Source organism: Scleropages formosus, chromosome 6, assembly GCF_900964775.1.
Source record: "Scleropages formosus chromosome 6, fSclFor1.1, whole genome shotgun sequence".
NCBI lineage: Eukaryota > Metazoa > Chordata > Actinopteri > Osteoglossiformes > Osteoglossidae > Scleropages > Scleropages formosus.
This window is the reverse complement of record NC_041811.1, coordinates 17,379,334-17,431,491: the sequence shown is the minus strand read 5'-3', so window position 1 is coordinate 17,431,491 and position 52,158 is coordinate 17,379,334. Positions and strand designations below refer to the sequence as shown.

Sequence of the window (52,158 nt, the reverse complement as noted above, 5' to 3'; positions counted from 1 at the left end):
CCGCTCGCTTAATGTCACTGATAACCCCTTGCCACCGCCAGCGCTTTACCTCTCACGACATCTGCTTCTCCTTCAAATGCTCACCGCTCCTTTGCCGGAAGCCACCGCTTGTATTGCTCCTGTGGAGAATAGACTCAGAAAATGAGGGCAACGTGCCATGAATATTAATAGAGGTCCAGGAACTGCATCCAGATGCATGTTACATTTACAGTATAATAGGTTCTGCTTTATTTATGGCTCATTCGTCTATAGTGTTCTTATCCCTAGTGACTAACATGGCCAATTAGCAATTGTTTCCTTTAAAAAAAGTATTTTTGGTAGCTTTAGGTGACGATCACGTCGTGTCATATTTTATTTCAGTGCACATCCTCCTTTCTAATCCATGACTGTGTCATTTGCTTTACAAGCAGGGCTGAAGCAAAGTTATATTGTATTCAAGTCAATATCTCCGGTGACTGAATAGTGATGTAAAATGACCAGTGTTTATGTTGTTATTGTTAAATCTAACCGTGAGAATAATTTCAGTCAGTCATTTCATTCAGAGCATTAATTGCACAACATCTGGCACAGGATAAGTGATATAAAGCGATCCAGTCTTGTATTTCTACTATAGTAATTTGTCGTCTGATTGGTGCTCACAATCTTAATCATTGCAGCACATACTTCTGCATGCATTCCTCTGCTGAATTGCACCTGCTGTTCATTGGCAGGCCCGCTCCTGCGTCTCGAACCGGGGACGCAAAAGGAAGGAAGATCGGATCTCGGAACCAGCGCAGACCTGCAAAGCTGGAGGACGCGGTTGTTGACCGGCACTTCTGGGTCCAGGAGTTACGCCGTTTGCTGATCAGTTATATTGGAAGCCTTTCTGGTGGTTGAAGAGTTAACAAGGTTTGCAGTCCACGCTCCATGTGCTGAAGCACAGAGCTGTGTTTCTGAGCGGGAAGAGCAGCTCTCGTGTCTCCCTCATCTGAACTGCTCTTACACATTAGCCTCTGACCAGGTCCCTCTCGAGCATAAACCTGGTGCACGTTGCATACTGAGGCTTTTGAGGATTAATATCCAATTCTAAACAATTTCTCCACTGATGCTCGTGTCTTTTTTTTAAAAATGCTTGAAACTTTACACTATTTTTTGTTGCGATAAGTGCGATTACCATCTTTGTCTTTATAGCCTGAATGAGTTTTTTCTGGACTGCAACAATGTAAAGTCCCAGTTCGCTCTTCTCTGCTGCAGAAGTGTCATGTATTTTTATTAGAAACGGCAGATCGGACCTCTCTGGCATCCCGGACGGAGGCTGATTTAAATGTAATTCCCTCTTGTTGAACAGTAGGACAAAGGGATCCTTCCGCGGTGACAGTTGAGGGATCTCCTTGTTCCTTTCTTCTGAGATGTCCTTTTGGACTGGGAGTCAGCAGACCCTCTCCACATTATGACATAGCTGTTTGCCCCACCTCTAAATGGAAGCCTAAAATCTGGAAAATGTGGGAGGATGGGGGACCTGAATGGACTACTGCAGGAGTGTGTGCCTGGTGACCATCTCACATGTCTGCGCCCGACTCAGTCTTTATGATCGCTGCTTGGATCATCTGTTTTCTGGGAAGCCTCTACAGACTGACATCCAGTTGTACTTTTGCTGACTTCTTATAGTGAAATGATACTTAAAAAAATCTAAGTGTAACTATACTGAAAATTAAGGACTTCAGTGGATACTAATAAAACCAAAATATCACATTGGACAAAGTCCAAAAGTATATCCAGAAACAAATACCACATGTTCTGTTATTTATTAAGGGTCTTTTTTTAAAATCCAACGTGAGCAAGCGTGTTCAAGGTCGCTTAGGAGACTTTCTTGGTTACTCTCACCTTCGGAAACAAAAAAAATAGGTTATGATTTATGTTAATATCTAAATGGACATAAAAATGTTGAGCACATTTTTTTTATAGGTATTAAGCTTGAGTGAGCACTGGTCCTCTTGGTTCTTGGAACCGGATTGACTGAACAACCTCACGGGGGTTAGACAAGGACATTTATTTTTGGGCTTTCCAGTTTGATTGTGCGCCACACTCCTACTAGTGTCTGGTAGTTCACGCAAGAGGCAGTCTCCATCCCCTAACAATAAATTAATTCAAAAACAGGCCGAGGCAGACAGAAGATAGTTTATCACTAAATTCTCCCACTGCGAACAGGTGTAGCTCTCGTGACCAGCGGTCAACGTCACAGACTGTCAGGCAAGTCGTCTCCATCCACAAAGGAGAATGTGCCCGGCTCTAAATTACGGCTGCGATAAATCTGAGAGCAGCGCTATCCTGGGAGTGCCGTCACCAGACAGATGGGGGAAGTCTTACCCTCATGTTGCCATAGAGACAGCAGCTCACCCCATCGGTCGGCTTTTTCCTTTTGGCCAATCAGAGGTTAGAATTTTAAAACACTGAATCTTTGACGAGATCTGAGGTGTGCACACACACCAACAGCAAGTGTACAAAAATGGACATAATGAAAACCACTTGTCCATGGCTCTTGATAGACCTACACCTCGATGCTGCTTTCATGCCACACCCTGAAATGGATGAGGTATACGGAATGGAAGATGTAATATAAAGACTTTTTAAATTTGCATGCATTGCATTGCATGAGACAGCGGATGGGATAAAGTTATGGTCAACACGGATTATATGTATGTTCCTGTGTTTTTTTACATTTCATGCCATGTAAACATAATATTTCATTAACTTATAATGCAAATACAGTTATATGAACAAGGCCCACATACACATAGATGCTCAGCTGACCGCTTTATGGGGGATCTTAGTGCCTATAGTGGTGAGTTTGTGAAATGTAAGATAAACAATTCTTTTTGCTATAATTCACTATAGTTACCACTTGCTTCTGCGGCAGTCCTCCAAGTAAAGTAGCTGCTGAAATCAATTCACTTTACCTAATTGTGCAAAAAATCAGACCTGATGCAGGAGTCACCTGCTATTTCACATTGCCTGTTTTTTAAACAGTGTAATATTACCCAAATGTTATGACACTAATGTTAAAATGTCATTTTGCCCGATTCATGGTCTGTTTCCTGGGATGAGGAAGGATCAGTGGAAACACTGATTTGATAATTAGTTACTGAAAACTGATGGATGGATGAATAGCTTGAATGATGAACATTTTAAGACACAGTGAAACAATAATAATCTCTTAGAAGGCTAAAGACATATTTTAAAGTAATTGCACTGAATATACTTAAATTGCCCCTCATGAGATACACACTTTGAACGTCTTCAAACTGGTGTTTGTAAATTCATATATATGATAATGAGATAATTTTCATTGTTTGCAATGTGGCACCCTCAGAACAATATCAGCAGAAAGAAAGAACATTTGAAATGAGTAAATAAATAATGAATAGCTAAAAAAAATAAGAATTAGACTGAAACTTTGAAGTCCTTTCATGTAGCTTTTCTAACGCTAACGTAGCCTCGGCTTGTGGGGGAATGTATAATATAGCCCACTGCACCAACTGTTGTTCACATAGACGCACAGTCCCCGTCCTCTGCTCTTCCTGGAGTCCCTCGTCCGATCCGCTTTCGATCTCGTCCATTTTGTTGGTAATGGACCCGGAGGTGGCTCGGAAGAGGCTCGGAAGCACTGGTCTGTTCGGGTTAGCCTTTAACCGAGCACATGGCCTGGGCTCACATCCCCGCTTCTGTTTCCTCTCCCTCCGCTGCCCGCGCTGCCTCGCTGGTGGGATGGAAGTTCCCCATGGAATCTGGGGGCCATACGGTCTCCGAGGGAATGAAAGTGGTGTCTCTGGTAAAAAGTAACTGAGATCAGTAATATGGGGTGTCGGTAGTATCGGTATATCGGTAATATGCGCTGAAAGCTACTGCTGTTCCGAGGGCGAGCCAAGCCGCTGCGTCTGCACGCGCTGCTGTCTTTCCCTCCAAATATATGTTCAAGTAAGGTATGTTTTTTCTAGATTTACCCACATTTCTTACCTATCTACCTAGATTTACCTAGCTCTCTACAGTTTGTTTGATACTCCAGGTTTGCAGGAATACAGATGGATGCCATTAAATCAAAACTGGCTGCTGCCAGGGGATGCACCATATTGTTTTTTGCACACCAGCAAGCTGAGAAATTTATCAGGTCATTTACTGCATCAGATCGGAGGGTTGAAAGGAGATGGTACACCCAAATTTTCGAAAAATGAACCTTATCAATTGCAAGCTTATAGAAGCTACAGTATTTATGGCTTTGTCCTTTCTTTTGGCAAAAGCAAGTGTAGTACATATTGTGCTATTGCCAAAAAATAGTTATATTCAAGAATATATTGAGTACATATAGAAGTATATTCTAGAAATATCTTGCTGGAAGCTGAGTGAAAGCATCTTCTTGGCCTTTTAAATTAGAATTGAAGAGAATCTTGCGGACAATACCTGCCCACAAACCTAACCACACACACACACACACACACACACACACACACACACATTGACTGAAACCACTTGTCCTGAGTGGGGTTGCAGCAAACCGTACCCTAACACAGCCACAGAGCGGGAGCCAGCCATGCCCGCTGTGCCACGGCACCCTCCTAACCAGAAAGAGCTCATTTTTCTCATAGCAAAAAAATCCATAGAATAATTTGTCAATATGCTATTTGTTCACTGCTTCCCATTCCATGTGTCCATTGTTTCCTCCCTGTTGTGTCCTAATCATGGGGAGATCAACTACTTCATCCAAATAGCCAGGTGAAATCTATCCATTTCCCTGCAAGACAAAAATTAATCTATCAAGAGCCAAATCCTTGGAATATATTAGTATTTCCCATAAAGTTACATCAGATTAACCTTTTGCTAATATCCACAGCCAGAACTGCAGAAAATGAAAATAGTTATTAGCTGTTATTTTAGTTCTTTTTCTTACCTGGAAAGGTCATTTACGTTAGCAAGGCAAGATGTTTGTAGGAATAATGGTAGTAATGATAATAAATAAATTTGAAAGTCCAAAATAATTATTGGATAATTTTTAATAAACTTGATAGCTTTTTAAACTTGCGTCACTTTTGCAATGGCATTCAGATTGTCTGGCCTACAACTTACATTCACAATTGTAAATCAGATCACTATGGAGAGTTAACAATACTCTTGAGACTATGACTAGTTTATACATATCCTGTATAATTTTGCTATATTACGCGGCAAAATATATTTATAGAAAACATAAGGCTTTCGCAAAATTTATCGTTACTTCTCATTTTGTTGTGTCAGATGCAACGTAAAGGCACTTAATCGAAACAAAGCATTCCTGATCTCTATTTAAGGGTACCTCTAAAGTAGCCTGAATGAAGGGCTCCTAATCGAGGAACAAAGGGATGTGGACTCCCTTCACCAAATGTTCAGCAGTGTTTCAGGCCCCTAGGGCTGCAACATGGAATCAGGAAGCAAGGATGCCTTTGACAGAGCAGTGGCTAAAGGGAGCACAGTTGCCGTTCAGCATGCATTTGGCCTCAGCTACCCCGAGAGCAGGCCCCTGCGGTAGGGTTCACCCGAGCTTAACTCTGGGTTCAGCAGTTCAGCTTTGTCCTCATACTGCACTAATGTAATTTAAAGGGAATCTATAATGCTGGGGATCCACAGACCATTCAGGCATGGCTGCAATTTCATCTCTGAGAGAGGATGTCTGAAGGAATTCAGATCTTACCCTTTTTTTTCCATGTGGTACTGTCATCCAGGAATATTATCTCTTGATGGCTGATGAGTTAATTGGCATGCCGTTGCAGTGAGACATCAGCTATATAATCAATATTTTGTGTCAGCGTAGTATCAGTGAACAAAGGATGGACCTTATTGTGCAAAACTACAAAATTATTGACATAATTTGTCTTTTGTATTCAGTCCTTGGTTTTAATTGAAATGCAGTTTTTTTTTTTGCTTTTGTGTACAAATATGTGTACAGTATGTATAATTCAATGGAATGTATTATTTATTTAACTGTGCCACAGGCCTGTGAACACTATACTTTTCAATAGTCATATTTAGTAATTCGGGGGATATGGTGGCACAACGAGTAGTGCTGCTGTCTTACAGTGCCTGGGTGGTGTGAGAGGGTGTGGGTTTGATTCCTGCTCATTTTATGTGGAGTTTGCATCTACTCCCCATGTCTGTGTGGGTTTCCTCCAGGTGCTCTGGTTTCCTCCCACAGTCCACAAACATGCTGTTCAGGTTCCCCCATAGTGTGTGAGTGACAGAGAGAGAGTGTGTGTTTCACTGATGTATGGATGAGTGACCCATTGTAAGTAGTGTATCCAGCAGTGTAAATCACCTTGATGAATAAGATGTATGGGTTGATAACAATACAGGAAGTTCATTGGAAGTTGCTTTGGAGAAAAGTGTCTTCTAAATAGATATAAATGTAATGGCAGAACTTCTGAAATTCTGTGACACAGTGGCCTTCAGGACCTGAATTGATTATGTGCGCTCTGTACAGACTTCCTGAAACACTGCCAAGTTATTTGTCAAATGAGTTTTCTGGAAATTGCCGGAGGTCTCCCTTCATAACTGTTTAATGTCCTTGTGATCATGAAACATTTTCTCTTCTGTTTTGCGTGCAGAGTATTCAGAGCTTTGTTTTCAACAGAATAAATGTAGCAGAAGAAGATCATTTTCTTCCTAAAAATACATTTTAATAACTGCATAAATAATAATAATATATCACAGTGAGCATTTTAATATGAGTATATACACCTACAAAATAGATACATTTTGTTTACGTGTCATTGGATAGTTTTTTAATGAAAAATCTTAAATTATACTGTATAATTAAATAGATTACTGTTTTGTTTTGGATATTGTTAATAAAATTACTGCTAGATTTTGGTTGATGAGAAAAATTACTGCTGATTTTATAATATTTTCATAAACACAGTACAGATTATGCTTAGGATAATCTGAACGGAGTAAATTTTTCCTTGCTCTGAACATATGCGAAAATTCTTTATTCTTAGCTGTCATTTCAAATGTACCTTGACACATAGTGTCTGCTGTTTGGCTTCTCTCTGATTTTAAAAGCAAAAAACGTCAGAAATCCCACAGGTATCCTCTTGTCAAGGCAGCATACATTTTAGCAAAGTCAGTCTCCTTCCACGACATCAGTGGAGCATGCTGCAACCCCCCCCACGTCATCATCTTAGCCTAAGAGGTTTGTCTTTCAGAAGTCCCATAAATAATTTAGTTCCCCAGTACATTTTTATAAAAATGTATCCATAGGCTGCTGATCAGTAATATTAACATTCATAGTGTACTTGCATTTGTACATTGATGATGTGCAAGGCCATTCCCTACGTTCAGTTTATACTGCAGTGTCCACATAGCACAGGTTGCAGTTACATTTCTTTCAGTCACAGGCCAAAGGTCTAGAGAAGGTTTGGACAAAGACTCCAAAGCTACAAGGACAAATGAGGCAGCCAGGAACCATGAATATCTGGAAAGGATAGATTTTCTACAGATATCATTAGCGTCAGTGTGGGAAGTGGGCACTGTCAAGGAATAATGGATATCTACCTATAAATCATTCTGTCTGTTTAATGGCATTGTCTGGTGCTCAGTAATTAAAGCCCTCCCTGTAAACCGCTGAATAAATTACGCAAATGTTGTATTGCAGCAGAATTACTAAGTAGCACCTGAGCAAATCAGAGCTTGAGGAATAAATTTTAACCTTGCTGTTACTTCTTTACTTATCAGGCTGTTCAACTGCTATGGAGGTGGGCTTTGGTGAAGCTAAACGTAAGCTGACAGCGTTTAGTGTGAACGGGACAGTGTTCCATCACCAGCCCTGCTTAGGTATTAGTAGGTATTCGCTTTGCATCAGTGATAAATTTTATGGTCAGTTTTGCACAGTTTTAAGCAGTGTTTTCCCACAAAACTCTCCTTACATTTTCTAATATTGCAGGTGCTTAATCTTACTTATACGGGGGCGTGGTGGTGCAATGGGTTGGACCGGGTCCTGCTCTCCGGTGGGTCTGGGGTTCGAGTCCCACTTGGGGTCCCTTGCGATGGACTGGTGTCCCATCCTGGGTTTGTCCCCTCCCCCTCCAGCCTTATGCCCTGTGTTGCCGGGTTAGGCTCCGGCTCCCCGCGACCCTGTATGGGACAAGCGGTGCAGATGATGTGTGTGCAATCTTATTTATTATCCATCATTACATAGATTACATTATCACAGGCTTAATACTAATTTTAACAACAATTTAGAAAAAGAGAATTATGTTGAAACACTGTTCTGGTTATTCTGTTAACACAGGTCTACTGTGCTTTAAAATTTGTTGAGTTTTATGTGGGCTTTATAACCCCCATGGCTGTAATTTCTTTAAATGTTATTGGTCGTGTAAAATTATGTGATGAAACACTGATAACAAACGGGTCCTTCTGTACTCAGATTATTAGGGTTGCTAAAATGAAGTGCGCTGATTGCATATTAGTAAACAAAATGTTTAACTGTTCTGTAGAAATCTTCGAAATTAGTAAGTAAAAATTAAAATGCATACACATATGTACAGTATTTATGTATGTATTTTATCTTATTTACTAGGGAGGGCAATGTGTAGACAAGATTTACTCTTGTTGATACTGAAGGCGCTTAAGTGAGGAATAATGTGAAAAACACTGAAGTAGTTGATATAAAGAGGGGGCGCCGTGGCACAGTGGGTTGGACTGGGTCCTGCTCTCTGGTGGGTCTGGGGCTCGAGTCCTGCTTGGGGTGCCTTGCGACAGACTGGCATCCTGTCCTGGATATGTCCCCTCCCCCGCCAGCATTACGCCCTGTGTTGCCAGGTTAGGCTCCGGCTCCCCGCAACCCCAAATGGGACGAGCGGTTTAGAAAATGTGTGTGTGTGTGTGTGTATTTGATATAAAGCATATTTAACTTTCATGATTTTTGGTTACCTGTTTTCTCTGGACTCACAGTCACAGACAATCCCATATTGATTTTTAATTCTGTGCTTATGGCGGGACATCCTAATTACAGGTTGTTAACGATCCCTTTTATACTTCTGTTGCACTCAGTAACTGCACTGCATGAGTAATCTTTCCAGAAATAGACGTTCATTAAACCCTGATCACAGCTTTCTGTGTCGTTTGAAAACTTGCATTTATCAGGCAGTGCAGCTTGTCACTTTTTCGATGTCTCCTTTTTTAAATTAAAATGACCGAGAAGCAGTTTCACAATGTAATTTTGCCCATATCAGTTTCAAGGGGTGTAACTGGCTACCCCAATTTTGTTTCATATATTCCCATTAACATGCTGACACATCTGTGGGTATCAGAATGTGTTATCACCCTGTCAGGAGGTGCATTCCTTTTCTTCAGCAGACAGGAAAGCGACAGCGTACGCGAAAATTACTAGTAATTATTTGTAATGATGGGAATTGCTGCTGAGAAAAGACTGGGAAATGTTACAGGCTTGTTCACAATGTGTTTAGTTTGCTTTTGCCTGTAAATAAAATTGGATATCTTCCTATTAGCTATTGCATTTAAATATTTCAAAAGCAACTAAGGCCACGGGAATCTGCTCATTACTTTTTGTTAAGCGCTCTTTCCATTAGGCATTACTAGTTCATTTCAGTGTTTGAAAGAAAATGCTTTTGAATTCAACAATGTGGAAAAACAGAGATGTGGCTGTGAACCTGTCTATAATTTAAATTATATAACTTACAGGCTGTTGGTGTCTTTGGACCCAAAGATTACAGGTTTGAATCCTACCCCCAGCTATAATACCCTTGAGCAAGGTGCTTACTCTGAATTGCTCCAGTAAAATTACCCACCTGTATGAATGGGTAGCTTCACTTTGGAGAGAAGCATCAGCTAAATGAATACAGGTAAATGGTAAAATAAGAGAAGGTGCTCTGTTTGTTTATTGGAATTAATGGCAATAAACATTAGACATTTTGCCAGGACCAGTTCCTTTAGGGCCCAAAGCAAAACCGCATGTCATTGTGTTAATCTTCATAGTATCCTGAGTTTGTTAAAATCAGAGACACACTGAGATCAACAAGTTCAAAATACTGTATATTCAAAGAAGAAAATGGAGGCGGAGGCATGGGCACACTCTTCAAAGCATACCGATATATTAGTTTCCTCTGACTTTACGGCTAAAAATATTCAGCCAATTTTTGAAAATGAACAAAATTCTGCAGTTAATTTTGCCCTTCGGTCTATGCTGCTAAAGGGTGACATATTCAGTGTTCATACACAAGCTTAATTATGCAAGTCATAAGAGAAAAGTGCAAAAAAGACCAGCCAAGGCACATCAGTTTCCACAAAATCTGATTTATTGTGGATTTTTGAATGACCTTTTTAATAGTAGTTGCCTTTACACCAAATGCCTCATCGGGAGAAGGAGATATTGCACACATATATCAGAAAAGCACTAAGTTAATACTTTCACTTGAAACTAACCTCTACATTAGATATGACTTGGAAAAGGATAGGAAGGATGCAATATTACAAGACAAATACCATACACAGCTGCCGACAGACATTAACAATCACCCAGGAGGAGGAGAGGACAGAGTGAGGTGAGTCTCTGAGGGCAGATATAGAGTGGTGTTGCCAGATTCTTCATGGTGACGCAACCCAGAAGTTCATGCGTGTGTTTAAAGGGACTGCTGAAAGCAACACTTGCTCATTGGGTCCTGCGCATGGGTCAAAAGAGAGGAAATGTGTGATACTTGTAGTTCTGCCTTTTCGTTTAGGCCGTGGCTGCGGTGTATAGTTTTAACTTTCTTTTAATGCAACTGGTGGTTACATACCAGTAGGCAGTGTTACCACAGGTGATCAACAATGAATACAGCTTGAAGTACAGTGCTCTTTAATCTAAACATGGATAATGCCTAAATATGAAACACTTACACTCATTAGTTACAATTCCACTTCCACATACAGTACTGTCATCCTGGGTACCCATGTCATCACCTCATACTCATTCTAACATCACGCAAGGCTGTAAAATAGCGAACTGTTCTGCTGATAAAGACTGCAGCATTATGACTTCAGGGCAACTGAGTGTTACGAAGCTTTATTAGCTCCATACGCCTATTGGAGCACAGTTCTCCCGGCTTTGCCCAACATTTTGTCCAAAGAAATGTTTTTGCACATATAAAACGCATTGCTTGTATAGAATTCCACTCAGCATGTGCATTAAAAAATGACAAGTGTCATCCAGGAATTACACAGGGCACGATTCTACTTACTTATTTCTTTACTTTCTGTTTTTTTTTGTTGGCAGTTCAGAACAACTTTTCCCCTCTTAAAAAAAAAAAAAAAAAAAAATCAAAGTATATTACACATGCACATTTTTCTAAACCATTCATCCTGCCACAAATTTATTTATAATTATAGTACAGTTTAAAAAAGTATTATGTTTCATGGACCAAAGTACCACATTCTAGCAGGCCTTGACTTAGTACTGTTCAGAGGCTATTTCTCAAAGCTGAAATATTCAATAGATTAAAACACGCTCTGGCTTCGGAGAACCACAGATTTCCAAAAACTGCTATGTCATCCCTTTTGAACTATAGTGTAAAAAGGTGGATAATAAGCGAATTGGTTGCTGGATTACATACAGAGCTCCAGGAAAAGTTTTATTCAACAATGTGTAATATCAAATGAAAATTAGTGTTTGTAAAAGTGCAGGGACATACTGAAGTTTCTACTCGGGTATTCAAATGCCCAAAATACCCTAAATAAATCTAAATAATGCAAAACACACAAGAAAATCGACCAGCATGGTCCCCCAAAAGGCTTAAAGTAATTTAAGTGCAAACATGTGCAAACATGTTAATACTAAACAGTCATAAATGCAGGAAAAACACTGATGCAAAACCAGCAGAGCTTGCTTTTACTGTAGGAAGACTGCCACCTAAATACCGAATCGCTAATGCTAAGAAACTGCTATTCACAATAACTCCACCTACAGTGAAACTTTCTGCACTCTGATTATGATTAGGAACAATGAGGATGTGCTGACCTAATAAATGATTTGCTTCTGTCAAAGCAGCATAGGAAGTGCATTAAATGACCACGGTGAAAATATTGGTTACTCTTTATCTTCCAAACGGGATGCCAATTCATGGAAATAAACGTGTATCCCTTAGTGTTTTGGCCAGTCATATACTATTCTTAAATAGTATAAAATTTTTCATAGCAATTATGAACTCGAAATAATTTAAATAAACAAAATGAAAAAGTAACATTTAGAACATAGTTTCAAACCCTCCCTCCTCAAAGTTTTATTAACACTTTTTAAAAAATCCCATGAGAAAGCAGTTATAATCAAATATCGCAAAACGATTCTCACCACAAAAAATAATTTTGTTCAGCTGGACATTCAGGATCTTTTATTTTCAATGACTCCATGATTTTTTTTTTCCCAGAATGGACCATAACGGTACACACAGCATGAGTGCAGATTTCCCCGACTCTGCCTTTGATGGCTGCCTGCCTCTTTTGTTGTGTACATACATCTGAATCACCTGTGAAATCTAAGTGCATTGTGACTCTTTTACATTCAAATCACTTTCTAAGGCATAAGAAATATGTAGTGTCTTATCCTTTGGTCTATGCATTAGGGTAAAATTCAATAATATTAGTATTTCTATCATGGATATAGAATTGTTAGATTAGGTGTTCTGACTGATATGCATTAAACTGATTTATCCATATAATTTCAAAGAGACACTTGCAGGCGACTCAGATTTTGATTCTGTTGCATCCAATATGACCACCTATGATTTGTATTTGCCCTTTGATTTTAAGACATAGAACCATTCTAGTAATCCTGTGTCTGTGTTTTGGTTAAACACAATCAACGATAGTGAGCATGCAGATTTCCTAAGAATTAATAAGAACCAATTGTGTTAAAACTGTACTAACAGGGAACATGCCTTAAGTTTTTTCTGGATGGCAAATTAATAAATTTTTCTCTCTGATAAACAGGCATTAACTCCTGTAAATCCAATAACATCTTTAGATTTCACATCCACTGGGGTGCTGTGACAGCGACAGTATTCTAGTGGCATTTTTCATATTAACAAACACATACCCATTAGCATTTTAAATATGTAATTGCAAATAATTCCTAGCAGTCTGAAATTTTCTAATACAGTATACCTTTGTGTTTACAGATGAGTAACTTTATAGGTTTTACAGCTATTTTGGTAAATTAGTTTATTGGCAATGTTGGCTATACTTGAACTGTAATTGCTTTTAGACTACAATCAATTTTTTACAATGAGAATTTGTTAAAACAGCAAAGGATTCTGGGCAGTGTTACGGGGACCGCAGAATTACAGCTCGATCTTGCAAGCAGGGAAGGACTCATCTTGCATGACCACAGTGCTGCTGCTGGCTAGCACCATGATGTTCAAATCCTGTTGCTTTTCATGCGTCTCCTGGTACCACTCCCTCATGACCTCTGAGTCGTGGGTTGGAATCAGTGTGACCTACCATCAAGAAAACAAAATATTTGCAAAATGAATAATGCAGTTTCAGACAGAAGGCAGCATTAAGGTCACATGTTACACATAGATTTCAGATATGTCTCAAGGATACACTTATAATTATTTGACCATTTATACAGCTGGGTAATTTTGCTGGAGCAATTTAGAAAAAGTACGTTGCTTAACGGTACAACAGCTGGACGTGGGATTCAAACCTGCAACCTGTGCGGCCTTTAGGTTCAAAGACAGCTGCGCTAACCTCTATGATACCAGGTGTCCCGTTAACCTTCTGCATACTTCTTTATTGCAGATTTTACCTAGTTTTTACCAGCTTTATCCATAATTTCAGATGTACAAAATTTGTATCTCACAAGCAAAATTATTTAAAGTTGCTGGTGGCATACCTGCATATTATTGCCCCACTGAGATTTTCCTTCCAGCAAGGCATCTAAAACTGCCTTACTGGGTTCTTCTGCCCCTGGGTCATTGCCGCTCACGACATAGTAAGATGATCTCACTCGCTTGAAAAACTCTGCATCAACATTCTTGGCACTGCAGTGGTTCGGGATGTATACCAAGTCCAGGTACACTGGGGGGCAGTTGGGTGTAGAGAGTCCTCCAGAAGACTTTACACTGCTAGGGGCTTAAATACACAAATTTGGTAACTGAGTAAGTGGAAAACCCTTACAGATACATAAAAATTAGAAATGCAAGTATGTGACTTAGAATAGTAAGAGCTTTACAGATACTAAGTGAGAAGATATATAATAGAAAGAAAAACAAAAATATCTACCTAGCAACAGACCATAAATACCAGGAGAACATAAATAGCATTTTTATAGTGAAGGCCTTAAATTTTGTTTCAGTAACATTTCTTGGAAGAATTACCTGATGTAGCAGTTTTTGAACCTTTTGAGGCAGAAGTATTGGTTGCATTTTTGGCATCCTTATCTTCTCCACTCTTCACTTCAGTACCAACATGTAATTTAGACCCTGAGGGGTCCTTTTTCGGTGATGAAGTCTTTGCGACTTTGTCTGATTCCTTAGTAGCACTTACTTTTGCATTACCACTCTTCCTGGCTGGTGAAGATGATTTTGTTTTACTTCCAAGTTTTTTCTTCTTTGCTTTTTCGCTACCTTCTTTCTTTGGGGTTTTTGGGAGACTTTGGTCCACTGGCATCACTTCTGGATCCACCATGCAGACATCAGGGTGAGGCTGAGATGGAGCAACATCCCGCATTGTGACAGGAGGAGGATCTGCATGCCTGTAAGTGAGTGTTCTGTCCGTTGGGAGAGTTTCAGAATCATCTTCAGAGTCAATGTTAGCATCTGCAGTGATGGAAGGACATTCTTCAGTCCCTGGGGGCACATCAGAATCAGTCTGTGAAGGAGCAGATTCACTTACGGAAGTCGGTGGAGTTTCATCACATTGTTTGGCATGATGCTTCCCACCAGGAGGTGGATGTCCCCCCCCAGGCTTAGTCAAAGGTTTTTCATCTTCTTGACAATTCTCTTCATTAATGAAGTATTCAAGAGGGCTGGGGTTGATAAAGGATGGTGATAGTTCAGTTTTTGGATGACGGTATTCACAAGAAGTAACTAAACATAAATCAACATCTGTTCTAGACTGTGGGGAGCGATTCTTTTTCGAGCTGTCTAGGTCGCCAGGACCACCTGAACAACTTTGGCTTTCTTGTTTGTTAGTCTGTAATTCCCCAGTGCGAGCAGAGCTAATTCCAAATCCTTGAGGGTAAGATGCAGATGCTGCTTTAGGAGAGGTACTAAACTTGTTTTGACTGTCAGATAAATTAGGGGAAAGTGACACAGGTGAAGGTGATGATGCTTTAGGACTGACAGGGGATTTAGACTGATGGAAGGGTTCTTCGCATTTGAACGGATTAGTCTCTGGTGCGAAAGTCATTGTTGCCGTTTTCTGAGTAAAACAGGAAAAAGTAGATTCTACTGTAGTGGGAGAGGGTGATGTGTCAAGCTTGTGTTTAACTTCACCAGCTGTGAAGCTGAGCCCTTCTTGGCTGTCTGTGCATAATGGTTGACAGACAGAGGGACTTACTTTTGGACTTGGGGTCTTCTGCGTAGATTCCACAATGTTAAGAGGTACATTGTCCATAGTAATAGGGCATCCTGACACAACTGAAGAATCAGAAGACAGAGGTGAATGGGTAAGTGAGGACATTTTTGGAGTGACAGGGGACTTGTCTTGTTGCAAAGTCTCTTCAGTTTTGATCACCAAACTCTCCGGAGATGCTGGGCTACTGGCATCACACGGAGCAGCTTCACTGTGACCTGAGGCACTCACCAGGAACTCCTCCTTCAGAGGGGAAGAAGTCTGTGAAGGGGTGTTAACTGATGGAGTAGATTGAGAACCTTCCGAAGGAGAGGCTGAAGCAGCATGAGGTGAATCAGTTTCTTTGAAAATAATTGCCTGCTCCACTGTTGGTTTGCATTGCCTTGCAAATCTTTGGTCAGCCACATCAGAAGGACTATAATCTACTTCGGTAGGTCCATTTTCAGTGACTTCTTGATGTTGCTGGTTTTCTCTAGATACAGGGTATTCAGGAGACTGTTTGCTAAAATCTAAGGCTAAGGAGTGATCAGGAGATTCTTGACCAAATTCCACTGACATTGTGGACTGCTCTGGTGATTTTGCATCCTGCACTGGTGTTCTTGATTTTGCTGTTTTCGGAGAGAAATCTGGAGAAATTGACATTGGTCTAGGGCTGTCCTCTTTTGAAGGGGAGATTTCTGTTTCCTGGAATGCAGTTGGGGTCTGAACCACAGATACAGATAGAGAGTCATCTACCTCTGTTGAATGAGGAGAACCAACTTCAGCATGCAGTGATGGGGAAACATCATCTGCTGTTGGCTCAGGGAATGAACTAGTAGCTAAGGAAGCTGTTGAGGCAGATGCAATATGGGAAAATGTGTCTTCTGCCACAACTTCATCAACTGGAGTGGCTGACTTATCAGATGTGGTTCCTTCTGATATTGACATTTTACTCTCATCTTTGGTAGCTATAAAGATGCCTGTGTCTGCTGATGTCGGCGAGAGATCTTTAGTAGTTTTCATTAGTCCTTCTTCCTTTTCTTGTGAAGTGCTCTCAGCACTGGAGCTCTCTTTATTTATAAATGTCAAACTGGAGGTTTCTTTTTCACCTGGTGTTCCAACAGATAAGACCGACATACCATCACCTAAAGGACTCTGAGCCTGTGGTGACACCTCTTCCTCATGTTTTAACTCTGTTGATGACTGGTCCTGATTCAAATCTGTTTTTCCATCTTGAGGCAACCCTTCTGGTGATCTAGTTCCAAGGGTTGGTGGGCTACAAAGAGGAGAGAGCACTTTTTCAACAGGCGATGCCGGGACAGGTTCATCCAAAGGACTGCTTTTGTTCGACTCCTCTTTGTCACTTGTTACTTCAACAATAAGTGGAGTGTGGCTTTTTATATCAGTGTCAGATGCTAAAGCACAAACCTTTTCATCTACAGGTGACTGATAATAAGGTGTGTGACCAGGACTCCCAGGGGCAGACTGTGAAGAAGAAGCACCTTCGAGTGTCTTGTCATCTGGACTATTTGAAGGTTCTACCACATCACTTGGGAATCCTGTAAGAGTTGTACCTAATTCAACTGGTGCTGCAACAGCAGTGGGAGCTAAGTCAAAATTCACATTTCGATCAGTGCTAGGACTCTTTATGACTGGGGAACATGGAGCTGGAATAAGTTTTGTTGTGTCAAGAGTAAGTGCATCTGAACTGTCCAGGTCTGATCTGTATCTTCCTTCTTTTTCCTTTTCTTCAAAGAGTTCTGATTCAAATGGTTTGCACGACTTATCTTCCTCCAGTGATGACGGTGGTGATATAGTGGAAGCTGACGGATGGTAATCCTTGCCTTCTGTGGCATCACTCTTTGAATGATCTGATTCTGGACTGTCATGAAGTGGAGAAAGCTTTGCTCTCTCATAGTCAGCTGATGGCATAGTTACTCCATACTTGGAAAACTCCTGAGAGGGAGACTCTGTTTCATCATTAGTAGTCTCATCACTCATAATATCTCTCGGTGTTGACATATCATCAATTGGTGTTGGCACACTGGAAATCTCAATGGTGGACTGGGTATAGCCAGAAGTGGCAGTATATTCTTCTTGAGGCTCATCTCTAGTCTCTTCATCAGATGCTGCTTCACTTTCAGGGCCTGCTGGAAGAGTTTCATCATGGATGGAGATACGCTCAGCTGAAGGAGACTGGGGGCCTGAGAATTTTAGTGACTTGGTAATAAATGAGCTCTTTTCCTCCTCCTCAAATCCATTATCCTGACTCTTATTCTTATCGTCCAGTCCATATTTCACAACTGGTATGCTTTCTTCTTCTATTTCTTCTTCTGTTTCTTGATCTTTTTCAGATGTGTCAACATCTTCTTTTTCTTCTTCCTTGGACTTAATACCATTTGGACTACCTGATGTAGGAGAAGCTTTGCTTTTCTTGTCTTCTAAGACTACGTCGTCACTGTATTTTGCTGCATCCTGTTTGTCTTTCTTTTCCTGATGGACTTGCTGCTCATCAACTTCCTCGGTCTCTCCCTTTTCTTCATAGTCTCCAGCTTCTGAAGACTCTTCTAAGCCTGTGCCCTCATCCTCAAATTTCTCATTAGCATCAATATGCATTTTTCCTTTAGGCTCTAGTTCATCTGGGGTCTCTCCACATTCTCCCTCTGCCTCAGTTGTTGTTATTCCCTCATCAAGAGATTCTGCACGTTCGTCTGTTTCCGGAGATTTTTTGCAGAATACATTGTCTTCGGGCTGTATTATCTCAGCTGGCTCCGGCTCCTCTTGTTTACTTTGAGGCACTGTCTCATTGTCAACAAGCTGTTCTGCTTTGAGCTCCTCAAAGTCTTTTGTGAGGTCCTCTGGCGAGGACATTAAAGATCTTTCTGTTTCAAGAGCCTTGGCAACATTGACAGCTGTGGCTGTCCCAACTGAAGCGTCACCAGTAGTGTCAAGTTTGGATTCATCGGGCTTAGAATCTTTTTTACTGGCTTTGATTTTATCTTTGTCTTTGGATTTTCCAGGAGTTGCAGTGTCCTTCTTTGACACTTCATCTTTTTTTTGAACTTTTGGTTTTGTCACTGGCTTTTTGGCATCTCCAGTAAGAGATGAGACTTTCTTCACATCCTTAGCAGGTTTTTTTGCCTCTTTCTTTGGTTCTTTATCTTCTTTCTTTATCTCCTTCTTTTCTTCTTTTTTAACCTCTTTCACTGGAGAATCCCTTTTCAAATCCTTTTTTATTTCCTTTTTTACCTCTTTTTTGGGTTCTTCCTTTTTTACTTTCTCTTCCTTTTTGGGCTTTTCCTCCTTCTTAGATACAGACTTCTCCTCTTTCTTAACCACTTCCTTTTTAGATTCAGATTTCTTAGTTTCTTTTTTTACTACCTTTTCCTTTGCTGCTTTTGGTTTTGCTTCTGATTTTTTCTCTGCAGGTTCAACTTTGGGTGCTGGCTCTGGCTTTATTTTAATTTCTTTCTCTGTTGTCTGAGCTGTTGCCTTATCTTTTTTCAAAGGCTTTTCTTTCTTCTCAGATTTTTGTGTCTTTTCTTTTGCACCTTCTGTGTCAGTTTTTGCTTTTTCTGGAGCCTCTTCTTTAGATTCTTTCCTGAAACCTCGGCTTGATGATGGCCTAGAGGTTGACTTCAAACTTTCCTTACTATCACTTTTGTGTTTCATTTTTGCTTGCTTCAGTGCTGGTGCCAAGTCTGAGGACAGTTCCTTTCGAGTGACAACAGGTTGTTTCAGAAAATCTAAATGTTTGAGTTTCTCCAGTCCTTCAAGAATATTATGTTGTGTAGCGTTGCCAGGAAACAAGACACGGACTATCTTTTCTATGGGATTGGCTGGGTGCCACACTATCAATGATGATATTGAGGTTAGATAGGAAACTGGCATCTCAGACTCTTTTCCATTTGGAAGCAACACAGATGCTTTATCTTTCTCACTACCTGTCCACTGTTTCATGAAGTACTGCAGCTCTTTACTGTTTTTAGCTGGGTTAAGCACATACATCTCTAACTTTCCAACACCCATTTTCTGAAACAGTATTATAGGCTCTATTGTATTTCCAACTGACCTATAAAGAGGCTCTGGTTTTAGGGAAAGCTTGTTCAAGAACTGCAGAGTGAAAAACGCCTCTTCAATATTCCTCCTCACTCTGTAGTTTGGTTCTGGCTTGTCAAGATTTTCTGGAATGTTAAGGAACACAACTCCCAGATCTGGGGAAATCAAATTTTTCATCCAGTCACTGTTAGCAGTGGAGCCCTGAGACTGTTCCTCTTCCAGTTCTGCTATTTTCCGCTGCAGCATACTGTTAATCCCTGGCAGATTGTCATCTCCAATGTGTGTCAACAGAATGGAGTCCACACGGTCCAAGTGTCGGACCAGTTTCCAGAAGCAGGACTTACGATCTGACCCCCCATTAATAAGCATGTTGAACCCATTTACAGCAAACAAAGCTGAGTCTCCACGGCCTCCAGGGAAAATGTAGCAACATGGTTTAGAGAGCTTCAAGAATCCCCCAGATGTTGGTGGTTCCAGCATGTCAAATGGTGATGAAATCTCTACAGACTCTGACAAGTACTCTGTAAACTCCGAGAGGCCTTCCATTTCAGGGAGTATCAGGGCAGAGTTCAATTTTAAATTAATGAAGTCTTGTAAATTGTGTCTATCCAGGTTAGAATTTTTCCAGTCGCCTTCTTCAGGGACAAATAAAGTGAGGCTTGCTTTGTTTGCTGGGTGTGTGGTGCTGAGAAGTTCACCAATCTGTTAAAGAAAAAGGATTATGTCTAAGGAATCATGTTTTGGGACAGATTCTTCCTGTAACAACATACATATAATTGCACACCTGGATTAATTGTATGTCACTAAACCACGTAAACACAAATGCATTGACAGCTTATACATTCAAAGATTAAAGACAAGCGTTTATAAAGAAATGTTTAAAATTTGGCATACACACACATATATAGTATGTATCCAGAACATGTTACTCCGCGTAGAATATTTCAGACCTTCCATGTAATTATAAGTGGCAAAATCTACCATATAAAATGATGGAGATACAGCATAATTAGAAACAAATGTTTCTCATATACCAATATTTAGATCAGCAGAGCTATCAACCACTCACCTCCTGGTCAGTGAAAATGTCTATGAAGTTCAGGAAAGAAAAGGAGCCAGACTGAAGAATAAGCTCTCCGGTGTTTTCAAAACATTGTCCTGACAGCACCAAAAGTTTGTGTCTAGCAGTATCTGAGACAAGCAGCCGTACCTAAACGGAAAAAAATATAGAAAAGAAAAATTAAAAAATACAAAAAATGTCCTAACTAAACCTATGATACACATATGAACATTTAAAATAATTACATATGGCAGTTACATTTAAAAGGTTTATACATCTAGGAACCGACATAGACATGAAAAAGCATTGGCACAGCAGTATGTCTTTGTCAGAATTCATGAATTCAATCCATAGCTGTTATTTGCTTGAACCTAGTCACATTATACTTCTGTCTGTAAGCAATAATGTATGAAATAATGATCAATATCAAGATCTAACTCAATAAAAATGTGCCTCAGTGGGAGGGGCTTATGAAATAAGAACACAAGACAGCCCAAACCTTGGATATTGTCTATTGATGGCTCATCTTGAAAAGTTTCATTCTGTGACTTACCTTCTAGATGCAACTGTGACCTAATGTTCATAGTCTAAAGTACAGCATTCACACATTCCCACATTAAAAATAACAGACATACATTTAACTGTTTAGCTAGGTTTTGATAAAAATTGTTCCCGCTCCATTTCTGTACCAATGGAGTGCTTCTGTTTAAGTTTGCACATTTGTATTTTGCAGAGCAATGCTACCTTCATTGGATCTACCTGACTACACACACAGATTATATTCAACTGCTGCTGTATCAGGTCCATTAGGGAATTAGTCTCTCTTTCTTTGCAAGCATTGTTGGCTCTGGGCTGTGTGCCAGTGCCAAAGCTGCATTGCTGTGCGATATTATTGATGGACAGTGTTGCCAAAGACAGACAAAGAGGGGGAGAGGGGAAGCTGGGCTTTACCCTTCAACAGCTCTTCCCTCCATCCGGAAAATCAACTATCACTTATCACTGATGCTGCACTATGGTCCTGTTTACAAACTCAGGCATTTGGACCATGGAGTGAGGAGAAACATGCATGACAGTGGCAGAAAGGATTGGGTTTCTATTTGGGTAAAAGTGAACGCAATGCAAAATGCTGATTTTTGCTGCCAGCATTAATTAAAATTAATGATCAGACTTAATATGCTGGGCTACCAGTTGTGGCTTCCTATGACAAATCTTTCACGCAGCAAACAGCGCCTGGATCCGCATATCTGTAGTAGAAAACTGACCAATTTAAGGGTGATAAATAACTGCCACTGTAAATGAAAATAGGCAAACCAAATATTTACAACCAAAGTTTCCCTTCAGTATAAAGATGAAGACTTTATATCATACATAAGCATTTAAATTAAAACTGTGCAATGAATGTCCTAAACACAGCAATAAGTTATTATGACAAAAGCTGTTTTGATAAAATGTTACTGGTCTGCAGGTACACATATAATATGGAAAGCGTACCACAGCACAAAAACGATTAACTCTACTGATGACTGGTTCAAATTTGTTTTCCAATTTTAGTTGAAAAAATAAAACATTCACAGTGCCTTTTAATACACTAACGCCGATGGATAAATTGTCACTGTGCATAATGAGTTGCCTTCTTTTGTTTTTTTGTGAAACCCACTGCTCTTATACCTGAAGTCACTGTTTAAGAAGAATGAGAACATTGCTCCCTGAAAGGCTGTTTAGGAAAGATACTAGATGCACCACATTCTTACTTACAGCTGTGTAGTATTAAGAAGAGAGCAATTGCACGAAGCAGATAAAATGATATTGTTCACCCAGTAGAGATAGGGACCAGGAGAAACCTTACTTCAGTGCTGACAGCTTCATCTGAAGGATTGATTAACACCACCGTTTCCAGAACATTGCTTTTGTGGTGGAGTATTTTCTGACCTGAAACAGAGACATAGATTAAAAAGAATAAAATAAACTGTTTGGAACGTCACTAGATAGCATGTAATTGTAAAACATTTATAATAATGTCAAATTAAGTAAAAACCCGACCATACCCTAACAACACAGAGAAATACATTAAATGTGTTACATCGACTATTTTTAATTCATCCCCAGAATGACTATGCAGCCATTTGCTGTGGAACACATTTCCTTTAATTGTACATTCAGTAAATGCATACAACACATCAAAATGTATGCATTTACTGAATATACAATTAAAGAAAATGTGCATGTAGCCACTGCACTTTTTAACAAGTATATTTAAATAACTGAACACTAAAGATGGCAGTTCTTAAAAAATGTTTCATGTATGCGCACAGCTACTACATGCTTTAATATTACTATCTACATATATATATATTTACATGTATCAGGAATATACTGCATAATGATCCACCATAACAGTCATTACTCTAGTCTGTGATTTAATCTATGCTAAATAAGGATACCGGGTGTTTATGAAACCCAAATGTAGCCCTAATTCTGAAAAATCCTACAGGGGAAATCCTGGCAGACGTAGGCATTATGCCATTGACTGACTAGAGCAGAGCTCCGTCATGCACAGGGCAATCGGGCTGCCTGCCTGCAGTCGAGAAATCCCATTTAATCCCCAGTGTTTGCACCATGGATGGGACATCCAACCCCTAGCCAATCACCGTCCCCTTCGCCGCCGTACATTCCGCAGCAGTGGCAATGAGGTTCACCGCAAATAATGTGCTGGAAAAACAGTTAACCATTTATTGCCTTTAGTCACAGTGCGCAACTTAGTACTGTTTTGCTTTTATTTTGTAACTGGTGAATGACAAAAGGCATTCATTGCAGAAGAAATAAGTCACATGTTTAAATGTGTACCATTTTTACAAAGTCATGTGAAAAATTTTATGAACAAATCTAGAAAGTGTAGCAGCCACCAGTGTTGGGAGATTTAAGGCACTTTAACACTGAGTTCGATATCAGTCCTACTGGATGATTCTGTGGCTGTCTGGAGAGCATTCTGTCAACAAATTAACACATTTTAGACTACATGTTTATCAGTCACTAACGCTATAAGCAAGGGTACAGATCTCTCAGCAATGTTTTGAACTAGACTGATGTATATTTTCATAACTATGCAACATCATTATAAAGCTCCCTTGAGTTTACCTCAATGGCTGGCAGCTGAAAATGATTAATGAACTGCGCTTATGTTAACACTTAAATTGCTCACACAACACACTGTCTTCATACATGCTGTGCCACTTCAGGGAAATAACATAGTACACAATACATAATTACATCATCTTTAGACAGCCATTTTCAATTCTTAATGTATAGTCTACTCTAAGCATAAACACAGCACTGCAAATACAATATTATGTAAAATGCATAAGGGGATAAATATTCACAAGTATGCTTTAGTAAGTGTTTACTATAAAATAATAATATTGTATGAAATTTTAATATTTTTAGCCTGGAAGACCACAGAGATATTGATAGATGCTTCGAGGGACGCTTCTCTGCTAAATAGCACTATCCATCAAACAAAAAAATCCAAACCAGCTGAGTTTAGATTTCACAGCTGCTGAAAGGGACTGGAATTTAAACAACCTCTGTTGCCAGCCAGAAATGCCAGCCAGATGGACTAACAGCAGTGTGCACTAGTCACTCTCCCTTGATTAGAATCCATAGTGCACTTAATCTGGAAGAAATGTCATTCATTCAAAGATATACAGTGTTATAAAATGTTCATATCACAAATATCAGCAGGCTGACTTTATAAAAAAAACTACTGAAGTTAGTTACTGTGGATTGTACAGATTTTCGTTAAAAACATGAATGCTTTTGAATTATCAAAGCTTCTGTTATGTCACAGAATTGTTCTATTGTAGGCACTGCATAACAACTCTCTCCCAGATTTTAACAGGTATAATACGACACTAACACCATCTTTGTGAAAGCTGAAATCCTTTATCCTGATAACACATATTAAGCAATTTGTATCTATAGAATTTTAATTATCTTTACTTCAACACTTCAACAAATACCAATTCCTGGGATCACGGAAGGACATTGTGGCAGGTCTGGGGTTCGAGCCCTGCTTGGGGTGCCTTGCAATAGACTGGCATCCCATGCTGGGTGTGTCCCGTCCCCCTTTGGCTTTGCGCCCAGTGTTGCCGGGTAAGCGCCGGCTTGCTGTGACCCCGCTCGGGATGAGCGGTTGTTGGCAATGGATGGATGGATGGTCACAAGGACATTCAAATAACTTAAGGTCATAGAGCCATATTATAGAACTCATAGTAAGATACTGCGTGCATGAGGCCTTAAAACAACTGAGCAGCAACAGAAGAGAAATAGGTCAAGTCCAGAGAGGGCAAGGTTTCTGCAAGAACTATAATCGTTGAAATTTAATTCAACTCTAGACAAACACAATGACATACATGTGCCATCCACTGCAAACACTTTTCATATTCTTTACTCCTTTCAGAGATGCTTGGCTGCTTTGCCATCTGTGAACATGTTTTTTTACTATATAAACAGCCTTAATATTTGCAGAGAACTGGTGTACAATATATAAATACCACTTCAATTTAAATTGTTTCCGTAGTGTTTTAAGAATTGCTTTTATCTGAATTATATACAGTATATATACACATTAATGTGTATAATGTGTGTTTACAGTTTTAACAGACTACTCTTACCTTAAATGTGCAATAATGAAAAAACAGGATGTGATACTAGTACAAAGTACACATACAGGGATAATACAGGTAGGACAGGGCTCATTTTTTTTGTCCCTTTCAGTCTTATCACACTGCAGCAAAGGATTTACAGCCCACACAGATTATGTATTTATCTGCTGAGACACTAAGTAAGTGTGTTGAGGGGAGTCTGGACTTTCCTGAAGTCAGCAGGGAGCCCTGCTGTATGATGATGGATGCGCAGCCATTGTCAGTTGGAATCTACAATCATGTCTGCTTGCCTGTCCCATCAAAGTGGCCTTCCAGTTTGGGCAAAAAAGCCTTTTAACCCTACAAAAACAACGGGGTTTTCCAATACCATCGTGTGCCATACGGCACAAAGTGGTACGGGTTTAAACTTGTGCATGTTATATAAATAAGCTCTAAATGTGCAAATGAACTTCATTTCACAGCTCTCTAATACCCTTCAGTGTCATACAATTACAGGATTGCAGTTTTACACTCCATGAGGGTACATTACTGCAAGTTAGACGCTAATTAGCATAATCTGATTTTGTTTAAAGGCTAAAATTTATAAACAATGTATATATTAGTAGCCTTAATTAGTACCGAATACAGCATATGTAGCACTTGTCAGGGAGCCAATGAAGCTTTTGTGTCTCGTGTTTTCTCATGTACTAGCATTCAAAAAGCCCTGGTGGCAATGTTCTGAATAAATGACCTGTTAGGAACGTCATTAAGAGAACAACGACAGTAGTTGAAGAGGAAAAGGGAACAAAGCTTTCATAATGAAACATGGCCAGTTTTTTTCTCAGATGGATTTAGTAATTTAGCGCTCATCCACTTTTTAACACCATAAAGTTAAGGAATGATTATGTCTGTGTGCCATCAGGATTTACTGATGAATTACTTCTCTAACAGAAAACATCAATGAGAAATTAGAGACAGCCAGGTATGGATTCCTTAGGAACCCCCAGCTAATTGACAAAAGCAAGGTCTGGCCAGTGTTTTCCAAAAGAGATTTATTGTTGATTCTACACAGCTTCACATGCCAGAAGAAAAATATGACTGACGAATGAAACATTGCACGTTTCGAGTGGAATGTACTTGACTGGAATGACTTATTTACAAAACGTGTGGTAGTTTATATCTATAAACTGAAAATAAGACCAAAAAAGCAGGTCTAATGTATAATATAATTTTAGCAATTGTATGACACCCATGAAATGTCTTCTCACTAACATAACGTAACTAACATACAGATAATAAAAAAACCACGTTAATATTTTAATCACAACTACGTCACAGAAATTGATTTCACTTTAGAACCCATTATGAATGTTACAGTGTTCCTTGCTTTCCATTAACTTGCACAGAAAACACTTACCTCCTCAGGCTGCCCTTGTGAACATGACTCATCATTTATCAGAAAAGTGTTTGACCTTAAATATTTCAAAACCACTTCAGAGCAAATAAATTACTTTGAAACTGCATGCATCTCCATTTGTCACCAGACAAAAAAGTAGCATGAGGAAGTACAAATGCTGCATAACGTGACAAGCTTTAAAATTTAGTACAACCACACTGATGTGTCAAAACAGCAATCGTGACATTTGTGACATACATATTCTTTGAAGAAATTCAGACTGAAAATCTCAGCCAGTAGTAAAACAGCTGCAACCATTCATTAAGTATGCATTCTTTTGTTTAAAGGTCCATCTACTACTCATCCATATACATAGTGTTTACGTACAGTGCAATTTGAAAAATCTCCTATTAACCACCCATACGCATCATAATCAGGGTGAAAGTCTCCAGTGTCTAATGACTGTGTTTTCCCTTTAGAGTGTAATGTTACAAGGGATGAATTTGTGTCTCTTGTGTCAGAAGTGAAAGACAACACCGATCATTATAACGAATTCCCAAGACCAACCTCTTCCTGCTGACCTTTGCACTGTGGTACACATTAGGTCTTTTCCCCATCATTATCCTGGTTCTTGCTGTGCTAAACACTTTGCTTCAAATGCTAAAGCTATTATTAGTACTTCTATTGTCTGATCTTCTTTGACTTTTAAAGTACATAAGTATATTACTCTACTTTTACATCTTATATTACCACAGCTGTACAAGAGGAACCAATCCAGCGCTTGAATTTTGCTGGCAGGATCTTAGAACTAACATTGCCCTTAGATAACTTTATATTTGCAAAATATTAAAAAGAAAATAGAAAAGCTTTTAAAATTACCCAGAACATTGGCAGAAACTGTTTTGATGAGTCTCCTGCAGCACATCAAGTGTAAACTCACTGTGCCTGAACCACGTTGGCTATAAATTAAGAGAAATACCAACGACGAAGAAAGGTGGCTTTACAACTTTTGGCATTTAATGCTTGCATTTAGAAACCGCAGTGATCGACTACACTGATCTCAGTACAGCCAGTGAGTCTCACGAAGGTCATGCTCTCCAGTCCCAGTAGGTACTGAGAGAAGCTGATCATTAGACTATTGGACCCCTAATCCCTTTAATTACTGGGGTAACAGACTGAGTGCCACACTGGTAAATTAATCATCAAAAAGACTATGTTCATAATGCAAGCCTAATAATAGGCATTATTGTCACAGAACAATAATAACAATAGTAGAAACACTAGCAGTTTAACCTCCTAACTGTAAGTTTATAGTTACAGAACCCCAAGGAAATAAAGGATATCATATTAAGAGTTTTACAAGACATGTTCCCTTAAATGCTTTTGCTATTGCACACACACACACACACAGAAACTGCTTGTCCCAGGAGGGGGTCACAAGCCAAAGCCTAACCCAGCAACACAGAGTGTAAGGCTGGAGGGGGAGGGGACACACCCAGGATGGGACATCAGTCCATCACAAGGCACCCCAGGGAGGAGTTGAACCCCAGACCTACCAGAGAGGAGAACCCAGCTCAACCCACTGCACCACCATGCCTCCTCATTTTTGTTTTTGCATTTTAAGGAAATTTTCATATGAAGGTGGTTTTGCATCTACCAGGATCACAGCAAATTTAGAGAGTTACTGTAAGGACTAGAAAGTGACTGCAAAAGTTCTTTAAGATGCTTCAAGTTTAAAGAAAGACCCTGATGATCCCTGCCGCTCACAAAATGAGATGACGCACAACTGACACGTCATTTCAAATGGGCCCAGCACAAATTTACATTACAGGAACTTAGTGTGCTTTTCCTTTGATTCAGAGAAATACTGCAAAAAATAAATAAAAAAGTAGCATGACAAGGCCGAAAAGAAGTCGCAGGAACAATGTACGAGTCGCTGACGGAGGACAGTCCAGAGTATAACAACGTTGTCGGCTGGTTTTCTTGCGGCTCAAGCCATCAGAGACAAAGGCAAACAGGGACTTAGCTGCTAATTGCTGCAACCTCACCGGAGTGCTGTGTTGCAAGGCAACCATTTCAGCTGGGAAGGATTCAGGGACAAAGACAGCAAAGCCACCATCTCGGGTCAGTCTGAAGCCCTCATCGCAGATACCAACAGGGAGGGGGAAGAAAAAAAAACCAGACAGGACTTCAGAGGCCTGCTGCTGGGCAGCTCAAATTTATTTCGGTGGACACTCCCCTCAACTCTCATTTTCAGCCACAAAAATAATCTCTCACTCTGAATTTGGTTTGCATTTACATTTGTCTCCACCAGACAGTCTCCAGCTGGGTTGAGAGCTTTCATTCAGAAGCACGCTGTGAGATCGGAGGAACCAGTGACCAAACAGGTGCTGCACTGAATGCAAGCAGAATTAGTCCCTCCGTGAGGAAGGAGACCCTTCGACAGAAATGTACTGTAGCGCGGCTCGCTGTCTCCTCCAGCCGTCTGCATTGACAATCCATGAAATCGAGTCGATAGGCAGCACTTTTTTTTTTCAGAAAGACTTAAGACCACATTGCTGCTTCATCGCGTTAAGTGTCGATGAAGAAAAATAAGGCCAGCTCATTCAAAGACTTTAATTCACTTGACAATTTCTTGCACAGTACTGCTTGCAGAAGAAGGAATGTACTGTTAAATAAAACTGCTGAAAAGTCAACTTGACTATAACGGATTTTGCTTTAATCTTTTCACGCGCATCTAAAAGTGCATCGTTTTATAGTCTCGCTTACACTGATTGAAAGTGCTGCTGCAGTAATGTGACATAAAAATGGTAAGTCATGTTTAAATCAAGCTTGGGGTAAAAGCTGCAGAAAAATTATTACTTCTATCATCTAAAAACAATCTTTAAAAAAATCTTAAAGCATACTGGTAACCCCTCTTCATTACATCATGCCACAGAAACAGTGTTTTTTTTTTTTTTTTTTTTACTGAATATCCATGATTCAGCAGTTCAGTATTAATGCGAGGATTTCAGGAGATGGTTTTCAGTCAAGCAGGACCTTAAAATAAATTCTCACTGCCCACAAAGCACTGGCTAGACACATATATTGACAGTGAACATACACCACGTCTAGGAGCAGAGCCAGTTCATTGAACACCAGCGTCAGCAGTAGCCGGAGTGGACAGCAGTCAATGACAAAGCCACATTTCAAGGTTCAAGGTCATGCTGCTCTGTCTCCCAGTTCTGCTGCACTCTAGCTCCTAACTGGTTCTTGCCTCAATAGTAGCTGCTTCTGACTTGCTTAGAACCAAACTACTGACAATGCCAATTTAGAAAGAAGTATGGAATGCGGAAGATCACGGATGCCACCAAAATTATAAACAGTGCATTAATAATGATAAAAAACCATTTTGGAATATAATGGTCTGATACTGCCTTGAACGGATAAATATTCTCCAGCCCTTTTAGTCCACATCTGCAATGCAGCCTGGAGTTGAATTTGAATGGCAGTACTCCAAAATCTAGTCACTGCAAGACCCATTTTATGATTTAAAGACTCAAAATCAGCTGCAGAAAGGAAAACTCCTATATATCTTTTCCTGAATAAAAACTAGCCTGCATGAAGTTTTAGCAAGGTTTACATAATGACCGATTCAAAAATGGTTATGTGTAGTGTGGTTATGTAGGGTTATGTAGGGTTATGTAGGGTTATGTAGGGACAGCTGGTAGTGTAGTGGTTAGAGCTACTGCCCTTGGATTCAAGGTCACCAGTTGGATCCCCACCTCTGGCTGTAGCACTCTTGAAGAAGGTACTTACCCTGAATTACTCCAGTCAAATTGCCCTGCTGTATAAATAAGTCAATAATTGTAAGCTTATAGTACTGTAACCTTAAGACAGTAAGTTGCTTTAAGAAAAATATCAGCTAAAGGAGTAAATATGTACTGCTGCAATACAACTGAATAAGTACAGAGTTTACTTGTAGCTTGTGTGGGTGTACCTCAGAAGATGTCATAGTAGCCAAAGTGACAGCTTCACGATGGAAGGAAAGTCTTACATTTGACTTTGATTTACCTCGTACATCAGGTGAAAATCGTGCTGAATGACGTGAAACAAAAAGCTTGAGCTCCTGGTCCAAGTTGCAGTCAATGAGGTTTGTGTCCCATGAGCGGATTCCTATGAAGCAGAGTGAACAACAGTCAATGATAATTCACATAAATTCTACAGTGTAGGCAAAAGCTCAAAACTTCACTAGCCAATGTCACATTGATGTTATCAATACTTGATAAGGAGAAAGAACCAAACACTGAAGAACAGTTGTGCAATTTTTTTAACAGTGCAACAATAATGTTTGGCTAAATTGTCATAAATTTGATTTAGTTTCTATTTTATTCAAAATAAAACTATTTCACGTAGTGTTATAACTGCATAAGGAAATGTGAGACATTTACAAAATATTCTATGCAATTATATAGTCTCTTCATTAAATTACCATTAGCAAACTGCCTGTCTAAAAAGCATACGAAGAGTTTCACCCTTTTGTCAGCAAAACCCAGAATTCTAAGATAAGGGGATATCAGTGAAAGACCTCTGAACATTCAATGAATTATTCTTCAGAGAATTAATTTGCCATAATAGTATGTAGTATCTTTTCATCATGCATTGTACAAACAGCACTCATCCTTTAATTTATACTTCATGATTTTACAGTGTACAATTGTATTAAATATTTTGACATACTGACATGTTTTCTCAAGCCTGTAATTACAATAATATAGAAATTAGGAAGAAATATTTTTGAGACAGTAACTGCGTGATGGCTACTGCCACTCTTTAATGGAAACCATATTAAGACGTTGAAAAGTGCGTCCTATCTCAAGAAATACATAAATTTTGTACATTCCTACCAACTTAAATTGTTTTGCCATGCGCCTCACCTGTTTTCAGGCCATACGACTAACTTCCTTTCTCTTATTAAAAACACGTAATTTTTTTTTGGTGAGATGTTGAATGTGTACCCTATATGTCTGTGTCCATTGACAGATTTACATGTCCATATTTGTTTATGTCCCCAAGTGAAAACAAATTAGTAAAGCAAGGCACCAATTCATGCAGCCATTCACCTGAAAAGGAAGAAATGTCACAATGTAGCATAGCAGTACTTGTAAAACCATTACTAAAATGCACTTTATTTCACAAAGAAATTTTCAGAATTTTCATCTTGCCAAAATAAAGTAGAGGGCTTAGTAAGATTTAACAGCCTTTTCATTGTTATTCAAAATATGTTTAGAAACTATTGTGCTATGAAAGTGGCTGAGATTACATGGCATTGCATGCTGGTGTTTTTGTCTTTCATTTTCATTTCCTACATAACATACAACGTGTGTGATTCAAAGGTAACGGAAGTCATTTAGAAACATCGAAGCTGTGAAAGTAGACCTTGTTTCTTTGCCATTTCTTTGCTGTTTTTATTCTCCTGTTGCCAACACAAAAGGACTTTGAGAAATAGAGGCAGAATTATGTTGTTTTAAGTGGTATACAGTATATACCACTTGTCAATATACAAAATGTCAAAAAATATAGGATACAGATATACAGGCCTGTTCATTTCATCAATATATTGTGATTTACAGGCATTTAAGCTTGCCTCATATCCATTCTGAACTGTGCACATTGACATTTTATTTAACCATTCTGACATTCAGCTCCTTGTGCCTTCCTTCCGAGCGCAGCCCTGACTCAGCAATACTGCAGATGCATCTTTACGGAAATCACAGCATCCCACACAACGTAAGGGCCCCGGAGCAGCTCGTCTGTCGCTTCTGACCCTGGATCCACCCACAATTATCTTCAGAGAATAATGAAACGCCATGCGCCGCGCACACGAAGATTGTCCGCTGCGAGCTTCCATAGGGACCGCAGTGCGGACTGGGCCACGCCCACATGCCGGTATCGGATGAGGAGAGCAGGGGTGCAGCGATGCTGCTTTGTTTTGAACACACAATGACATGGAGAAAAACAGCCTAACAGACTGCGCGAAATGTATATTTTAAAACCCGATACGAACTTTAATGTGCTGAAAAATGCTTGAGGATGTCAGCGGTTACAGTATCTTAGTGCTTCCTAGAATTATAGTTCTAAGATATCTCGTTTATAATATAAATCACGTTTAGTTTGTCACTGGAAGTGAGGAAACCAGGATATAATTAATTGGTGGTTTAAAACCTGTATATTCAGAAAAAAATCCCGTCAAAGGAACAAGGAAAATTGCAACAAACAAATGAGCAGGTATTACACAGTGCGTATTCCTCTAGTTATTCTACTCTACGCAATCAATGTGAAGTCAATGTTATCCCACTGTGAACTCAATGGTACCTCAATGTTAATCCAATGTTAAAACGCTGGCACGAACTACTTGGTACAGTCTTCTGACGCATCCAAAAAAAGATGCTGAATCATGAACTACACAATAAGTGCAACTTTCGCCGCAAAGATAAAAATGGCATTCCTCCTGCAACACAATTCGATTATAGAGTTTTTACCTTCTTCACCCGTAAAATTTTTATTAAACGGCGCAGTGTGTGTAAAAATCATCATCTCAAGCCATTCGTGCGATTTGCCAGAGTTAATAACAGTCGCTGTTGAGCACAGGGAGGGGCGCTGCCGCAGGTTTTCATCATTAGATAAGTGATGAACAATGACATCTATGCGAAATACGAGTCAGAAAGTTTTCTCCAGCCACACAGCCAGCCAATACACGCAAACTACGCGGCAACGACAGCACATTTTTATGCAGCAAAAACATAAGTGCGCAGAAGAGGCTGCACAATTATATGAATTACCTCCAAAACCGCACGGATGCAAAACTGCCACTCGGCAACAATGAAATTAATAAGTAAAACCCATATGATAATGACTCCAGACAGTCACATCCGAAAGGGGCGCGTGGCGTGCGCGTGCGGGCGCTGTGCGCCGGGAGTCGCGAACAACAAAGCGGCGCGCCGCCGCCGCCGCCGGGGCACGCGCTCACTCACCTCGCTCCACATCCGCAATGGCACACCTCAGGTGGTCCTCCGTCACCACCTCCCCGATAACCACCAGAAGGTAAAACCTGTCGTCGAGAAAGCGGTGGGAAAGACTCGAGGGCGATGCGGTGGCGCTGCACGAGGGCTGCGCGTCCGCCGCCGGTTCCACGCGTGTCGCCATCCTCGTCCGTCCACGAGCGCGAGCTGCTGCAGTGGCGGCGGAGAGACGCACTGAACGGGTTTCTAAGGAGCGGTTCTCTTTTATAGCCGCAGACAGCCGCGACACCGTGACTGGGACCGAGAGACGAGAGAGCCCTCAGCTGATGTCATGCGCACCCCCCCCCCCCCCCCCACACTGTACCCCCTCTATAGGAAAATAAATAAATAGAACAAAATAAAACAGCAAAGGTGTAAACACGTCTCAGATATAACGCGGAACACTGAGTTTTATTCCATAGCACATTTGCATATTAAACAATATAAGCCACAGGTGATATGCGCGCCAACGTTGTGCAGAAAAGGGTTCACTTTTGCCAAAGACTGAACTTTCTAGAGAAAACAAGGGCAAAGCAATCATACCTAGCTGTTATCGATGACAGAGCTTGCAATCTCTTGTTATGCATATTCATTTTTTATGAGCCCAGTATCTTCCGTGAACTATTTAAGACACCATAATCAATTCAGTTCACTTAAAATACTGGCAAAAATGCACAATCATCCGATTAGGACACCAATAGGAAATAGAAACTAATCTAGAGCTGTAGTGATGCATTAATGTTTGGGCAACATTAGCACATGTGGCAAAGTTCAAGACTCTGAATGGCAGACATATGCAACATTTTGGTATCACAAATAGTATGGCTCTGTCTAATCTTATTATAGACATTTATTTAAGGTGTCCTTTATTCTACTATATTATTTTATAAAAACAAATTCTGCATATGTCATTGTGCATGAAATCCTTATGTACGTCATAAAACATATCGCATGTTCAATGTCAAACACCTATGTCTGGTGCCAAATGGGTAAAGGATTACAAAGTTGGCTACCTCTGTCCTCAGTCCCCAGAAAATTCTTTTTTGCCTTTGTGTCCTTAGTGTTGACAACGGTGTGTCTATTATTGCTATGATTGAATCCATCCATCTGCTTACTGATTTTCTTTTTCCTTCCACTCTCCCAAACTCTACAGTCTTTTCAAGAGAATTTGAGCTTTACATGATGTGTTAAAAGTACTATAACCTCAATCTCATCATTTCTGCTTCTAATGATAGTTCTGGCCTTACGCGATCCAGAATCCATCTGTTTAGTTTCATGGCAGTCCATGTTATCCTTAAAGCTCTCTTCCAGCCCACAGTTCAACTATGTTTCTCCTAATCTGCTTTATTAAGTCAGACTTAAACATCCATATGGCATTACAGAAAATAATCATTGTTTTAACAATTCTATTGTTTTTCTTTAAGACATATGCAACATTTGAAGACTTATTCCAGAGGGCCTCTGCAGGAGGCACAACTACAATTGCACGAAGTACAGCTGTAGATTCATGAAGTTGGGCTGCATTAAAAAAAAATGGACAATATTGGCAGCCCGAGATTAGAAACTTGAACTCATGGGAGCAAAGTGTGGGGATGCCTGGTAAGAGGCTGTTAAGTTCCAATACTCACCAGCACTCCTGTGTGTTTCTTCTCCCACATAATTGCTACTTCAGGTCCTCAGATCCACCATGGCTTCTCTAACTTCAAGAGACACACTGGACATGGTGACCTTTTTCTCATTATTTAGCCATGCAGACCTCTATCTCTGCTGAGTTTTTCATTTTAACTTGGTTTTGGCATAAAGTTTCACCGTCGTAAAAATTCAGATCTGATAAGTCATCTCTTGTTACTTTTCCAAAAAATATAAATAACAAGTAAATCTTATTGATATTCTTTCTCATGTTTAGTTTTATCCAGAAGAGTATTGGCATACACAACAAATACAATCATTTGCCAAGGGGCATACTTTTTCAATAGTTTTTATAAACAGTGAATACTAAATATGCTGAAATTATCAATAAATAAATTTTGTACTGTCCCAGTGCGAAGTAATTTTGTTATGTTTTATGCTTGTTCACTCAAGTATGCTATACCGTCTAGCCCCAGAACCTGTCCCGCCCACCTAGGCTATAGAAAAGGTTGCTGGCTAAATTTACAATACCAGGTAGTCACAGTGAGCATGGTAAGTAAGGGTCTGACCTTGGTTTTCTCACTCTTCATTTGGATTATATTTTAGTTACCTGCTTCTGTAAAATGCTTCTGCTGCCAGTGCTCTGATTATTCCCCATTAATACCCGTTACAATCACAGCACATCATGTATTGATATATTAACTGTGCGGTTCCATGGGATTTGCCCTGTTTAATGCAACCGAGAAGTCCACCGAAAGAAGCTCAACAATTGTCTTCAAAGAGCTAAAAAGGATGGCATTGTTATGAATGAATGCATATGTAGAAGCTGAAAGGGTTTGCAACAAGCAGATGGAATGATCAATATCAGCGTCACTGAACTGAAATTATGACTTGAAGGGAGAAGGACAAGGAAGCAGAAATCTCCCAGGAGGAAGGAATGAGCATTTTGGATTCTGACACCACATAGCTTGAGGCATGGAGAACATCCCAGAGTATAAGAGGGTAGATGGGGCGCATCTGTGCTTGGAGACGTCCAGGTTTCTGAAAACGGATGATGTTCTGGAAAAGACGGGACGCATAAGCACATGTGAATTCGGCCTTAATGGACAGCTTTTCCAGAAGATCCAGCCAGAACGGGCAAGCTGTACAAGACACAGAGCATGGTGAGCGAGAGAGTTTATACGAATGAAACTTCCTGTCATAATACAGCTCCGTGATGGGGAATTATAACAGATGGAATGAGTAAAAAGTCCAGCAGTGGCAAATTATTTGTACATTTGGATATTTAGTCAATTTTACTTATTTTTTCTGGATTTAAATTCACAGACTGTAAGAAAACAGTTTATATAACCAAAAGTTACCTGTGCATTACGAGAGGGGTGTGGTGGTGCAGTGGGTTGGACCAGGTCCTGCTCTCCAGTGGGTCTGGGGTTTGAGTCCTGCTTGGAGTGCCTTGTGATGGACTGGCGTCCCGTCCTGGGTGGGACGGGTTCCCTCCCCCTCCAGCCTTATGCCCTGTGTTGGCGGGTAGGCTCCCGCGACCCTGTATGGGACAAGCGGTTCAGAAAGTGTGTGTACCTGTGCATTTTCTACATTACAATAGGCCATTCATTCTTAACCAGCATTGTGTTTTATGCATCTATTAAATTTTAGGATGTATTAGATTCGCCCGTCAGCACCCCAATTTGAATAGCGACGAAGGCATCATCGGCCCCCGCACCACTGCTTTGCTTCTTGCATCTCTGAAATTAAGCGCTACATTTGTTAATGGGCTCCCTGCTTCAGCAGAGCTTGCTTTGAGCAGCGGTCACATCGGGGTCACCCTGCAAGGACATGAGTAAAAAGGACAGATCTGTGCTAAACAAGGCCATGGGATGGTGTCCCACTCACCCCTGGTTGAAGACACAGCCTGCTGGCAGCTTTTCTCGTTCACTGAGGGAGGAGATGAGCATCCTCAGCTGAACTCCTGTTCCGTTCGTTTGCTCGGTACGGTTAGAGAGAAATACTACGCATCCTTTGTTCGAAGCACATCAGAGACGTAAGGTACAATTAAGCGTGTCTCAGTTCGGCATTGATCATTCCTGGGGTGATGCTGTCGAAACATGTTGAATGCTTCGTTGGGAACGTATTCCCGAAAGCCGACTAGAGAGCGAAGAATGCTTCTTTGGTAGTGCCGGTGCAGTGCTACAGACGGAATTTGCACGGATGCTACATTAGCATGAGACGGAAGAGCGAAACATGGTGCGGTAATGCTGCTGGACAGGAAATGTTCTTTTGAGACACCTTTTACTTCAAACAGGTAGTTCCAGGCAGGCGTTTCAAGAACTTACCCACAGACTTTTGTTTTAGTCTCAGCTGAATTTATGGACGCGTCAAAGCTATGGAAAAGTATACCGTACAGCCACCAGCGATATACATGTGCAGTTTCTGGATGTGGAAGTCCTACGGTCATTCGTTCTGCACGCAAAGACACGTGCTCTCGCACCGATACTTAACGCTACCGTCTGTGTTAAAGCTTTTAGTTTTATTTGTACCAGTCAATTGAGTTCACTAGCCGGAAGCTAGTCCTGAGTCATGTTATATGTCAACATGCTGTAGAATAAGTTGAGTTACCTCATGTATGCCTGAGGCCCTAGTAATCGCAGCCCAAAACATGCTGTACGCCCATAAGCCGCCCCTGTTTTTTATAAAAAAACCGCTGTCCGTGCTGCTTGGGGAGTCGCTCTGCTGAGTCGTCTCCCAGCGCGCCGCTTGCCACCATTGTACTCCCCCAAAAATAAAGGCGAAGCTGCTCTGAACCTGAGATGAGTGCAAGAATTCCTCTACTCTAAAGGTATTCGGTTAATGGTTTTCAGTAGGAAAGGAGCCACCGTGTCTTCCCAGCTCTTCTGCAGCAGTTACCAGAGGTGTAGGACACTGTGGGTGGCATTTGCGTCACTCTTCTCTCCAGTTTAGTCATGCAAGCATTGCCCACGTTGCCCAGGTGTACTCACATCTTTCACTGATACTGTACACAGGTCATATAGCTTCATTTGGAATACAACCTTTCTTGTAATTTTTGCTATCATTGCTTAAATGTGTCAGTTAAAACTCTTAATATACTTTTTTCATGACCTCTGCCTACAAAACTCTGTTAATAGTCTGCTGCCTATTAAAAATATCCCTTGATTTTAAGTTTTGGGTGTGAGGTTCCTTTACTAACTCGGTAAGCCTTATATATAGCCTGCACATTTTAAATGCTGTCATTCAAATTCACACACACACACACATTGACTGAAACCACTTGTCCCGGTCGAGGTCACGGCAAACCGGAGCCTAACTGGGCTGGAGGGAGAGGGGACACACCTCTAGGACGGGATGCCGGTCCGTCGCAAGACACCCCAAGCGGGACTCGAACTCCAGACCCACTAGAACAGGCACGGGCCAAACCTGCTGCACCACTGCACTCCCCATCACTTGAATATTTCAGGTTGAAATCATAGTAATTATTTAGGTAGCTTTTATTATATAATAATATCAGATCTGTCCCTAGAGGAAAAGTAAAATATGCAACACAGGATGACATACTGAATGGAAGAAGCCAGCCAAGAATTCCCGGCGTTGTGTAGCGTTACTCTTTATGGACGGTTGACTGTCAAAGCCAGTTTTGAGGAGAAAAGCACCTGGTTTATGTACAGGGGTGTCACAGCCAGGTAAAGGCACTGAGGGTGCTCTGCTGAACTGAGCAACATACAAATACAGGCGTTGGAACAGTTAACGTAACGTTTATCAGGAGATGCAATGTCAGGCATCTTGTGGCCACACTTTAAATTTCCCTTTGTATGGTTTAATTAGCTGTGTTGTCGGTTTTCGTTCTCTGCCCAGAAAGGCTATTGTAGACTGACCTCCATTACTCACCATTGCTGTGCTTAAGAATCCAGAAGGCCAGCGGTTACGTAGAAGGTAGAAGCATGTGATACTTGCATCCTGAATCGCTTGTGACTTTTCAGTATAGACTAATAGAGTTCCTGCACAGATTTAAGAATAAAAGGCAGATGAAACATGGTTGGGACAGTAGAGCTGCCGTGGTGGGGGCTGTCAATGGCCTAACACATCAGATAGACATCATCAGACCAGCTGGACAGTGGCCTATTGTTCTCAGACCTCCTGATCTAATTAACTCCCTACTGTTTCTGCAGCCGGGGGACTCATACTGGAAATGGTATTGTCATTTGAAATGCATTATGTGGAGGAAATTCTATTTTTTTCTTTTAAATATTTGTAGAGCAGTACGTTAACCAATGCTCAACCTATTTTGAGTTTGCATTTAATCACTGTTTGCCTAGTTGGGAAGTCTGAAGAGATTCATAGATGTTCAAATATGTTTTGTTTTCTAGCAATCAGCTTTACGCTGCTTATGTGCGAATGTATTCCATTAAGAGAAAATAAATGTGATTACGCCTGCTCCTGTTGTTTAGTGTTCATCTGTGTCGCTCTTTCATATGCAAAATCTAGAAAACCAAATAATGTGTCATATATAATTTTACATGTAGTTATGCATTTTTATCTTATAAAGTAAAAACTCGCGAAATATTTAAAATTTAGACATAGTTTTGTGATATGTGTACATTTGCCCAGGATGTTTTGCTGTAAATGTTACTTTATTGTTACTTAATTATTTTTCACACTAATTTAATTGTGGCACCAAAAGGATTCATTGCGTGATAATATGAGGCATGTAAGTGGCAGGAGTGGACTGACCCTTTTTCAGGGTCTCTTGAATATTTCACTAAATAGCTGTACGTCTATACATACCCACTAATGTTTTTCTAAGCTCACTGGAGGCCTTTGATGATACAGCATATCAAATATTTATCACTCATGGTGGGGGCGCCATCACATGATTAAATGTGCATAAAGCTGAGGAGACATTTTAATGACTCTAATACACAGGTATGCACAATTTATCTTTTTATTTGAACCAAAATAATAGTTTTTAAAATATAAGTAGAAGTTATTAAAAAAAAAAGGCTGATGCAATTAATTCAAATGATTTTTTCTGGGTCTTTATCAGAAAAATCTTACATCTAAAAAATACGTAATTTCTTGATTTTCAGCGAATAATGGTTGAAAAAAGGACTGCAGTCAAGAGGTTTACTGTTCATTCTAGTGGACTCGGCCGTGAATAAGGCCAAGGGATCATTGCGCTCTCTTCTTCCTACACAGATCAGCAAACGGCTGGAAATTAATAAGGCTCCATCACATTAGAACAAAATTACTGATGAACGACAGACGTGAGTGATTTCTTTGTCAGCTGGTTTCTTGGGGAGGCCTGCGGGCTGCGCCGGCAGGTAGACGGTACTTCTACGCTCCTGGAGAATGTGGGCCAGTGGGGAGCCGCCCGTCTCCTTCCAGCACGATGCTCAGCAGAGCACACACACACACACACACACACGCACGCACACGCGCTCCGCTCAGCTTGCTGAAGAAACAGCACCGCAATGCAGACGCAAACGCTCGGCGCCTTATCGACTGACTGAGCGGGGGGACAAAAGGTTTCGCTCCTCAGTAGAACTGGTAAAATCGTTTCTATGCGCCCGCTTTCTACTATGCTGCTCCTACGATTCTCACGTTCTATTGTTTCGCATCATTTCGCAAAATGAGTCCATCGCGCGGAAGCAATGTTTAATACGCTTCAGTAGTTAATTAATTGCTTTAGTGAATGCGTGTCGGTAGAAATGTGAAAAATGAGAAGGGATGAGGAAGAGATGCAGCCAGTCCGTCAGCTGTGTTCGTGCGCTCTTAGTTAAACGGGTACAACTGCCGCGGTCATTCCGAGTGCCCGGTTACGGCACGGCCGCCATCTGCCCAGCTCCCCATGTGGTTCAGAAAGTAAGCGTGACAAAACATCGCCGTTGCATCGAACGCAGTGGGGTGATGGAGATGGTGATGCTCTCTGCCTTGGACTGCTACCAGGAGCAACTGCTGTTTCAGCAGCGTGCGCATCCAGGCCAGGTGTTAGCCGGAGAAACGGTGCATGGTTCACTTCCCAGGGTCGCTTTAGTGGAGCCGTTTTAAACCGTCGCCTCCTAATTGCATAAACACACCGCACCGTACACTGCCTTTCGTCTTGCTGTAGCACCTAGAAAACCGAGCCCAGTTAAAAGGCCAGGAGTCACAAGATAGAAGCGATGCGTGGAAAGGCTTCAAAACAGGCTTTGGTATATTTCGTATTTCTGGGTACCTGATGTGAAAGGGGACTTTTTTTTGACACTCAGCTACAACACTGCTCAAATAAAACAAGGGCGTAATTTCATGAAATGGGTGTCTGTTAGATTCGATGTATTTGCAGTCGTGAGGATGTGTTGGGGCGGGGGGGCTCGAGAATGCGGCCCAGAACCTTGGGATCGTGCACAGGACTGGGATATGCTCCAGGCCTTGCGCTTCCTTTGGTGAAATAGTTTAAAGACATAAAAGAAAAACCTGGCTGCTTAAAGATAAACACACGGGATGTGGTTGCAGCACCGAATTTCCAAATCCCTCCAAGCGCAGCTGCATGCACAGAAAATGGGCTTCTGTACATTACCTGGACATGTACAGTATATCTGTTGCTTAATCAGTACCATATATATTCATATCTATTGCCCGTCTGTGCACTTATCTAAAGTCTATTAATTTTTTCTATATTATTTAGATTCCCCCCCACCCCCTTAATGCAGTTCATACAACACATGTAATTAATGTCTCTTTGGCAATGTGCCAGCCTCACCAAAGAAACAACCCAAAAATAATGAATGACGATCAGGACATCCGAGCTAGTCCAGGAATAGAACAGACAGTGTTTTCTCAGATGTAACTAAAGGCTTCACATTAAATCGACAACTGACTTCCGATACAAGAAAATAAACGAGGTAGCAGAACAAAACACGGTGCCCCAGAAATGAAAAGCATGACCTTTATGAATTCAATTATTGAATGAAACCACATGCTATGACTCAGAGTTGTGTTTTAACATCGCTGCATTACAGTGTGGAAATTGCTGACTCATCGTGGATCCCTGACTCATGACACACAACCATCTGTACTGTGTTCTGTGTGTAGATATTACAATTTCAACAAAATCACAGTGAAACCGTCCCCCCGCTCGGCTATTGCACGCCATCGCTCAGATTCACGACTCGGGTGTTGATCTCGCAGTAGGCAGCGTCAGTATTCCTCATATTCCTGCAGCACGCATGTAAAACTGCAAGTCACTTTTGTTTGTTGGCACACACAACACACACACACACACACACACAATGTCTACAACCGCTTGTCCCGAGTGGGGTCGTGTGAACCACAGCCTAACCCAGCAACACAGGGCGCAAGGCCAGGGTGGAGGGGACACGCCCCAGACGGGACGCCAGTCCTCCGCAAGGTACCCCAAGAAGGACTAAACTGTTGGCAAACGAACAAAATAATTAAAAAAATGTGGCCGCGACTGCACTGAGGTTATGACCGTAGCTAAGGCAAGAAGGATGACTCTATGAACCATGAGCTTCCATTTGTGTGCGAACGTTATGACATTTCACACTTCTATCCGAGACGTGACCAGCGCCGCGGTTAACGCTCCGTCTCAATCCACATTGGAGAAAAGCACAAACGCAGGAGTCCGAATTAAGAACTACATTTGCTGCAGCCTCCCGGCCTGCAAGTCATTTTCTGCGACTTTGGGGATTGCGCTCTGAGGATATAAGCTCCCAGAGAGAACGCACCCATAATGCATTTTTAGAGGAGCTTCAGACTGCTGATCGTTCACTTTCTGCACCCGATTACAGCACCATCGTTTCTCAGCCGGCTTCTGAGCATCATGCGTTCAAAGTCCAACGTGATGTCAGCTGTCTTCCAGTTGGTCCGCTTATGTTTTGTGTGTTACTGCACGACGTGGGCCTTTCGTAATCATCCTATAAGGCCATGTGCCCCCCCCCCCATCCCGAGCTCCCCTCCCCTTGCCACCTCCCAGAGGATCTGCGTTTGTGGTGTGACCTAAATACGGGAACTGCGGTTCACAAGAGTGCTTCAGGGGTGGGAGGGCTTCACTTAATTGTTATGGACATCAGTATTTATGTAATACGCAGCTCTGTATTTATCTGTGTAACAGTCAGAGTGCGTTTCCGGTGCGAACTCTTTCGAACCTGCGGAGGACTTGGTAAGATGATGGACACGAAAGCAGCCCAATTCAAGAATCTCATTTGCACGCTCATGCGTCCTTTAGTGTAACTTCACAACTGATCTCCCACTCGTGATGGAGAAAGACACCTGTCCTTAGGCAGGTACAGCACAAAGACCTGAAATTCTTTTGTTGAGATGCGCAGTACGGCTGCATCACTACTACGGAAGTCCCCAGGAGTCCTTCGGTGATTTTTTTCAGGGAATATAGGGCACTTTTTGTAGTAATGGTCTGAGCTTCTTATTTGCCTTCCTTAACGAATGGGCTCTCTCGGTGTCTCACGCTAAACTTACGGCCGGGCCATTTACGTCAGCTTCCTCCGGTTCCTCCCTCCCCCACATGCTCGCCCTCCCCGATAACAAGGTACTGTACCTGGTGAGTGTCACTGCCACTGTTGAGCTCTGAGAATGGTTCCCTCAGTCACAACGCAGCGTGCCGAGAAGTCGGATGCGCTGCCTTATCTGACACACACACCCAGTGACTCTGCACAAAATCAGCCGTTCTCCCAAGCCGGCGTAATATAGCCACTCAGATTCCATAATGCATCTATTGGACTAATTTTATCTGCCGTCATCTCAGCGGGCTTTTAAGAAATATTATACTGATAATGAGCACAGTTTAACCCAGGCTGCTGCAATCCCTTCGTGCTGATCATTAGGGAACACGGACGTCCGTGTGGATTAGAGGCAGCTCTGTGGAGGGCGCTGCCATCAGGGTGGCTGGCTGGCTGGCAGCTCCCCGGGTACTGCGGCACTAGGCTCTCGGCGGGGTGAATCCCGGGCACTGCGCTCGGCGGCTGACACCTCCAATACGTCAACCTTTATTCGGTCTCTGGTCTCCTCGCCTCCCATGGTAAAATGGTAAATAAAGTTGAGAAGAGCTACGTATTTAAATGGAATCAACTCCAACTGGAAAAATGTAACCTTAGATCAAGAACTCTAACAAACAGGCTCTGTGGGAACGTTGGCATAACACTGAAGTTGTCAGTGATGTCTTTAAAAGGCATTTTACTGGCACGGTAGTAACACACACACACACACACACACACACACACACACACTTTCAGAACTGCTTGTCCCATACGGGGGCGCGGGGAACCGGAGCCTACCCGGTAACACAGGGCGTATGGCCAGAAGGGGAGGGGAGACACCCAGGACAGGATGCCAGTCCATCGCAAGGCACCCCCAGCAGGACTTGAACCCCAGACCCACCGGAGAGCAGGACTGTGGTCCAACCCACTGCACCCCTGGTAGTAAACACCTAAATACATATTTATGATTGCTCCATACCCACATATATACTGTGCTGCTTGAAAGTATGTGGACCCTATAGGGATGGTCGCTATTCCTGCAGAAAATATTAAAATAAACATATAAAATCTAAATCTTGACTCTTAAAATAAGGTGAATAAATTAATAAATGACTATGAGTCCTGGGGGACGCTGTGGTGCAGTGGTGTGGTGGGCTTGACCAGGTCCTGCTCTCTGGTGGGTGTGGGGTTCAAGTTCCACTTGGGGTGCCCTGCAATGGACTGGTATCCTGTCCTGGGTGTGTCCCCTCCCCCTCCAGCCTTGCACTCTGTGTTGCTGGATTAGGCTCCTGCTTGGGACAAGTGGTTTCAGACTGTGTGTGAGTGAGACTATGATTTTTATTTATTACTTGGTTTAACCAATGCAACTCCAGGTTCACATTTTTTTGCAGTTGCACAGATGAGATACGCTGTTTCTCATTAACATTATCTTGGTAAAACAGGGCATTCACATACTTTCAAGCAGCATTGTAGGTACTTTTGTAATCACAGTATTAGTTAACAGTTCTCCCGTCTGTTTATTTTACTTATATATATGTATATATATAGAGAGAGAGAGATAGAGAGAAAAATACATAGATATAGATATACTAGATATAGATATAGATATAGATAGGGTCGTGGTCATCCTTTGTCTGTCATGGAAGTACAGGAAGTGAGGGAATGAGTTGTATATGACGTCCTTGCTATGTGTGTACAATCTCACTCTGATATATATTATGACATATTATTTTCTACTGGGGTGGCGCAGTGGCGCAGTGGGTTGGACCACAGTCCTGCTCTCCGGTGGGTCTGGGGTTCGAGTCCCGCTTGGGGTGCCTTGCGACGGACTGGCGTCCCGTCCTGGGTGTGTCCCCTCCCCCTCCGGCCTTACGCCCTGTGTTACCGGGTAGGCTCCGGTTCCCCGTGACCCCGTATGGGACAAGCGGTTCTGAAAATGTGTGTGTGTGTGTGTATTTTCTACTGATTACTATAATGATGCTATCATTAATAATTCATTCATCTGACCAGTCAGGCTTCTGTGAGAGACTTGTTGTTCTGGAGGTCATGCCTGTCGCTAGGAAGGTGACTTTTCTGCCATTATTCGGCCAGTTTTCTGCATGAACACTGTCGCGCTGGCCAGCGAAGCACAGTAGCACAGCAGAGGCAGAGGCAGATTTAAAGATCCAGCCAGACAAGCGGTTGCCTCAGAGCAGTCTGTCCACCTTCAGCTGAACTCGCCATCAGCCCGCTGTGCATCGGAAAATATTTTAATTGCTCCGAGGCCATGCTCATTATATCACCTTTGGTTTCATGGACATTGCAGTACATGGAGGGCGATTTTATTGGACATTGCTGGTGTTCTTCAATAGCAAACCGCAGAGAGATACTGCTGTACTAATTACAGTCGGGTCTTATTCTGTGAAGTCGGCCAGCGAAAGATGAGTGTTTGCCTTTTCATTTTAAAGGTATCTCGGTATTTTCCAGTGTATTTTCTCAAATGAACAACATGCCAGAATGTGTACGCTGAGTATGACTATTCATTAATAGTCTCCACCCCATTTAGGTTTTTAATAGTTTGGTTGACGCTTTTCTCCAAAGCCACTTCAACAGTTCAGCTACTTAGAATTTTTTACCCATTTACAGATCTGGGTAAGTTAAACGGGAACAACTGAAGGTAAGCGCCTTGCTCAGAGGTACTACAGCAGGAGGTGTGATCCGAGGCCGCCTTGTTGGGGCTTTGCCCCTACGTCAAAGCACAAAACCCTAACCGATCGGCGTCAACAACCGCTTGTCCCGAGAGGGTCGTGGCGAGCCGGAGCCTATCCTGGCAACGCAGGGCGCAGGAGAAACATCCCGGACGGGACGCCAGTCGGTGGCAGGGCGTCCCAAGCAGGACTCGAACCCCAGACCCGCCGCACAGCTGACGCTGGCCAAGCCCGCTGCATCAGTACACCCCCCTCCCCGAAGCTCAAAAGCAGTCTAACTAAAAAAAAAAAACCTTCCTAGCATCTATGGAGACCAGCAGTCCTATGACACAACCTTCAATCCGCAACTTCAGCTCTCATTCAGACATTTTCCACAGGGAAAAATTTACACCGTATTGCGATTGCATGTTATATAATCACGTTGCAAAGTAAATGCTTTTCTTTTGTTTTTACTTTGCGCTGCAAGTTGTGAGAAAATCGATATCTTATAGAAGGAAAGAGGCGACCCCCACTGCATAATGGCTTTTCTGGCTTCCCACCAGGAATACGTCAGATTTCATTGTAGCCCACTGTTTTTTATTCCTGCTTTCAGGACAGCTCCTGCTTTCTGTGCATGACCTAAAGAAGAAGGAGAAGGCCCTGTTCCCACACAGATCACGCTGCGCCTGGCCCTGGTCCGCAAGCGCTAACACAGCCCGAGAAGTCGCACGAGAGGCAAACAAAGGCTGCTCATTAAAACATTTTGTCTCAGCCCGAGCTCACGGCAGGAAGATTGATGCTCTCATACCGAACGTCCCAAACGCTGCACTTAGTCATCTGTCAGGGAGCTAAGCGTAAGAATCCGTAAGCTGAAGACAAACGCATACACATATCTTGTTCTTTCCACCTATTTGTTAATAAGATTTCAGACCATTCAGCTTCAAACGGTTAACATCATGTCATATCATTATAACTATGTGACAACTCACAAATGTTATAGCGTAATTTTCACACAAAGTCCGCATACATTTTAAATTAGTGCAGCTGGATATTTATCTGTATTGAACATCTGATAGTCTGTGTTGCATTATTATTATTAATTATTATTATTATTGTTGTTGTTGTTTTTTTTATTATTTCTTCTTCTTGTCATTATTATTATTGCTTTTATTTGACTGTTGCCTTTGTTCAAACTGAGTTAAAATGTTAAGTAAGCAAATTCACAATGATTTACCAGTTTACACAACGAGGTGATGACAAAGAATTTTCTGTGGAATAAATTCTAAGGAATGTACAGATATGAAAAAGCTGTTGCAGCGCTCAATATATGAAATATTTTCTTCTGCTCAGGCTTTCATCTTTGCCTGAAGCAACAGAGTTAAGCTATATTTTAGAAAATCAACCTCATGCCCTCTACAAGTGACCTCTCCGGTGCTCCCTTACACAGTAATTCTTAGAACCAAAGGCAAATGGCTGGTAATAAAATGATTGCTACAGAAATTCAAAATACTCATTATCCTTTAAAAAGAAATGGACCCATTCCTCATATAAGAGGGATAATTCATTCTGTGAAATAACCCTGTCAGAGGTGGTCACTTTACCATTATATCTCTTGGGAAAAATCAGTTCCCAGATGTAAAATACCTAAAATTAGTGAAATAAAACCTATTTTTATACGTGAAAATGATACACCAACATATTGCAACTTGCAACGCTAAGCTGCCTACAAGTATTTACCCTTTTATAGAGCTAGGTAATTTTAATGGAGCAATTTGGGGTAAGTACCTTGCTGGAGCTGGGGTTTGAGCTGCAACCTCTGGGTTCAAAAGCAACTTTGCTATCAGCTGTAATTGTCACTTCGGATAAAAGTGTCAGCTAAATGAATAAATGTAAGGCCTTAAAAGACTCCAGCTTGAAGCCCAACTCCTGTTGTAGTGCCTTTGACCAAGGTGCTTAACCTCAATTACTCCAGCAAAAATTACCCTGCGGCATAAATGGGTTAATCATTGCAAGCTGTTCCTGGAGAAAATCTAAATGAGTTAATACTAGTAGTAGTACTGAATCTGCCATTTCCGTAGTAATATAAGATTTATGTTAATCAAGGGCTGTAACGGGCTTAGACAAAGGTGGCACAGCAAGTAGCGCTGCTGTCTCACAGCCGTGGGTGGTGTGAGAGGGTGTAGGTTAAATCCCTGCTCAGTCTGTGCAGAGTTTGCATGTTCTTCCTGCCTCAGTTTGGGTTTCCTCTGGGTGCTCTGGTTTCCTCCCACAATCCAAAAACATGCTGTTCAGGTTCCCCCATAGTGTGTGAGTGTCATGGAGTGAGTATGTTTCACTGATGCATGGATGAGTAACCCCTTGTAAGTAGTGTATCTAGCAGTGTAAGTCACCAGGGTGTGGGCTGGTAACACTACATAGAGTTCATTGGAAGTTGCTTTGGAGAAAAGCATCTGCTAAATAAATAAATGTAAGTGTAGACTGTTAATGTGATAGGAAATACAAAGTTGGTTTTGCTATTGAAGAAATATGACTCTATTAATGAACAAATAAAATAGCCAGATTGACAGCACTGAAGGGCCAAAACCGTCTGGGTTTAGGACTCTAAGTGTGTATCTATGTTCCAGAACATCTCAAACAGTGACGACGCAAAGACAAAGTGATTCATCTCGTCTGCATTCGATACGTGTTGTATGATACAAGAATATATCATTTCATAAGACACTGTCGAGGTTTCTTGCTGTTTGGGACCCCATTATACGAGGGCTGAGCATGCACTCTAATGTGATATTATGGTCTGCTTTTTCATAATGTCATTCAACCAAAACTACTCCGTGTGTAATTGGATTCTGTCAAACTTTGCCTGTTTAGGAGGTTAAATAACATTGTCTCAAGGATTTTTTTTAAATTTTCAAACATTATTGCATCACTGATGTCTAAAAGTGGAATGCAATTTAATTATTGCAAAGTAATCTTAGGCACTTAAGCACCGGGGATTCAGCTGCAGGTCTAGACTGTCAGGTTAAGGTGATTATGTTTTATAATGTAATTTCTGTATTCCTTTGGCTCTGATGTGAGAGAAAATTGTTTTGTTGAGACACTTTTGCTCTGAGTGCTACTGCCCTCTTGTGCTCTATTCTGGATTGCTAATAAAAATGCCATTTCCACCCTCAGAAAACTCAGTATGTCATGCTGATTAAACCTTTGTTTTATTTGATTTTATTGTATTTTATCCCCCCCCCCCCCCCCCCCCCCTTCTGGCACACTGCACCTGAAGGCTATGTGTGCCATAATGTGTGTGCCCTACTGATGTGTGTAAAGCACTTGCTTCACGGTCACTGATTTGTCACTGAAGGTACACATTTTAATTGTCATATAAAACTAAATCAAACGTTAATGACAGTAGACCAGAAATAAATGGGTTGGGGTTAAACACACACATTGAAACTTTTTATCCCAAATGGGGTTGCGGTGAGCTGGAACCTAACCCGGCAGCACAGGGTGCAGGGCTGGAGGCGGAGGGGACACACCCAGGGCGGGATGCCAGTCCATTGCAAGGCACCCCAAGCAGGACTCAAACCCCAGGGCGACCAGAGAGGAGGACCCGGTCAGAGCCACTGTGCCACTGCACCATTGCACCCCGCTGCACTTAAACACTACATTTTAAATATAGGCAACTGCAATAATTGTTCTTGTATTCCAGGAAAACATTTCAGCTGTACAGCACCAAAACTAGACAGAGACAGGTGACTAGCGGTTACAGCGGTCACCTACCTATGGGAAGACCAGGGTTCGAATCCTTATGTCGATGTAGCACCTTTGAGCAAAGTACTTGCAGTGACTTGATAGAGTAAAAATGACCCTGCTTCATAAATGGATAAATCAGTATAAGCATCTTAATCCACAAATCTAACATTACAAGTTGCTTTAAAACAAAACTGCCAGCTTAATGAATTTTAAAAAATAAATAAAATAATACAAAGAGACAGATTAACAAACACATGGATACAGGAAGCCGTGTTTGACTGTTCTCCACATAATGCTTCGTGACTCATTTCCAGTAGGAGGTTACATGTAAACACTCCTTTGATGGCAGGCTGATACCCTGAATGATGCATTCCTGTGCACCCACCATACACTCACACACACTCGCACATTCACACTTACCTGTGATTGCTCCAAACACCTGGAGTGGATCCAGGCAGAGTTCGGCATGCCTCCCGACCAGCCTTGACATGGATCGGCGCTGCTACAAACGTCACTGGGCTGTCTGAACGACATGTTCTTTACCTGGAGCCCCAGGGCATGTTCCTCTATTTCCGCAAGATTTCTCAAAAGGAACCTCTCAGAACATCGTGTTTCCTTCACTATGCTTGGGTCTAACCAAACCGGATTAAGGTTCAGCCGGTGCCCGCTGCGTGATGGGTCTGAGGTTCGAGTTCTGCTTAGGGAGCCCTGCGACGACCCGGCGTCCCGTCCAGGGTGTGTCCCCTCCCCCTTCGGCCTTGCACCCTGTGTAGCCGGGTAAGGCTCTGGTTCGCCGCGAGCCCGTGTGCGTGTGCGTGTGTGTGTGTGTGTGTGATTGCCTTGAGATGGACTGGCTTCCCCTCCCGGGTGTGTGTTCTGTACCGTCACACCTCATGCTTCCGGGATAGGCTTCGGACCACCGCGACCTTGTACAGCACAAATGGTTATTGGCAGTACAAGAGTGAATGACAGAAGGCCTGACAAGAGAAAAAAACACACGGGAAGGACAGCGCACATAAAATTTCCCGCCAGGTGGAGCTGTTCTAACAGCTAAATTAGTGGCCTAATATTAAGCGGAGTGACGGTGAGAAAAATGTTATTAAAAAGATAAATTAATTCAGCATTTTACGTATCATGGTACTTAAAATAATATTAAAAAGCAAATTTTCTACAATTATATTAATGCATAATCCAATTCATGTTCCATTAGCCATAGTGCATTGAGTAGTACCAAAAGCAGTAATTTTTTTTAAAGGTAGCCAAAAATGTATGATAATTTGCTTAAAAATATGCATGAAAAGTCATCTTCCAAGATTTTTCTGCTTTATTACATATGAATTAATCAGTTTAAACATGGCATTTATGGGGGAGGTGCAGTGGTGCAGCGGTGCAGCGGGCTTGGTTGGCTTTTAGTCGCTGGTGGGTCTAGGGTTCGAGCCCTGCTTGGGCTGCCTTGTTACGGTCTGGCATCCCGTCCTGGGTGTGTCCCCGTTAAAGATAATTAACAGTGGACAGCTGGTAGCACAATGGTTAAAACTTGCTACCTCCGAACTCAGGGGTCCCACATTTGAACCCCACCTCCTGCTGTAGTTCCCCTGAGAAAAGCACTTTTGATGCTCTTAATTGCTAAGCTGTATAAATGCAGAAATCATTGCAAGTAACTCAGCATATTGGATTGTTTTGTGGAAAAAAGTCAGCTAAATGAGTAAAGGTGAAAGGAGATGAAACACTGATGAAACTCTTTATATTCAAGCCACAAATTCCTTCATATTCACAATCAAAAGGGTACTAATACAGGCACCACTTGATGTATTTATGGGGTTATAAGTTCTGGAAAAGTCTCAGATAAAGCTGTAACCAATGTCCACAACCAC

At 41.4% G+C, this 52,158-nt stretch overlaps 1 protein-coding gene across 1 annotated transcript; it reads right to left on the bottom strand.

Annotated features, from left to right (window-relative positions):
* Nucleotides 1–10,343: 10,343 nt before the first annotated feature.
* map1b (microtubule-associated protein 1B) lies at nt 10,344–34,021 on the bottom strand. The gene is made up of 7 exons (XM_029252942.1): nt 33,721–34,021; nt 30,761–30,862; nt 22,518–22,600; nt 20,681–20,821; nt 14,376–20,313; nt 13,892–14,130; nt 10,344–13,490 (listed from the first exon to the last, which is right to left on the bottom strand). Exons 1-7 carry the CDS (start codon nt 33,890–33,892, stop codon nt 13,335–13,337), a joined length of 6,831 nt encoding a protein of 2,276 aa, XP_029108775.1. The 5' UTR covers nt 33,893–34,021; the 3' UTR covers nt 10,344–13,334.
* Between the last annotated feature and the right edge of the window lie 18,137 nt (nt 34,022–52,158).

What these genes read in the sequence shown, in the direction of transcription:
- map1b (XM_029252942.1), bottom strand. Translation starts at nt 33,892, where the DNA reads ATGGCGACACGCGTGGAACCGGCGGCGGACGCGCAGCCCTCGTGCAGC. An exon ending in ATTTTCACCTGATGTACGAG is followed by an intron (nt 22,601 to 30,760) that starts GTAAATCAAAGT and finishes TCTCTGTTTCAG; the next exon opens with GTCAGAAAATACTCCACCAC. An exon ending in ATGAAGCTGTCAGCACTGAA is followed by an intron (nt 20,822 to 22,517) that starts GTAAGGTTTCTC and finishes TTTTCCGTTTAG; the next exon opens with GTACGGCTGCTTGTCTCAGA.